At 42.8% G+C, this 72,089-nt stretch overlaps 2 protein-coding genes across 2 annotated transcripts; one reads left to right on the forward strand and one right to left on the reverse strand.

The window, feature by feature from the left end:
- The first annotated feature begins 5,835 nt into the window (after positions 1-5,835).
- On the forward strand, positions 5,836-17,224 carry CMTM5 (CKLF like MARVEL transmembrane domain containing 5). The gene is made up of 5 exons (XM_073671067.1): positions 5,836-6,364; positions 9,170-9,322; positions 9,737-9,835; positions 15,457-15,550; positions 16,970-17,224. The coding sequence occupies exons 1-5, from the start codon at positions 6,266-6,268 to the stop codon at positions 16,984-16,986; spliced, it is 462 nt and encodes a 153-aa protein (XP_073527168.1). The 5' UTR covers positions 5,836-6,265; the 3' UTR covers positions 16,987-17,224.
- A 6,301-nt stretch (positions 17,225-23,525) lies between these two features.
- Positions 23,526-50,645, reverse strand: LOC141255103 (myosin-6). The gene is made up of 39 exons (XM_073671068.1): positions 50,556-50,645; positions 48,376-48,412; positions 47,720-47,928; positions 47,158-47,301; positions 46,882-47,038; positions 46,667-46,694; positions 46,485-46,590; positions 45,918-46,010; positions 45,617-45,680; positions 44,709-44,807; positions 44,489-44,592; positions 44,175-44,313; positions 42,222-42,340; positions 41,982-42,131; positions 39,255-39,425; positions 38,799-39,108; positions 38,648-38,718; positions 38,408-38,495; positions 37,995-38,112; positions 37,789-37,912; positions 37,523-37,659; positions 37,139-37,394; positions 36,778-37,020; positions 36,522-36,698; positions 36,286-36,431; positions 36,076-36,166; positions 35,498-35,887; positions 34,810-35,055; positions 34,290-34,486; positions 33,644-33,827; positions 33,402-33,567; positions 31,397-31,521; positions 30,985-31,293; positions 30,694-30,897; positions 30,391-30,516; positions 30,011-30,286; positions 25,696-25,791; positions 25,471-25,605; positions 23,526-23,652 (listed from the first exon to the last, which is right to left on the reverse strand). Exons 3-39 carry the CDS (start codon positions 47,918-47,920, stop codon positions 23,629-23,631), a joined length of 5,814 nt encoding a protein of 1,937 aa, XP_073527169.1. The 5' UTR covers positions 47,921-47,928; positions 48,376-48,412; positions 50,556-50,645; the 3' UTR covers positions 23,526-23,628.
- Between the last annotated feature and the right edge of the window lie 21,444 nt (positions 50,646-72,089).

The following is a 72,089-nucleotide window of genomic DNA, read 5'->3' on the forward strand; positions in this document are numbered from 1 at the left end:
ATTTACACTACATGTGCACACTGCCTTACAGACCCAAAAATCAAGATGTCATATAGTGAAACTTACATAAAAATGAAAAAGTTCTGACTGCTACAACCAACCGTCCCGGATACAGCAGGACACTCCCAGATTTAGGTCTACGCCCTACAGTCCCTGTCACTTGCTCAATTTCCCTCACACGGCCACCGACCCCTCTGACATCTCTTCCTGCCAGGATAGCAAGAATGGTAAATGGGTGTGGCTAGGGGTACATCCAAAATTTGCCGTGGCGAGCCCTGCATAATTTGTCCATCTTCCTAATCAGGGAAAGTTAGAAGATATGCTTTAAGCACGGTACATGTCCAGAACACTACATGTGTTTAGAGACACCTATAGAATAAGCGGAACAATAACAGATGCAATGCGTTTACTTTTTTTTAAAGATGGATCCATTAAAAAAGGAAACTTTGGTTTTCATTTTGCACTTATTTATGTTCCATTTGTATCGGATCCATTTTTTTTAAAATACTGATTCTGTTACAAACGACTGAAAACTTGACATGTGATCAGCCTATCATTCCTAGTCCCCTTGTGAGCAAAGCTGTAGAATATTAGAATATGCTGAATACTTCATAATAAGGAGCCCATTTTTGCTGATCTGAGCGGTCTCCGGGTAGGGAAAGGAAACTGAACATACAAATCAACATGTACGGTAATTTTACAATTCAGTATGACCTACTTAGTCAGCAACTATTTGTCCTCTGCTTTCTAAATGTGCCAAGTTACAGTCTTCTTTAAAAAAAAACATTGGAAAACTGCTAGTAATTCTTGTGTGTGTACATTTTTTATATTATACTCTAACATTGGTTTAGGATGGTGGGATGGTGTATAGATGTGCTGCTATGCAGATTACATTGAGAACCCCCCACCCCACCCTTCTTTAGCCTGCACCTATTTTCTTCTGCTTTTCCATGTAAATGTCAGTTTTCACTGTAAATCTTGTGTTTTATTTATGCACCAAGAACATTTTTATTATCTCGAAACATTTGTAAAATGATCGAAGCATACTGTATACCTAGATCGTTCTATATCCAAGCTGCAGGGATACTGAAGCATTATACAATGTCTAATGAAATCAATGGGGTCTCTGTCTAAGACGTGAACGAGCCAGATTCTTCCGAAGGGAAGATTGCAGTTTCTAGCGGCTTTCTCTGCTTTGGCTAAAAGATGTGGGTCTCAAGCGAGGGACCTTTGACTATTACATACGCATTTTACACAAACAACCCCCAACCCCTAAAGGTCATTTAGCCGACTTATACAGAATGTGCATTGCCCGCTTTCTCCAGGCAATCGCAACTGAAAGTTAACATTCCAGCTCTGTCTTAAAATGTCACAAATCTGTTTTCTCTCAGAAATAATAAATTGGACTGTTTAAAATTCAATCCTTGTTTTACTCAATGGTAGAGAGTCAGGCAGTCAGGACTAAGTTATTAGGTTATGGGAAGATCCGTCAGAATAAGCAGGAACCGCCAACAAAGATATGTTGGGTACGGATTAACCTCATAGAATTATAGAATGGTAGAGTTGGAAGGGACCTCCAGGGTCATCTGGTCCAACCCCCTGCTCAAAGCAGGATTCACTAAACCATCTCATAGGGGCATTACAGCTGGGATAGGTATGGGGGCACTGCAGCAATTGCTACTTTACTTTTTCACTTCCAGTTTAGGAGTTATGCTTCTCTTTACTATCTAAGCAAGGATGAAGTCATCATCTGAGAGAGAATCACATGAGCAGATAGATTTAGGTTGTAACTTTGTTATCTGGTCACTTGACCTAAAGGGATTCTGGGTGATTGTATCTATATAATTTAGACTTCTGGGCAAATTAATTGAAGTGCTATTTAAGAGAGTGACCACAGAAACTGTTTGGTATACAGAAGCTATTAGTCGTAGTAACCTTTTCACCTATGTTGCAGATAGTGATTTATAATATTGGCGTAAATTGTGCAGTTCAGGATGCAATATTAACTGATGCTGCCTAATCTGTAACACTGCTGACCTATAATACTGGATAAATATTGGAAAATATGCATGTCCAAAGAAGCGTATAGCTGCATTAGAAAAGCTGGCCATACACATCTTCGTTACATGGGTGTAGCACCACCTATGTGTTTTCGGTATATTTCTGAACACAAAAATTGTGACATGAAATCACCTCCTAGCTATTACTTTTTCTTTAGGAAATAGTATAATAAGGTGAATTGGCCGGACACAACATTGGCCAAAGAGTGTAAAAGCAGTGGTGTTAGGGGGAAGGTGTCACAGGGGCGGTTCTTAGGGGGTACAAAATTTCAAAAGAAAGAAAAAGTAGCAATGATGTCTCTAGCTGTCATGGGTGTATCAGGTTTGACAGACAGTCATTCTGGATCCGGCTGTAGAAGATCGCTGCACTTGGCTTTGCAGATACCTTCTTGATCATTTCATCTCTGTAGTGTAGTGGTATCCTTCTCTCGCTAGGACCCAGCAATGATCTTCACCTTCTCCTGCTAATTGACACACCCTTGCTTGATATTTAAAAACCCTCAGTGTCTCCAGAGAGTAGCCGGTGATAGAACTATTTTCCTCTGCTCTGGAGCTCTAGCAGTCGGCTACTGTCTTCTTGGAGTTTCTTGGTGGATTGTTGTTGTCTTCTCTCTGGTGTCTTCTTAAAGCTAAGTGTATCCCCTTGTCTGTTTTCCTTGTTTGACTTTAGTTGCAGTGGGGGCTGACTAGTGCTCACCCCTTCCCCGCCCTACCTAGGGCCTAGCTCTAGGGTCCGATAGGGATTAGTTATCCTGCTCGGCGATAGGTGGGGAACCTTTTTAGGGACGGTAGGGGAGTCAGGGTGTTGTAAGATCTGCCTAGGCGTCTCCACTCTCTCTTTCTCTAGTTGTTGGGCTTCCCCCCTTTTCCCATCATTGTACACTTGGTCCTCCCCTTACCTAGCGTGACACTAGCACAGAATATCCAGGGCAGTGTATATATCCCAGACTTCTGGTCAGGTGTCCTGAATCTCCAGGCGAGGGCCAATTTGATCTCTATGGGCATCAACATTACACAATACGGCAGAGCAGGGAGTCTCTCCATTGTAGGCGACAGGCTGTTGTAGGCCCATGGACTACAAGACATCAGCGTAAGCGGGTTAATAATGTCTCTGCCTTGCACCACCTGTGCAAACCTGCTCTATGCGCGGTGGAGAGGAGGACTTGATCGGTACAATAAGATGTGTATAACTTTTACTTTTTTGAGTAGGGTGGCAGAAAGGTGGAATTACTACTTTTGGAGAGGGCACTTAGGGTCATCATTTCTTTGTATGGGTGCATTGAGGGGGCACTTGGGGAATTTTTGCTTTAAGGGGGTACTCAGGGGGCATTATTACTGGGTTATGGGGTGCAATACCTGCATTTGCCAAGGGCACTGGTAACTCATGCCACGGTGTGAGAGTCCATAGGTCTATATCCACAAGATGATTATTAATTGACAATTAGATATTTAGAATTATCATTTCATATGTTAGGAAAGCTGTAGCAGAATGACACATTTCAAATGTTCATGGCATATCATTCAACTGGTCAATTTCATGAATTAGACACAATTATTAATTTCTTTATCACCCGGTCATTCACTGAAAGATTATGGAAATACAGATTGGGAGCCTTTCTGGGGACAGGGTTATATAATACAATCTATGCATACAATGATGTAAAATTATATAGGTACTATAGTAGTAGCAGGTAATCAGTATAAAGAAACATAAAAACAGATACCAGTAGTGTAATAACAGTTTATTCTTATTAGAAAAAAGAGAGGGGTCGCTCACTGGTCTATTCGGGTGCTCTGAAGAAAAGAGTAATCTCAATAGCAAAAAGAACTTCGGCACTCCATACATGAAAATATAAGAAATATTGTATCTAGACTAATGTCATTTTGAAAAATGAAGGTTTTTTGCGCATAATTTGGCCAATTTATGTGTGCCCATCAACCACGACAAGGTCACCTTCGTATGATGGGAAACTACGCTATGCTACCACTGGATATGCCACTCTTGGGCTGTAAGCCTGTATGGACAATATGTCTCTGCTTGGGCTTTTAACCTACAATGTATGGGCTGGTAGAGCGAGTTAAAACCACCTGTGACTGAATGGGAGGGACACATGGTCAGAAAAAAGGCTGTCAAACTTCTAATAGTGTGAACACGTACCTGCTGCAATGCTCCAGGAGCGGGATCCCAAAAATGATTAATAGAAAAAAGAGAGGGGTCGCTCACTGGTCTATTCGGGTGCTCTGAAGAAAAGAGTAATCTCAATAGCAAAAAGAACTTCGGCACTCCATACATGAAATATAAGAAATATTGTATCTAGACTAATGTCATTTTGAAAAATGAAGGTTTTTTGCGCATAATTTGTCCAATTTATGTGTGCCCATCAACCACGACAAGGTCACCTTCGTATGATGGGAAACTACGCTATGCTACCACTGGATATGCCACTCTTGGGCTGTAAGCCTGTATGGACAATATGTCTCTGCTTGGGCTTTTAACCTACAATGTATGGGCTGGTAGAGCTAGTTAAAACCACCTGTGACTGAATGGGAGGGACACATGGTCAGAAAAAAGGCTGTCAAACTTCTAATAGTGTGAACACGTACCTGCTGCAATGCTCCAGGAGCGGGATCCCAAAAATGATTAATAGAAAAAAGAGAGGGGTCGCTCACTGGTCTATTCGGGTGCTCTGAAGAAAAGAGTAATCTCAATAGCAAAAAGAACTTCGGCACTCCATACATGAAAATATAAGAAATATTGTATCTAGACTAATGTCATTTTGAAAAATGAAGGTTTTTTGCGCATAATTTGGCCAATTTATGTGTGCCCATCAACCACGACAAGGTCACCTTCGTATGATGGGAAACTACGCTATGCTACCACTGGATATGCCACTCTTGGGCTGTAAGCCTGTATGGACAATATGTCTCTGCTTGGGCTTTTAACCTACAATGTATGGGCTGGTAGAGCTAGTTAAAACCACCTGTGACTGAATGGGAGGGACACATGGTCAGAAAAAAGGCTGTCAAACTTCTAATAGTGTGAACACGTACCTGCTGCAATGCTCCAGGAGCGGGATCCCAAAAATGATTAATAGAAAAAAGAGAGGGGTCGCTCACTGGTCTATTCGGGTGCTCTGAAGAAAAAAGTAAAAGGTCACCTTCGTAGGTTAAAAGCCCAAGCAGAGACATATTGTCCATACAGGCTTACAGCCCAAGAGTGGCATATCCAGTGGTAGCATAGCGTAGTTTCCCATCATACGAAGGTGACCTTGTCATGGTTGATGGGCACACATAAATTGGCCAAATTATGCGCAAAAAAACCTTCATTTTTCAAAATGACATTAGTCTAGATACAATATTTCTTATATTTTCATGTATGGAGTGCCGAAGTTCTTTTTGCTATTGAGTTTATTCTTATTGTCAGGAGCGGAGCAGTCACATCCAAAGCTTGGACATTACGATTATAAATGGCAGATGAGACATAGACACTGGGTCTCAGAAGCCAGAGTTATGCCTCTGTTATACCACCAATATATTAAATCAAATATTATCTAATATTAGTGCAATCAGAAGTAATATCTTCTTAAACATTATATAAATGTTTACACTCTCCTTGTAGTAATTTGTTTTAACCCCTCATGGACACCAAAAGTTCTTATTGTTACATGTTTTTCACAGGATTTAAAGAAATCCCAACGTTTCACTCCATAAAAACCCTTTGGGTGTTTGTGTCAGTCTCTTTCCTTCTTTTTCCTCCAAGCCTCTTTCCCTCCCCCTCTTCCTGTAACACAAATCTGGATCATTTGCAACTCCACTTCAGACAGTTTTCCTCCTCATCCAAGCACACATCAGGAGACCCTCAGGAAGAAGCTTCACTTTCCCAATCTCCAGCCTTTCTCCTTCAGTTTATGGAATTTACTACATTATCTAACACATCATTCTTACATTTACCTACTCCTTTGGTCTCAATATCACATACTACATCTTAATAATACTGTTTGCGTCTTCCAAACAACACATGTAGTGTAACTTGCTCTTTATGTTTTCACGTTTGTCTATTCTATCTTGCACCACCTAGTAACTAAACCCTAAAACTTAATCTTAACTGGAAATAAAAACTAAAAACTCCCACAGTAACTTCTCTATATTTTCTTCTCTCCATCCATCTCACCTTTCTCTCCTTTTGTTGTGGCCCCTGCCTGGGGATGAGTGCCGACCAAGAAGGTGCCGACAGCACTAGCCGCTTTTCTCTGGATAAAGAGTTTCTAAACTCACCAAAAGGACGGATTTTACTGGCAGAGCTGGTAAGTAATAGTACCTGGATATTGTGTTATAGTGGCTATCTTCTATCTATCTATCTATCTATCTATCTATCTATCTATCTATCTAACTATCTATCCCATATCTATCTATCTATCTATCTATCTATCTATCTATCTATCTATCTATCTATCCCATATTTATCTATCTATCATTTACGGTATCAGTCCAGCCAACCATCTAATATCGCAAATAACAAGGAATGTTACTTAAACATTGTGTTATAGTATCTATCTATCTATCTATCTATCTATCTATCTATCTATCTATCCCATATCTATCTATCTATCTATCTATCTATCTATCTATCTATCTATCCCATATCTATCTATCTATCTATCCCATGTCTTTCTATCTATCTATCTATCTATCTATCTATCTATCTATCTATCCCATATCTATCTATCTATCTATCCCATATCTATCTATCTATCTATCTATCTATCCCATATCTATCTATCTATCTATCCCATATCTATCTATCTATCTATCCCATATCTATCTATCTATCTATCCCATATCTATCTATCTATCTATCTATCCCATATCTATCTATCTATCTATCTATCTATCCCATATCTATCTATCCCATGTCTATCTATCTATCTATCTATCTATCCCATATCTATCTATCTATCTATCTATCCCATATCTATCTATCTATCTATCTATCTATCCCATATCTATCTTTCTATCTATCTATCTATCTATCCCATATCTATCTATCTATCCCATATCTATCTATCTATCTATCTATCTATCCCATATCTATCCCATCTATCTATCTATCTATCTACCATTTACAGTATCAGTCCAACCAACCAACCGTCTAATAATCTAATATCCCAAATAACAAGGAATGGAACTTAAGCAATGTGTTATAGTGTTTATTTATTTTTCTTCAGTATTTTATCATCTATTCATGTATCATATTACTGTCAGTTTATTCAGTCATCCATTGAATATTTATTTTTATTTCTTCCCTTGCCAATAGTGAGCAGAGCCCTTTAAAGATTAAAGGGGCTGTATCTTCAGAAATTGATGATACATCATCATTGTTTAAATCAGATTTTTGTGTTAAATGTATTTTTTAAGCATGTTTGGCAATTTTTGTTTCCATGTTTCCATATTACTATCTGTATTAAAACTAAAAATGAAAAACCTTGCAAGTTTTACACAGGCCACTAGGGCTTTTTTAGACTCTAACTCCCTGATGTTTCAGGAAACAACACATGTACAACCAAAGAACTGAGCCGGGCTATAAGCTGGTATACGTGCAAAGTGTAAGAGCACATTCACACTGTGGCCATTTCACAGACAAAACCCAAGAAAAAAACAAAATGAGCAAATACCCTACAGCAAGTAAGTAAGTAAATAGTAATATTACATGTAAATAGCATAGGGTATTTAGTTAACGCTATTTTGATTAAAAAAGTGTACAAGCCATCCCACCACGACAAGGTGTACTCATCGGGACGGTCCTAATCTGTCTGTAGTAATAAAACCTTATCATGTGTCGAACAATGTGTATGTGAATATGTACATAGCCACAATGAACAATCTCAGTCCCTGTCTTTTGTATTGAAGCATCTAATAAGCACATGCAAAGGTCATTGTAAAGTGAGGGGATGCAGAGCCAGCTGTAACATAACCTATTGTGATTGGTGGATCCTGTTTTATCAGATGTGTATAGAGGCGTTATCTGTCATTGTAATCCCGCCTCTGATGATAAGGAGTCAGCTGAAAACTCTTCCTGAAAAGACAGGAAGTACTGTATGAGAATAAAAAACTCCAGTGGCCAGTATCAAAATTGCAACATGACTAATTTTATTTTTTAATAAAGATCGTGATATGAAATATAACACAAAACACTAAAATCTGATTTAAACAATAGATGATTTTCTGACGACACATTCCCTTTAAGTTCTTCAAAGTTCTTAATTCCGTGGTATATAGTGACTGACCTGTAATTATGCCAAATGTAACAGTCTGTAATTTGGATTAATGGCATAATAAAGTTTGGCTGGAAAGGCATCCTGTTACCAGCTCATACATTTACATGGTAATGTTGAGTGGTAAATCAAATGTGAACCTATGTAGTAAAGGAAATTGTTCTCACTTTGATGTTAATATGGAAAGGCAATCTGTCAGTAAGATTAACCCGCCAAACTGCATATATGGTCATGCAGGTCTTTGAAATGTTAATCCAGCGAGTACTTTATATTTTCTATCTATGGCTGCATGCCAAAGAAATTCATGTTTTAATGTATATGCAAATGATGGATTAAGTGCTCTGGGCGTGAAAGAGCACTTAACTTGCCTTTGCCTTCCGAATTTGTTTCCCTGTTCAATGCCAGCGTCTTTGCCTGTGTGACTTCAGGTGCCAGGCAAGGAAATCAGATAGTGAGCTATCAATCAAAGTAAAGAGGCTGGTGCTGGGTGGGGAAACAGCAGTGATTTCTTAAGTGCTCTGTCACATCCAGGGCCCTTATTACCTTATTTGCATATGAATTAAAACACTGATTCCTTTGGAATGCAGCAACAGATAGAAGATATAAAGGTGTTGATGGATTTACATTTCAAAGACCTGCATGCCCCTATATGGGGTTTGGGGGTTGTTCTTACTGACAGATTCCCTTTAAGTTAGAGTGATAACCAAAGAACAATCTTCTACTCAATAATCAGGCAGGGAAAAATAAGTGTAGAGGAGACCCATTGTTTATCAGTCCACCTACCTCTAATGTCATATGGAACATGATCCTCATTTACTTCCATGTTTGTCTCCACAGGTCCTCTGCTTTGTGATATTTATATGTTTCGCGGCCTCCATATCTTCCTATTCGGCAGCCCCTCTGATTGAGCTTATTATCACTCTCATCTTCCTCATCCTCTTCTCAAGTCACTACCATCTGCGTTTTGCTGCTCTCAACTGGCCTTGCATGGTGTGTAAAACATTAGCAAAAGCATTTGGTTAGGATTTACTATACACACCCTACAGTGAGAATGTAATTACATCATTTAGCAGCAATTGCAAAGTTTGTTCTATTTATTCTGCTTAATTTACTGTAGCATATAAGGAGTTGGACTAATAAAATAACAGTGATTTGAAAGTGTGGGTAGTAATTTGGATTTCATTAGCAAACTCAGCGGTTAATTATTAAGTTGTTCCCTCTATGTGTGATAAATACTATGGGAACCAGACCTGATATCCTTCGAGCCAATTACTTTTGTCCCATTAGATACTGATATAATGCACCCTGTAAACTAGATACTAATTAACATTGTTGGGGCGCTGCCTGCACGGAAATCAAGTAAATGCCTTAATTACTACCAATACTGCATTCTGTTGCATTTAGGATTTCCTGCGCTGTGTCTCTGCTGCAGTCATTTTTGTGGTAGTGTCAATTGTGGCTGCTGCACGGAGTTCTGGAGATGCAGGAGCAATTACGGGAGCTGTAAGTATATTCACACACCTCAGTTACTTTACTTGTGGCTTGGGATGAACGGACCCGTGGATGTTCGGGTTTGTCGGGTTCGGTTGAACTGCAGTCCAAAGTTCGGTTCGGGTACCAGAACTTGACCCTGAATCCGAACACCATAGAAGGCCATGGTAACCCGAACTTTGATGCTGTAAAATGGTCATCGTAAGGACTTTGGGGTTCCAAAAGGAAGCAAAATAGGGATTAGATCAGGACAATTGCCCTGCAAACAAATGTGGAGAGGAAAATGACTTAAAATAGCATAGAATAATAATAAAAAAAAATACCTGGAGGAGGAGGTCCAAGTGGAGGAGGAGGTGGAGGTGGGCATAGCAGTGTAGATGGAAGAGGCAGAGGAGGAGGTAGCCAACACTGTTTTTGTGTTTTATTTTTATTTTTTGGGGTATACTCTGCAAAACAGCCTCGTTGGGGGTACTCTGAAAGCAGTCTCTGTGGTGGTACTCTGCAAAACAGCCTCGTTGGGGGTACTCAGAAAACAGTCTCTGTGGTGGTACTCTGCAAAACAGCCTCATTGGGAGTAATCTGAAAACAGTCTCTGTGGTGGTACTCTGTAAAACAGCCTCGTTGGGGGTACTCTGAATACATGCACTTTACTTACAGGCAGTGTAATAATCTGCTGCCCACTCTCTCTCTGTATACAGGCTGTGTAATACTCTGCACTTTTTTGGGGTGCAAAGAATGAGAACATCAAATAGGGGACGTTGACATGGTGCGGCTGCTGGTGGTGATGTAGCTGCGGCAGGGAGAGGATGTGGTCGATCTTTGCCCACTACACGCCTAAATTAAACACTTTCCTCTGGTGCACACAGGCGACAGGACGTTCTGCGTAATTTCGTACGGCCGAGTACTATTGGTCGAAAGGTGAGGTGAGAACAATCAGAGGCGGTATTAGATTTGATGACTGACAGTGCCTTCAGTTCCTTAGCTTTGTCTACCACACGGTTCCCTGCTGAAAACGCAGAGTTTGTACCTGCGGCCCATGGGCATCTGTGTCTTCCATCTCACCCCCTTTCAAATCAGGCAAGCAGTCTGAGCCTCAAGTCATGCAGCAGTGACTTCAGCTGTTTGATGTCTCTGCTGACTGTGGTTCCGTGGGCTATAAACCTGGCACTGTCCCACAAGAGGAAAAGATTCAGTGCACTGATGTCTAACCACTTGTTCTGTTTGAGGATGAGTACGTGGGAGGGGTAGTGCAAACGGTCAGCGAACCACCGCAGCACATCTCTGATGATGAAACGCAGGTGCCAACTGCTGCGGCTTTCTGTGCAAACCGACAAGGAGGGCAGGGGTGAGGACTGGGTGGAAGATCATGTGGGGAATGATGAGATCCTAGCCCACACATAGAATCAAGCCATCTGAGTGACGTGGGCAGATCGGTGGAAGAGGTGGTGGTCACGCTGTCCCAGCTGCACCGCAAAAGAGAGAGCATGGTGCAAAAGCACAGTGGCCGGTCCCTAGTCAGTAAGTCGGCTGCTACTGCCCAGGCTCCTCCTGCTCCCTCTTCTGCTGTGAGCTCGGCCTTTTCCTACCACTCCCAAGCAACAGGGCCACCTGGCTCCCCACAAAGAGACGATGTGACAGCACCACCAACAGCAGTGTCACCGAGCATCTCCACCTCGTCCCATGGAAGCTTTCAGCTGTCCATCCCCCAAACAATGGAGAGAAAGAGGAAGTACTCCGCTACCAACCCCTGAGCCTTGCTCCTGAATGACAGCATTTCAAAATTCCTGGCCTTTGAATTTCTGCCATTCTGGTTGGTGGAGACGGACACCTTTAAAAAAACTGATGGCGGTGGCTGTCCCACAGTACGTGGTTCCCAGCCACCACTACTTTTCCAGGCAGGCCATCCCTCCCTGCACGAACATGGAAGGGAGTAGCATGGCCGAAATGTGGAAAACCTTCTTCAGCACGCCACAACATCCAGCACCACCATCTGATACGGTCCATATTAGCAGGAGGCATTGTTTCAACAACATGGTGGAAGAGTATGTATCCACATGTCTCCACGTACTGAGTGATGGGTCTGCCCCATTTAATTTCTGGGTCTCCAATTAGACAAATGGCCTGAGCTTGCCCTTTATGCCTTGGAGGTGCTGGCCTCCCCTGCGGCAAGTGTACTGTCGGAATTTGTGTTTAGCATGGCAGGGGGTGTGATCACACATAGGCCCGTCCAACTGTCCACATCCAACGTGGGGAACCTAACATTTCTTAAAATAAACCAGGCGTGGATCACACAGGACTTTGCCATACCTTTGGCTGAATAGAGAAGTATACCAGCCGCACCCAGCCATTGTTATACTTCACCGCAGTTTGTTCATTCTATTTGCCATTCCCAATGTTTTGGGGCCTCCTAAAAAAAAAAAAAAAAGTAATGAGTCTGTTTTGCAGAGTAAACTCAGAGACAGGTGCAGAGTACCCCCACAGAGACTGGTGCAGAATACCCCCCACAGAGACAGATGCAGAATACCCCCACAGAGATGGTTGCAGAGAACATCCACACAGTTGTTTGGCAGAGTACACACACAGAGCCTAACACTGTACCTGCGCTAGTCAGAGCAGTATGGCGGCTCCACCCGTGATCCGGCAATTTTACAGATCGAGTCATGTGGTTCCTAATCACAGCCATGCCCATACTCTGCATGGCTGTGATGGCCGAGGAAGTGCTAACAGCCAAAAAGCTTGCTTATTGGCTACGCTGCAGACTTTTTACAAGCTTTGATGAGCATCTGAATTCCGAACACTAAAACGGACTTCCGAGAGAAGTCTGTGTTCAGAGTTCAGCACTGTATACTAGGTGTCTGGTACGAACTCTGAAGTTTACAGTTCGGGTTTGCTCGTCTCTACTTGTGACACAACCCTTAGGGTAGACCCTGTGTTATATGAGATACTAGTCTTATTACATTTTTGGATTATTTTTCAGATGTTGTAGGCCCTTTAACTCTTTGCAGATTGGAGGGGGTCTGGATTCTAAGACCCCCACAATCTCTCAAAAGACCTCTTAGAAGTTTACCAGCTCAGCAGGCTACTCCCAAACCACATGTACAGATCGTAGTGTGGATTAAAGCGACTTTCTATGGAATCCGTACTCCACTGTGTGAGCGCGCTCAGGTGGGAGTTGTATGTTTTTGCCTTTTGAGCTGCGCACTTCTAACAGGTCCTTTGAGCAATTGATGGGGCCTCAGGACCAGGACCCCATAAATCTGCAAGGTTTAAAGGGCAAATGTATTACAAAATACAAATTTTAGATACTCTTTAAAGGGAACCTATCACGTTATCCATGCAGTCTGCATGGTAAAGAGGAGAAGCTGAGCAGAATGAAACATCGGTTTGTGGGAAAAGATTCAGTATAAGTCTAGGTGCAAACGAGCATATTTGCTGTCCGAGAGCGATCCGACAAAACAATCGGATTACACTCAGACCAAAGTTACTCTATGGGGCTGTGCACATTTTTTCCTTGGACAGAGACTGGAGAAAATTGCTTCATGTCCAACTTTTTTCTGTTATTCGGATCACACTTGGCCATGCAAGGCAATGAGTGCGTGGGAAACATTGGACTGCACTTGGATGATATCTGATTGCAGTCCAATTTCCACACACTCATGATATGGAGAAGAGGGAGACATTTTTTTCTTCATCTTCTCATCATCCAAGAAAATCAAAATGCACTATGCTGATACTCTGATCAAACTCTGATCAGAGTTCACTCAGAGTGTCATTTGCATAATTCATCTGACTTTCTTGAATGACAAAAAATATGCTCATGTGCACCTAGCCTAAGAGGAATATTATTAACTGAAATCTCTGGTGTTTGTATGGATATAGACTGTGGTCCTACACAGTTACTTACTGCTAACCCTGCATTTACAGTCATATAGGGACGTGACACTAAAGTCTCATGCATACAAACATCATGGATGTCAATGAATAAAATGCATTTCAATAAATAAAAGTTTTACTGAAACTTTTCACAAAAAGATGTAAATCAACCTGATCAGCTCCTCCTGCTCTATAACATCCTACCTACAGATCAGACCATTTTCAACATGACAGGTTCCCTTAAAGACCCCATTCACAGGTTTATGTTTCACAAATGTGTTCTATCACGAATAGTCTGTAAACATGCTGTTTGTTTTGTGGACTGATCGTCTGTGAAAACAAAAATGGAGACGTGTCTGATTTTGATTCGATTAGAGGATTAAAGTGACCCATTCTTCAAGCAATGGATCCTAGCGCTGTCCTTTTTGTGCTGTCTAGTGGAGAATAAAAACCTCGCCAAACCAGTCCGCCGGACTAGTCCTCGTCAGTTTGCATATGACAAGTTAAACTACATAACTTGTTTGTGCACACATACGTGATATTTGTATGGGACATTAAGAAAATTATTTTAATGCAGAAATGCGGTATAATTGCAGTTTGAAAACCATGAGGGACCTGACAGGTTACCTTTAAAAACAGTAGAATGAGCAAGACTTTTCCTAAATCCCCCCCTCTTATTTATCTATATTAAATAATATATTAAATAATTTAGTGTAGATAATAATGGGATAGTCAGAAAATCTTGTTAAAGCTTTTTATCATTTTCGTTCCTACAAATATGCAGGATCACCTTCCTGTATTTATATGGCCACATTGCCTCATGGGGTGATGAGTGTGTTTCACTCGTCAGTTATTTTAGCATTGTCTCTGCTTTCATTGCACCACCTGTCAAGAATATGAGATTCGACTACCTAGGTGTGTCAGCATGCAACCTATTTCCAGTATTTACAGGTAGATCACAGCTAAAAGCAATATTCATTCTCAATGGGGGCTTGGTAAAATGCTTTTTTACTGCTTACGGGTGAGGAGGAGCGGCCGAGTCATGCTTGTTGTGTGACCATGACGTAATAAAAAAACAGTAGCGGCCAGTAGCCACTGTGGTTAAAAAACTTTAAATAATTACTTGATTTGACAGGGAACAGATCTTTCATTCTTGAAAACAAATGGCCTATTGTAGTGGTCATGACTCGGCCGCTTTGTCTGGCCTTAAACTCTTACCGCGTGGCCATAAACAATGCAATTGCTTTCAGCCTCACCGATCATCATGTTTGTGTGGTTTTCGTCTGCATTGCAAAATCTTAAAATTGTGTAGCTAATAATTGCCTGGAAATAATGTGGTATTTTGCTTTAAAACACGTTTGGTTTTGCCACCTAGTCCCATGCATTGGATACATGGCACACAGCCACTATGTGAGAACCATGCCAGATAATAAGTTTCAATGCAAATAATTGTCATCAGTTGAAAATATTTTCTATGGGTAATTTGCAGGAATTATAGATATGGTCACAGTTATTCAGATTGAGTGAAAACTCTAGTGTATAGTCTTTTATTCTAGAAGCTTTATCGCAGTCATTCACAATGTGGTTCTACATTAGTTAGTGGTAGGTGCCGCACAGATCGGCCTAATATGATTACAAAATACGCGGATGGGATATAATACACACACTCCTGAATCCAGTCCTAGATAAAAGTCGCTTGACCAAGACAGTCTCCAATGAGCTATGTAACACCAAGATCATGGTTTGTTTGTTTTTTCCAGCTCTTTGGATTCCTACTGGTTGGGGTGTTCTCCTATGATGCTTATAACATTTACAAGACAGAGATCACAGACCGGGCAGCAGAGACAGGAGATGGTGAGCGCACACGCTGCTGGCATACCTGAACTGTGTGAACCCCATATAGACATGCTGTTTTCCTTCTGAAAATACATGGTAAAATACTGACATTAAAACCTATAGGTAGGCAATAATTTGGTTGAACCTTGTTAAAGTGTGTTTCGATATTACAAGGTAAGATATGCTAGCACTTTATTATTGGTAGGGGTCTGAACTATGGACTCCCAGTGATCTTGAGATTGAAGAAGCCATATCGCAGGTGTCGTGCTGTAGCCCCTTCTATCGAGTGGCCGGTGTAGGGAACTGCAGCATAGCCTTATAAAAGAGGGCCATGCTGTAGAGACATTGGTGCATGTAAAAAAACAGTAAAGGGGTCAAAGAACTAAACCAATATTGCGTTTCCTTTATTTTCAAAACCAATGGAGTTCCCGGAGTCCAGACCCCACAGACCGTAAAGTCACATCATATGTGAGCAACAGTTCAAGTCATGTATGATGGGAATAACCCTTTTATTGGCTAAATAGTACTAAATGTGCATGTGCAGAAATAACAACCATTGACTTTCGTTACAATGTTAAAATTTTGTAACTTATTTCATCAGAAATGTCAATATTGGCACCAGAGATCAGGAGTGAACATGGTATCCGCAGCCTATGCTGACCACTGGTCCACTGGGATGACATGTACCCTCCATGTCTTACAATTACTGGTGGATTATCATACGTTCATGGAGTTATGAATGAAATAATTGATTTCCAGCTTGTTGTCATGAATTGAACAGTTGGAAAACAAAGATCCAATAGCCCTATATTGTTGTTGCCCCAATACGAGTAGATTCTATAAGAGCAGAGATTATTAAGATAAAGGATCATATAGCTTGAACAGTTTTGTGACATCTCTTAGTGTAATTCTGATTTAGGCCTCGCTCCCACAGCGTAATGTTATACTATGGGACAGTGCGGATTGATTCGGCATGAAAAAAAAATCACTGCATGGTGCGAGTGGCTCCGCAATTCGGATCACGCACACCCATTCAAGTCTATGGATGCGTGTAAAACATTAGACTGCACTCAGATGTCATCTGAGTGCAATCCAATTTACGTGGACACAGACAATGGAGAAGATGGAGAAATTAAGTTCTCCGTCTTCTTCGCAGTTGTGCTGCGATTCTCTTAGCCGAGAGAATTGGATCACAGTAAACTGACACTCGGTTCAAACTTTGATCAGAGTGTCATTACCATAATAGAGCCGATTCTCTCGCATGACAGAATCCACATTCATGTGAGCAAGCCTTTAAGGTTATCTCCTGTGAATTACTTATGTTGAATTAAATAAATTGAAAAGCTAATTTAATTTATAAAATATTTTATGGAATTTTGAACAGTAGTCTTAAATTGCCTCTGAAGTCCCCATATCATTGACTTGCTTATCTCATAGGTGCCGCTGATCAATAACGACTTCTCAAGGATTGGAAATTGATATAAAGGAATAAAATTGAGACATTCGGACATCATTTAGGATTAATTTCCTCATTATAATCTCTCCAAAACTAGTTTCACCATCAACTTCTGGATTCTCAGTATTTATCAACAAACCTGTCCTGAGCCAACACATCAAAGTCCATGTGAGACATGCAATGTGAAGATTGTGTCACATCTGTGCCTTATTAAATGTGCGCTTATCTACATAGAAGACTTGTGATTGACTATATAAGTGAATGTATCTCATTGTTATGCCAACAGTATATGAGAGGGTGGGCTACATGAGCAAAATGACTAATGATCCAGTGCCCACAAAACAGACAAATATGCCTAAAAGTCATGTGAATTGCATATAGTACAAAGTGTTATGAGCTACAGCTAACCCAAATAGCGCTTTTAAAGTAAATGTAAAATGGGTATGAACAAAGGTATGTTTGATGTATAGTGTATGTGGAATATTTTATTAACTTTCGTCTTGAGCCAGTTGGGAGTGAACGCAGGAGACATAGAGCTAACAATAGCATAACACAACAATCTGATGATTTCGGAGCCACCCAGGGGTTTATATTGGAAATGCTCCATTCATTCGGGAGAGTTATTAGGCAAATCTAGGCAAGAATTCTGCCACATTTTGCACCACGTGCTATTCACTACTTTAATATCTGTTTTAAATATTATTTTACTTCTACCTCAAAAATGTTGAAAAATTGTATTTTTTACTGTCTCATAAGGTTACAGTATGCATCTAATGGCATTTAGTAATATCAAGTATTTCTTCCTTTGCATCTATGTTGTGTGCAGGAAGCTATTGACTGATTAAGGCTGAAAGACCATTTTTAGTATTTGATAACAGAGAAGTTAGACCAGGGTTGCCAACTTGACTATTTTTCCTGGAAAGCTCTTGACTTTTTATTTTTTCTGGACAACTCATCAAAAAAATCACGGAAGATGATATTTTTTACAGTCACATTGGAAAACCATAATAAATCATTATGCTTATAAGGGATACATTGAAAAAGGAAGAAAAATGAGTGTTGCGGCAGAAAAGACAATTTTATTTAATCAAGATTACATAATAGCAAGTACAAGAAAATCACATAACATAATAAGAGATATAAAGTGCAAGGTGCCAGGTATCAGAGGGTCACACGGATGATGGGTCATGCAAGTTATGCGGATATACCGTATATTCCGGCGTATAAGACGACTTTTGAAGACTGAAAAATCTTCTGTCTAGTCTGGGGTCGTCTTATACGCCGGTAATGCTTTTAAACTTTCAGAAATTGACATGCGGGGATACTCTGGGGGTGTTAATAAGCTGCCGTGGCCGTATCCCTGCCATGTCGGAGTTAATATAAGGTGGAGGGAGTTAAAATACGGCGGCGGTAGGTCCAGACAGTCAGCGCTTCTGTGCTGAAACTGACACATCGCTGCGTATTCCCAGCTCCGGACACAGCGCAGGGCTTCTGTGACAATATATGAAAAGCCGGCAATTCAGCAGCGGCATAAGCCGGCACCCGACAATTTAGAATAGAAAGAATAGAGCTTCACACATAGATTAGATAGATAGAAACATGTCAGTCACATATATATGAAGTACAGTGACAGTATTGCTTACTGTACTTGTCATTTAGTGTAAAGGATTTATTAAAACAAATATTAGTGTTTTCATGCACCGTCTCTTTAAAAAAGCCGGCCGGCAATTCAGCAGCGGTACCCGACAATTTATAACAGACAGAATAGAGCTTCACACATAGATTAGATAGATAGAAACATGTCAGTCACATATATATGAAGTACAGTGACAGTATTGCTTACTGTACTTGTCATTTAGTGTAAAGGATTTATTAAAACAAATATTAGTGTTTTCATGCACCGTCTCTTTAAAAAAGCCGGCCGGCAATTCAGCAGCGGTACCCGACAATTTATAACAGACAGAATAGAGCTTCACACATAGATTAGATAGATAGAAACATGTCAGTCACATATATATGAAGTACAGTGATAGTGTTGCTTACTGTACTTGTCATTTAGTATTAAAATAAAGGATTTATTATTAAAAAAATTGGCGTGGGGTTCCCCTTAATTTTAGGCTCTAGCGGAGGTTAAGCAGACGGCTGGGGCAGATGTTTGAAGCCTGGGAAGGGGGTAATACCCACGGAGCTTCCCAGGCTACTAATATCAGCCCCCAGCTGAATACCTAGTCTTTACTAGCTATTAAAATGGGGGACCCCCCAAAAAAAATGACGTGGGGTCCCCCCTAATTTAATAGCTAGCAAAGGCTAGGCAGACAGCTGGGGGCTGATATTAATAGCCCAGGAAGGGAGCCATGAATATTGGCCCCCTCCCAGGCTAGAAACACCAGCCGTCAGCCGCCCCAGAAATGGCGCATCCATAGGATGCGCCAATTCTGGCACTTAGCCTCGCTCTTCCACGCTGCCCTGGTGCGGTGGCAGGGGGTAATAGGGTTGGGGTTGATGTCAGCTTATAATGCCAGCTGACATCAAGCCCAGGTTAGTAATGGAGAGGCGTCTATAAGACACCCCCATTACTAACCCCATAGTCAAAGTTAAAAAAAACACAAACACCCAGAATAAAGTCCTTTAATTGAAATAAAGACACAATTCTTTATTGTTCTAAATTAAACCATACTTACCGTCACGCCCATTCCAGCTGAAGCCAACGATCTCCTGCAATAAAAGAAAAATAATAAACCAACCTCATCCTTACCTTTCCATGGTTCCCAGGACAGCTTCAGCTCTGCTACATCGAGATGACAGGCTGGACCGCAGCAGAACGCTGCCATCCAGCCTGTCATCCCGCAGACACTGAGAAGCGCAGGCATGCTTGCGCTCCTCAGTGTCTGGCTGTGACGGCATCCAGATGAGCCGACAATGAACTCAGCTCACCTCCTGGACGTCCGTCACTGACAGCGTGGGAAACTTCTACTGCGCATGCGGGGAGCAGGAGAATTTTCCCACGCTGTCAGTGACGTGCATGAGGTGAGCCGAGTTCATTGGATATGATCTCGGCTCATCTGGATGCCGTCACAGTCAGACACTGAGGAGCACAAGCATGCCTGCGCTTCTCAGTGTCTGCCGCATGGCAAGCTGAACGGCAGCGTTCTGCTGCGGTGCAGCCTGTCATGTGAATGTAGCAGAGCTGGACCGGTCCTGGGAACCATGGAGATGTAAGGATGAGGTTGCTTTATTATTTTACTTTTATTGCAGGAGATCGTTGGCTTCAGCTGGAATGGGCGTGATGGTAAGTATGGTTTAATTTAGAACATTAAAAAATTGTGTCTTTATTTCAATTAAAGGACTTTATTCTGGGTGTTGTGTTTTTTTTAATTACTTTACTAGAAATTCATGGTGGTCATGTCTAATATTGGCGTGACCCCATGAATTTCGGGCTTAGGGCCAGCTGATAATGCCAAGCTGGCCCTAACCCCTTTATTACCCAGTGAGCCACCGCACCAGGGCCCTGGATGAGTTGGGTACAGCGCCAGAAGATGGCGCTTCTATGAACGCGCCATTTTCCGGGGTGGCTGCGGACTGCAATTTGCAGCGGGGGGGGCCCAGAAAGCTTGGGTCTCCCTGCGCTGCAGATTCCAGCCCCCAGCTGCCTAGTTGTACCTGGCTGGACACAAAAATAGGGCGAAGCCCCACGTCTTTTTTTTTTCATTATTTCATGAAATAATTAAAAAAAAAAGGGCTTCCCTATATTGTTGTGTCCGGCCAGGTACAAATAGGCAGCTGGTGGTTGGGGGCAGCCCGTTCCTGCCTGCTGTACCTGGCTGGACACAAAAATATGGCGAAGCCCACGTCAACATTTTTGGGAAAAATTAATTACAAAATTAATAATAATTTAGGGACTGCATCTTTATTAACCCCTCAATTGTCATTTAGTGTTAAAATAAAGGATTTTTTAAAAAGAAAATTGGCGTGGGATCCACCATCATTATAGTCTCTAGCGGAGGTTAAGCAGACGGCTGGGGCAGATGTTTGACGTCTGGGAAGGGGGTAATACCCACGGAGCTTCCCAGGCTACTAATATCAGCCCCCAGCTGAATACCTAGCCTTTACTAGCTATTAGAATGGGGGACCCCCCCAAAAAATGACGTGGGGTCCCCCCTATTTTAATATGTTTATGAGTGAGTTTTCCTGCTATATACCTGCATGTCATAAGAATTTAAATTAAAAAAGGACCATGTTAAATTCAAATCTGTTTTTTTTTAATTTTTACCGGTGTTTGGTATGCGTTGGAAAAGGGGTAGTCTTATACGGTGAATATATCCTAAACTCTATATTTTAACAGGAAAGTAGGGGGGTCGTCTTATACACCAGGTTGTCTTATACGCCGGAATATACGGTAGATACCTCCATATAAATGTGAAGGATGGGAGTTGGGATATATATCAGAAAAGCTATGTGGGGATAAATGGTTAATAGTATACTGCTCAGTGCTAATAGAGAGCTCAGAAGCCCGAACGTGTAGGTGATCCCCTCGTTAGTACTTATCCCAACCCCCTGACATTAATGATATCCCCTATGAAACTCACCCAGGAGTGACCCACCGACAGGTGTGGTGATGAGGATGACGACGCACGAGTAAAAATCAAATACAAGGGAGGTAGAGTGACGCCAAAGTGCCACACAGCCACAGGAGTATGAAAAAAGTATGTATAGGGCAGGGACTAGTAAATATATAGATTAGGGCTACCAAACAGTCTAGTCAACAGTGATCGTTACATGATTCATTTCAGGGAAATAGACAAGAAATCATTATAGATGCGCACAATATAATTCATAGTAATAACATCCCATGAAAAAGTGCAAATAGTGCTGAAGTAAAAAGTAGACTATGATATGGCTAGCAACTAATATTCCAAATAGAGACTACCTGCGAGTCAGATGAAATATGTAGGATGCAAATGCAAACAGCAGAATGATTGCTGTATTATGGCAGATTGCCAGAGTTCATAACAACTATAAGACATATAAGGTGCAAGTGCAAATGATGATTCTTATTATGTCAAGACAAATTAGCAATGCCTGGTTATAGTAAGAATCACTCCTGTTAATAGGAAAGATAATATAGCATGAAAGAACAATGGCTCACAGCACATAAACCATGTGATTCCTGCAGTCCCATAAAAGTACAAAGCCCAATATACAACCTGTGTGGGAGCTGCCCCGATGCGCGTTTTATGTCCAGCCTCTTCGGGGGGTGATTGTCAGGGAAAAAAAGTGCCATATTTTTACGGACTGTCTTGGAATTTCTGGACGGTTGGTAGCCCAGGATTAGACTCCGTCTACTTCCTAATATACGCTATCAAATCTTCGTGTTAGGAGATATTTCCAAATCAGTAACACAACAACAATGGTTCATATCACGTCTATAGTACCTGAGAACAGCCACTACACAGTTTACAAAGCTGTACTGTCCTGACTTTGTGCACTGTGTACACCTGGCCTCAGCAGGAGCTAAAAATAGTTGATCATTTGGGGTGCTGGGTGTCAGACCCCCACCAATCTAGGCAACTCCTTTAAGGGCAGATGTTATTTTGGTTTCTGTCAATGGGATTCTAATATCTCTAATGCTCTGAATGTATGCTCTAATTGACTCATGGCATAACAAAGATTGTTGGGGGAAAAGAGGCTAAGATATATTTTAGATGAGTGGTAATAGGATCACGATATCCCAGCAATCTCTTTTGTAACATGAACATGTGTCCTCAAAGTTTTTATGATAGAGAGAACATAAGTGTGAGATCCCCGGAAGCGTAGGACCATGGGCATTGTTCTATTGGATTCATTTGGAATCTCCTAATAATGTCACTGACATTTTGTCAAGGTAGATTTGACCTTCACAAGGACTAGAGATTTCTGTTTTTCTCATTATCCAGTAAACTCTACTCTTATGTTGTTCTTCAAATATACACAGTATGTGAGAGATAAGTGTGGATGTCTTTGGGGCTGGTTATTTTTTTTTTAATAAAAATGCCACTTAGCTTATGTGACTTGTTTAGCTATAACTGGGTTTTGGAGAAAAAGTTCATTACAGAAGCACTCCCAATATTGTTTATTAGCTAAACCTATGTGTAGTGTAAGTGTACATATAGTTGTCTTCCCCGCCGGTTTCAAGTGTCGCTCCTCTTCCCACTCCCAGGACTGCAATTCCGACTTGCAGGATGACACTGGGTTCTATGTGTGAGCCGGAAGTCATTTTTACAATGTAAGTCTAAGGAGCATTCTGACGAGGCTCCACAAGCTTACATTGTAAAATTTAATTCCATGTCACACATAGACGCCGGTGTGATCTGGCGAGTCGGAATTGTAGTCACGTGAATGGTAAGTGGAGCGGCGGTGGAAAGAGATCAAGATACAAACAAGCAGTTGTATAATGTGGGATTAGGGCTATATAGATTGGCCTATTGTCTGTATCATATTTTAGGAAGATGGTGCCATTGTATACAAAGCACAATACAGGCGTAACTGTTTAAAGAAGACACATCTAGCCATTGAGGGTTGCATTTTGCACACTCTTTATTTTAGCTTGTTTACATGGTATGTACAGTACTTGATAAATTATCTAGATCCTGAGGGAACAGATCTACTCTTCATCATGGAGTTTTTGCTGTTGAAATAGAACACAAAAATATAGTATATCAGATAATGATGAAACGTTCATCAAATCAAGTAGATGATTAAAATAATTTAGAATAATGCTAACTAGAGTTGGTATGAATCGGCTCTCAGGACCTACAGTGGTGGCCAAAAGTATTGGCACCCCTGCAATTCTGTCAGATAATACTCAGTTTCTTCCTGAAAATGATTGCAATCACAAATTCTTTGGTATTATTATCTTCATTTAATTTGTCTTCAATGAAAAAACACAAAAAGAATTGTCCTAAAGCCAAATTGGATACAATTCCACACCAAACCTAAAAAAGGGGGTGGACAAAAGTATTGGCACTGTTTGAAAAATCATGTGATGCTTCTCTAATTCGTGTAATTAACAGCACCTGTAACTTACCTGTGGCACCTAACAGGTGTTGGCAATAACTAAATCACACTTGCAGCCAGTTAACATGGATTAAAGTTGACTCAACCTCTGTCCTCTGTCCTTGTGTGTACCACATTGAGCATGGAGAGAAGAAAGAAGACCAAAGAACTGTCTGAGGACTTGAGAAACCAAATTGTGAGGAAGCATGAGCAATCTCAAGGCTACAAGTCCATCTCCAAAGACCTGAATGTTCCTGTGTCTTCCGTGCGCAGTGTCATCAAGAAGTTTAAAGCCCATGGCACTGTGGCTAACCTCCCTAGATGTGGACGGAAAAGAAAAATTGACGAGAGATTTCATCGCAAGATTGTGCGGATGGTGGATAAAGAACCTCGACTAACATCCAAACAAGTTCAAGCTGCCCTGCAGTCCGAGGGTACAACAGTGTCAACCCGTACTATCCGTCGGCGTCTGAATGAAAAGGGACTGTATGGTAGGATACCTAGGAAGAGCCCACTTCTTACCCCGAGACATAAAAAAGCCAGGCTGGAGTTTGCCAAAACTTACCTGAGAAAGCCTAAAACGTTTTGGAAGAATGTTCTCTGGTCAGATGAGACAAAAGTAGAGCTTTTTGGGAAAAAGCATCAACATAGAGTGTACAGGAAAAAAAAGAGGCATTCAAAGAAAAGAACAGTGAAACATGGCGGCGGTTCCCTGATGTTTTGGGGTTGCTTTGCTGCCTCTGGCACTGGACTGCTTGACCGTGTGCATGGCATTATGAAGTCTGAAGACTACCAACAAATTTTGCAGCATAATGTAGGGCCCAGTGTGAGAAAGCTGGGTCTCCCTCAGAGGTCATGGGTCTTCCAGCAGGACAATGACCCAAAACACACTTCCAAAAGCACTATAAAATGGTTTGAGAGAAAGCACTGGAGACTTCCAAGGTGGCCAGCAATGAGTCCAGACCTGAATCCCATAGAACACCTGTGGAGAGATCTCAAAATGGCAGTTTGGAGAAGGCACCCTTCAAATATCAGGGACCTGGAGCAGTTTGACAAAGAAGAATGGTCTATAATTCCAGCAGAGCATTGTAAGAAACTCATTGATGGTTACCGGAAGCGGTTGTTCGCAGTTATTTTGGCTAAAGGTTGTGCAACCAAGTATTAGGCTGAGGGTGCCAATACTTTTGTCCGGCCCATTTTTGGAGTTTTGTGTGAAATGATCAATGATTTGATTTTTGCTTCATTCTCTTTTGTGTTTTTTCCTTTCAAGCAAATTAAATGAAGATAATAATACCAAAGAATTTGTGATTGCAATCATTTTCAGGAAGAAACTGAGTATTATCTGACAGAATTGCAGGGGTGCCAATACTTTTGGTCACCACTGTAATTTACTACATATTACTATTCTATTATAAAATGTACCAAGGTTATCGAGATTGACAACACTGACCTTGCCTCCCACATCTCTGCTTTTGGCTCTCATCTTGTTGACTTGAGACTCTGCAATGTCTGCACGTTCTTCGGCTTCATCAAGCTCATGCTGGACTTTACGGAATTTGGCCAAGTTTGTGTTGGCTTGTTCCTCCTGTAGGTGGAATCCCAAAAAATTGTTTAATAATATGTTTCATAACAAACATGGAAGAATGGACCAGTTTGGGTTAATTAATATACTTACAGCTTCTTCTGCTTGTCTCTTATAAGCCTTGACTTTAAGTTGCAGCTTATCAACCAGGTCCTGCAGACGAGACAAGTTCTTTTTGTCCTCTTCAGTCTACAGAAGAAATAAAAATATACACATTAATGTATTTGTACACATTGAAACTTTTAAATTAACTTAAAGGGAATGTGTTGCGATTTTTATTTTTGTATTAATAATTATTGAATATACGAGGGTCAGTCAATAAGTAATGCCTCCTATTTTTTTTCTCCTTAAATAAGGTAGTTATGTTAAATATTCGAATTTGGCACAATTCCTCAAACCTTCTTCTTCAATCCACAGCAATTGCAACTTCCTGCACCAACAGGTGGCAGGACTGTATTTGTTTGCAAAATGGCTGACATCGATGTTCGTATTAGACAACGTTCTGTGATTGAATTCTTGCATGCAGAAGGTGAAACGCCCATTCGAATTCATGAGAGACTGAAAAATGTGTACGGTGATGCAACAGTGGATGTCAGTACTGTTAGACCAGGGGTCTCAAACACGCGGCCCGCGGGCTGCATGCGACCCTTCAGGCTGCTTCATGCGGCCCGCAGGCAGCATAGACCCCGATCACGGCCCGGTCCAGGAGCTGCCGGCAGCTGCGCTTCAGTTCAGTGTATTGCCGTGCAGAGACCGGCTCTCTGCACAGCAATACCAGTGCCAGCCACCGGCCTATCAGAGGCCAGCAGCTGACATCTGCGCCCCAGCGCAGCAGCGTATGACGTCACTGACACGCGCAGATGTCAGCTGCGGCCGGCGGCTGCCACTGGTATTGCTGCGGGCCACAGGTGCAGAAAGGACGCCGAGGGAACGGAGGACAGGTGAGAAGAATCTTTTTTTTTTCTCTTGTATGTGTAGAACGGCACAAGGGACAGTCCTCCAAGATGGGGACCAGGCTGGGGACAGTCTTAAAAGATGGGGACCAGGCTGCGGACAGTCCTAAAAGATGGGGACCAGGCTGGGGACAGTCCTAAAAGATGGGGACCAGGCTGGGGACAGTCCTAAAACATGGGGACCAGGCTGGGGACATTACTACAAGAGGGGGACCAGGATGGGGACATTCCTAGAAGATGGGGACATCACAACAACAAGATGGGGACCAGGGTGGGGCATTACTACAAGATGAGGACATATCTACAATATGGGCACTGATATGTGACATTACGACAATATGGGGCCCAGTATGGAATATTATGACAAGATGGGGACATTACTACAAGATTTTGGCAGAAAAACTTCAAAATAAAGCATGAAAAAATATTTTGCCACTAAAAATGCTGCTTTATATCTAAACTAAAGTAAACATAAAAAGTGCATGTTTTATTTTTGCCACATCCATAACGACCCAAGCTATAAAAAATAAAACAGCAAAAATATTCAAAAGGTGTATAGAAAAAAAAATGGTATCACTAAAAATGTCACTTTGTACTGCAAAGAATGCAGCCCCCAAATTAATTTTTTTTCCGTGTGCGGCCCATATACCCAGCCGAGTTTGAGACCCCTGTGTTAGACGATGGGTTCATCGCTGTAACACAGCTGAAGGGCCATCACCGTTGGCTGACAAAATGCGGAGTGGCAGGCCAGTAACCGCAGTGACTCCAAGCAACATTCAGCGTGTCGATGACATCATTCGTGGTGGCCGCCGGGTGACTGCAGATGAACTGTGTGGCATTATCCGCCTCAGTAAAGGCAGTGTGATGAAAAGTATTGGACAACTGGGATACAGAAAAGTTTGTGCACGGTGGGTCCCAAGAATGCTTTTTACCATGCTGGAATACATGCCGTTGTTAAACGGTGGACCAAGACTGTGGAAATGGATGGAGATTATATTGAAAAGTGACAAATTAATCGTTAATGTTGTGGTTTTCAACCTATGTAATTGCATTTGAATTTCTTGCCAATTAAAAGGAGAAAAAAAATAGGAGGCATTACTTATTGACTGACCCTCGTATAATCAATTATTTTTAATACAAAATGAAATGTATAGTTTTAACATTTGTTTATTTATTAAAGGGGTTGTCCACTACTTTATATGATCACCCAATGTATTCCCCCAGGGCCCATAAGTGTTTCTCTAAATACCTTGTGGTGCCTTTTCTGCCTGTGAGCGGGGCTATCACTGGCCACTCACAGGCATCACGCGACCCCCTGGCTGCAGCCTGCTCTGACATCCGCTGATGTCACGTCAAGTTCTGGCTGCAGCAGGGGGTACTCACTTCTGTGTTCCACAGTAGACGCTGGGCTGTGGACGGGGTTACCCAGCACGTCACACCCGGCATACACCGCGTGCTCTCCCTCTCCTCATTCACTGGGAAAGCGCATGGTGGATGCTGGGTGTGACGCACGGGGTAACCCCGCCCACAGCCCAGCATCCACCGCGGGGAGCGCGTCACTGATGTCACGCCTCACTTGATGTGACATCAGTGATGGGTCACGTGATGCCTCTGAGCGGCCAACGATAGCGCCGCTCAGAGGCAGAAAAGGCACCTCAAGGTATTTACAAAAACACTTCTGGGCCCCGGGGGAAATACATTGGGGGGTTCATATAAAGTAGTGGACAACTTCTTTAATTGTTTCTGCAGCTGCTGGGGGCTGCCATTTTTATTTGCTAGTGTTTAAATGTCTGAGCACAGCACTTACATACCAAAGTACGGCAGCCCTTGAGCATAGTAGACTCGGTTGGTGTCTGGCCGCATCTCCTGCGTTGTTGCTGACTTTGTTGTGAACTTGGTACGCCCCCTGGGCTGCCTAGTTCACAGCTGTGGGAGGAGTTGGGCGCCATTTTATTGTAGTACATAGCCGTGGTCTGAACTACAATTTCCCCATCACTGCTGATAGTGTTCTGTGACAGGAGCGGTGAGCAGTGAGTGGTGACGGTGTAAATCTGGTGTGTACAGGATGGGCTGCAGCTGTGACAGGAACTCCGGGGCCGTGGTGGCGAGCACAGGTTGGCAGCCTGGTGTTGTACAACTAATACCAGGTTGCCGAGTTGTTCTTACCGCTGGAAGAAGTCACCGCCACAGGGCTGCTCTGAATGATGAGAGCAGTGCTGCAGCAGTAATTTCTTCCAGCGGTGAAAACAGGTGGGCAGCCTGTAATTAGTTGTACAACACCAGGCTGCCAACCTGTGCTCACCGCAGCTGCCACCGCAGTGTTCAGAGCACAGTAGTGTAATCATCATGCTGATGTGCTCTGAACACTAACTTCTGCATCTGAAAAGCACATCAAAGTCAACAGTAAAGCCTCATTACAGACATCTGAATGGGACTTTAGACTGAACGAGCAGAAGCATGCATCTAATCCCACCATGTGTGGCATGTCTGCTGGGCTGTGCATCTAAATCCATCATGTATGACACTGTTCACTGGGCTACACATCAAATCCCATCATGTGTGACACGGTCCACTGGGCCGTGCATCTAATCCCATCATGTGTGACACGGTCTGTGTATCTAACCCTATCCTGTGTGGTACACTCTGTGTATCTAACCCCATTTTATGTGCTACACTCTATGTATCTAATCCAAGCGCATGATCCAGTCTGCGTATCTAATACCGCCCTGTGTGATACACTGCGCTGAGCCCTGTATCTAATACCATCATGTGATACACTCTGCTGAGGCCTGTATCTAATCCATCATGTGATACACTCCACTGAGCCCTGTACCTCATAACATCATGTGTGATACACTATGCTGAATCCTTTATCTAATCCCATGTGATACACTTTGCGTATCTAATCCCAGTGCATGATACATTCCACGTAATGCAGTCCGTGAACCTAATCCCAGCTTGTGATACAGTGCTCGTACCTAGTCCCAGCACGCGATACCGTCCGCGTATCTAAATCCAGCATGTGATACAGTCCGCATATCTAATCCCAGCACGTGATATGTGGAGCAGCACCAACAGAATCAGTACTGCCAGCCATCCTCAGTGACAGTGTGCAGTCACCAACAAAATGGCTCCAGGCTGTGATCCTTTTGCAAACACCCAGAAGGGGAGGGGAGGAGTGACATCACACACATGTGGCTGATCCCGCCCACTTTTACTGCAGTGGTAATGCGAGCTAGCAGCACACTAGGTTTTCCTGGCAAATGTCAGCAGTTTCTCTCCCTAGTGTTTTAAACTGGAAAATATTTTTAAATTATGTTTCACATTTTATACTATTAAAAAAAATAATATATATAAAAAAATAATATTTAACACTTTTTAAATTGTTGAAAAACATTTTTATGACACATTCCCTTTAATTCTGGTTTCAAAAAACTTTAATCTGTATATCATACCTGGTAAGTGAGCTCTTTAATGCGTCTCTCATACTTTCTCACTCCCTTCACAGACTCTGCATTGCGCTTCTGCTCAGCCTCCAGCTCATTGTCCAGTTCCCGGACTCGCGCCTCCAGTTTCTGCAGCTGCTTCTTACCACCCTTCATGGCAATCTGCTCAGCCTCATCCAGACGCTGCTGGAGATCCTTGATTGTTTGCTCCATATTTTTTTTCATTCTCTCCAAATGAGCACTGGTGTCTTGCTCCTTCTTTAATTCCTCTGCCATCATGGCAGCCTACCATCAGTAAAAAATGTGAAAAATATTATTATTTCTGAATCAATTTCTCTGCCATCATGACATGTAGGACACGATGCACTGAATATTTTCTATTTACATACATCAGTGATTGCTTTCTTGGCCTTTTCTTCTGCATTGCGACATTCCTGAACTGCCTCTTCAACTTCCGTCTGTAGTTGGCAAATATCAGACTCCAGTTTCTTCTTCTGATTAATCAGGCTTGTGTTCTGGTTGGATTATTAGATAAAAAATGCAAAATTTTGGAATTAGAAAAATAAGCCTAGCTTTATAAAGGATACAAGTGGTAAGTGGGAGTTGTTCCAAGAATTTGAGGTTATAAAAAATAAGACCCTGTAATAAGTATGAGATTTTGGGAGAGTAAGATATTAAGGCTTCTTTCTGACCTGTGAGTGTAGAAGTTGGACTCTCTCACTGGTTTCTATCAACTCTTGCTCTGCGAGTTTGCGTCCTCTCTCTGTCTGCTCCACCAGAGACCGCAGTTCCTCCAGTTCAGCTTGGAGAAGCATGTTTCTCCTTTCCACAATTGCAATATTTTCTTTTAAATCTTCGTTAGCCCTTAGGGCATCATCCAGTTGAATTTGACTGTCCTATGAATGGTATCAATGACAGGTTTCAATTTATGATGACATTTGGTTATAAACAAGCATTCATAATGTCTCAACGAAACAACTTACTTTAAGACTGCTGTGTGCCACCTTCAAGTGTTTGTGGGCCTCAGATGCGGCACGATTGGCCTGACTAAGCTGAATCTCCATCTCATTAAGGTCTCCCTCCATCTTCTTTTTAATCCTAAGGGCCTCATTGCGGCTTCTAGTCTCTGCTTCTAGTGAGGTTTGAAGTGAGTCCACCAAACGCTGGTGGTTCCTCTTGAGTTGTTCCATTTCTTCATCCTTCTCTGCCAACTTGCGCTCAACCTCAGACTTTACCTGGTTGAACTCAAGTTGGGTACGTAAAATCTTCCCTTCTTCATGTTCCAAAGAGGCCTGAAAAGGAAAGTCAGATATTACTAGGCTATAGTCATATGAAAAGCGACTCTCTTAGTATTTAAAAGAACCTATTTTTGGTCAAATACAGTGATGTGCAAACCTCGGCTTCTTCCAAAGCAGACTGAAGTTCCATTTTCTCCTGTTCTAGTTGTTTTCTAACTTTTTCTAGTTCATGTATGCTCTTTCCACTTTCTCCAAGTTGCTCTGTTAGGTCTGAGATTTCCTCTGTGAAACAAATCTTTCTTGAAGTAAATCCATACTGCAGTGCTTTTCACAAGTATCTGCATTGCTCACTAAAGAAGCACTACCATCAAAGTTTGTATCCTCTTTATATATTGCAATCATCATATTATATAGCACTATGTACTTACAATTGCATTTTTTGCCTTTCTACCCAGCTAAATCTTCTCTTTTCTCTGCTCTATGTAGAAACAGGAAGTCTGTTTTCCCTGCATGAATCATTCCCCACTTCAACTACTGACCCAGCTTCTCCCTCCTCCTCCCTGCCAGGGACTTTTACAGTGTCTTATGACTCATGCAGAGAAAAGAGACCTCCTGTTTCTACATAGAGCTTAGAAGGATTCAGCTAGACAGTATTTAATCACGTCATGTTATAGACTTAATGGAAAATAGAAGAATTAGCTGGGTAGAAAAGCAAAATGAGAAATTGTAATAACACAGTACCATATAATATCATGAACACAATATATTAAGAAGATAAAAATTTTGATGGGACGAGTGCTTCCTTAACAACCAATAACTCAACCATTGCTTTTATATTGCAACCTACAATACCATGTTAAAACTGCAGTCATTGCCTAAAGGTTACACACTAGATAGCTGTTGGGACAACAAACACGTTAGACTAATGCAGGCTAAAGGCCCCATCACACATAACGAGATCGCTAGCGAGATCGCTAATGAGTCACGGTTTTGGTGACGCAACAGCGATCTCGCTAGCGATCTCGTTAAGTCTGACAGGTAGCAACGATCAGGCCCCTGCTGTGAGATCGCTGATCGTTACAAAGCTTCCAGGACCATTCCTGGGTCGTTGCGCTCCCGCTGGGCAGTGTGCATCACTGTATTTGACACCTTACCAACGACCTCGTTAGCGATTCAGAACTGAGACATGTAGGCGTGCATAAATTGGACTTTTCTGCGCTCCTCGTCCCCGATTGGTGGTCACTACTGCGTCCTTGTTTTCAGATCCCACCAGCGTTCTCCGGCTGTGACTCCACTTTGAAGAAATCAAGCATCTTTAGCGAGGTAGGTATTGTTTGGGGTCTCAAATGAGTTTCCATTTTTAATGGAGATGCAGTAGAGATCTCATTTGACCGGAGACACAGTGTTAAACCAAGGCCACCCAATCTGAACGCAGTAGTGTCCACCAACTGGAGATGAGGGGGGCGCGGAACAGCAATTTTATGCACGCCTTTCTGACACAGTACTGTCCTTATCAAGGTGTGGATCGTTGAAATAGCTGCTGTGTGAAAGTGTCCCAGCGACCATCAAGGTCATTGGTTAGATCGCTGGGGCAGCCGAGATCGTTGGAAAGTTCTGCATGTTTGACATCTCCCCAGCGATCCCAAAACCGTGACGCAATAACGATCTCGCTAGTGATCTCGCTAGCGATCTCGTTATGTGTGACAGGGCCTTAACAGTCTAATGTTTATTGGAGTTAAGGATCTGGCATGTCTCATTTCAGATAGCTCATCCTTTTGTTATCTTGAGATAAGTTACCTCCAGACATGTCTAGAAGTGACTCTGTTATACAGAACTCAGGAGTGCTCGGCAAGGATTATATGGGAGAGACAGCCGATGATTGGCCAAATCATTGTTCAGCTGACAGCCATCTAAGGTGTATGGGGGGCTTAAGCCACTCTGAGACGCCTTTGTTCCCGCCTTATCTCCAGAGAGAACAAAGGATAAGATGTTTATATTCAAAATACCTTATCCTTAACACAAGAGTCAAGAGTTAATAATATACATTATAAGGTGAACCGGTCAGCAGGTAATGTGTATGCGATTCTTTAACTGGAATTTTATTTACATATGGCCCATATGATCATTATGAAGATTATAATCATGTTCTTATGACGACGTACCTTGGAGGTTTTTGTTCTCTCTCTTAAAAGTTTCAAGATGCTCCAGAGACTCCTCATAAGCATTCTTTAGCTTGAACAGCTCAGTGCTAAGTGTACGAGCTTCTTTTTGAGACGACTCTAACTCAGTCTGTGACTCTTCAAATTTCTGTTTCCACTCTGCTAGGATCTAAACAACAACATGTTTATTACATATTTACCACAAGAGATTTTCCATGTTTTTCTCATTAGTTGATTCTAATCACCTTATCAAAATTCCTTTGTTTTTTGTCCAGAGCAGCAGATGCAGCATTTGACCTCTCCAGGTCGACCATCAGGTCCTCAATTTCATTCTGCAAACGATGTTTTGTCTTCTCAAGAGATGAACATTTTGCATTGACAGCCTCTACAGCCTCTTCTGCTTCCTGAAGCCTTTGTGCCAGTTTCTTCCTATCAAAAAAGGTGCAATGACATATAGGTTTACAGATTTGGAAGCTACGCCAATGTCTAATCAAGATGGATAAATGAGCAAACATCACTCATGCAAATATTAGCAGGTGTCGTGCATTATTTCACTCACCTTTGCTGCCCCGAATGAAGAAGAGCCTTCTAACAAACAAGCTTTATGCTCGTCTTATACAGAAGCATGAAACATAATCCAAGCAAAAAGCTTCTCTGTTGAAAGGAATTTTAAAGCTGGGATGCATTCAGACACTTGCCTAAGTTAGAGAAGCAGTAGATTACTAGAACAATATCGGGATGGAGCCAAGCAATATTCAGCAAAACACCACACATCAACCAAACCAAGGAAGCAAGTAATGCTACATGGGTTCAAATAAATAAGTCCTGTTAATTCCATATAAATTGTATAATCAACATTAATGTGCTAGTATATTAAATCATCTCACTCACTTGGCCTCCTCTAGCTCCTCAGTCCTTTGAATGGCATCAGTTTCATATTTGGTTCTCCATTGGGCCACTTCTGAATTGGCTTTAGACAAAACTCTTTGCAACTCAGCCTTGGCTTCTTGTTCTTCTTCATACTGCTCTCGGAGCAGATCACAGTCATGGCGGGCAGACTGAAGAGCATGGGCTAGGGCATTTTTAGCCTTTACAGAGAAAGAGATTTTGAATTATATTACTAATATAAAATAACAAACTAAATATCTATTAGCCAAACATCAGTTACTCCACCCCATACACAGGTACTCTTTGTTCAGCTGAACATGCATGTCTTTTGTGAGACCTTAAAATTAACGTGACCAATTGCCAAACATGTTTTGCCATGATATCATCTCCTAGGAGAGAGTCAGGAAACCCCTATACACATGATTCAATAGGCTGATTTTACTGATATTGCCAAATTTTGTCTGACTTTGCTGTAATGTGAATGGGTACCATAAGACGCAGTTTAAAACATTTCTTAGATTACCTTAGACTCTTCCTCCAATTGTCTCTTAAGGTCTTCCAACTGTTGAGTGTATGTTTGTTTTCCTCGTGTCAGCTGAGATACTAATGCTTCTTTCTCATCTAGTCTACGTGACAACTCTCCATTTTCTGTTTGCAATTTTGCCTTCTGTGATATAAAGTCATTCAGTGATCTTTGAGCTTCTTCAAACTTGGTCCGATGCTCATTCATTTGGTCTTCTAAAGTGCGACACATCTTCTCTAAGTTGGCCTGTGAACAGACAATGGCAGTAAAATAAAGTAATACAAAAATATGTTTCTAAATAGCTTAAATCAAAACAACTATAAATGTAATACATTAAAACTGAGCATTTGAAAGTCGTTGTTTTTACAAATGCTCTTTGTAATATTCCTAATGTATGTTGATCTAATTTAGTCATCAATTTTCATCCAATATTTAAGTTCTCAATATTATAATATTAACAACTAGTTTTAATCTCAACTTTAGAGAGCCATGCTTTTTGCAAATAATGCTTAATGCTTACTATGTAAGCATTATGTAAGCATAATGCTTACATTATGCTTACATTATGATTACATAATGCTTACAAAATCATATTTTTTATATACATTATTGGTTGTACAAAAATACATTTTCTGAGTCAGTGCGGAGCTATAAAGACTATATACAGATTTAAATCTCCATTTCTCACCTTGGCCTTTACCACCTGTTCCATGTTAGATGCTACATCATCTAGCTCAAGTTTGAGCTCACTCTTCTCCTTTTCCAGCTTCTGTTTTACCCTTTGAAGGTTGTCAATCTGCTCGCTGAGTTCAGCCACAGAGTCCGCATGCTTCTTTCTTAGTGTAGCAGCGGTGGCCTCTGATTGTAGAGTGGATTCCTCTAGATCTCTCCTGAGTTTCTGGAACTCTGCCTCCCGCTTCTTGTTAAGTTCAAGTTGCACTGAGGTGGCTCCTCCGGCTTCTTCTAAACGCTCGCTGATTTCCTCCAACTCTCTGGACAGGTCAGAGCGAAGCTTCTCTACCTTAGCCCTTGCAGTTCTCTCTGCTTCCAGTTCCTCCTCCAGCTCCTCAATGCGTGCCTTAGGAGAGGTGGAAATATATGCATCAATTATTAGCAAGTTGCCAAAGGAAGCATAAAAATAATACTAACATGGTCAACCATAAGTGTATGTTAAAAGGCCCTACTATAGGGCTATAAATTTTATTTGAAATCATATTGGGTCAGTTAACATCAACTTGAGGATACAATTAAAATGTCTTGCCTTACCTGGTGCTCTTTCAGTTTCTTTTGTAGTTGCATGCCCAATAACTGCTCATCTTCAATTTTGCTGCTTTGCTGGCTAATCTCAAATTCTTTCCTATAACAAGAAGATAATGATAGAATCTATTATATAAATATAATGTAGGAAACGTATAAAGACTATTTGCATGTTTGTAGTGTAACTGCATAAAAATAATATCATTAAATTAATCATACTTCTTCAATTTCTCCTCTAGTTGTTGCTTGTCATTCTCAAGATCCATGACATTTTCCTGTGTCAATTTTAGATCACCTTCAAGTTTACGCTTGGCTCTTTCTAGATCCATTCTTATTTTCTTCTCCTGCTCCAATGATCCTTCAAGCTGGGCATAACAAACAGATAGTGGCCACATTCAGCTTCTTTGCCTATTTTACTTATACCTTTTCATTTTTAAATGATTTGTACAACTTACATCATCAACCTGCTGCTCAAGCTTGGCTTTTGATTTAGTAAGAACGTTGACTTTATCTTCTTCCGCTTGAAGGTCATCAAGAGTTTGCTGATGAGCCTCTTGGAGAGCCTTTTTCTCTTTGGTAAGTTTTGCAATAATTTCATCTAAACCTGCCATTTCTTCAGTCAGGTTCTTGACCTACAAAAAGCAAATATGTATGTCAGAATAAAAGTAGTAGGAAAATAAGAATAACATGTGGTGGCAAAAAAATGATCACCTTATTTTCTGTGGCATGTTTCTCTTTTTCCACTTTAGCTAAGGTGAGCTCTAAGTCATCAATATCCTTCTTGAGCTCAGAACACTCATCCTCCAGCTTCCTCTTCTTAGCAGTCAGTTCTGCATTCATCTCCTCTTCATCTTCCAGCCGTTCAGTTTGCTCTTTTAGTTTGGCTTCTAGTTGTATCTTACTTTTGATTAGCTGGTCACACCTTTCCTCTGAATCATTTAAGTTGTCTTGCTCCTGTAATATATTTTTTTTTATCAATTTTCCTAGGAGGTCACATCATCTTGTTTCATATAACGTACATATTGGTATTTTTTCATATACTGTATTTAAAGTTTTATATTTTAGTACGTACAGATTGAACTTGTAGTTGCAGATCATTTTTCTCTTGCAGTAAAGAGACCATCTTTTCCTCAAGCTCCTTGCGTCTAGCATCAGATTTTTCCAGGGCTTCTTTCAACCTCAGGAACTCTTCCTTCATGTTTGCCATTTCTTTTTCTGTCTCTGCACTCTTCAACAGAGGCTTAATCTTAAAGTACAGCTTCATCCAGGGCCAATTCTTGACTCCCATGAAAGCACGGATATTCCATTGAATTACCAAGAGAGCATCTCTGAGATGTAACAACACAAAGTAAATTATAAAACACATTAACACTAATAATATAAGTACTTCACATATCCTACATAAAAAAATCTGGAAACCCATTTCCACCTCATAATACTGTATGGTTTAATTCACCTGCGCTCCAAAATCTTCTTAAACTCCCTTCTCATCAGTAAGCCTCGAGATTGTGCTTGAATTCGTGTAATAATTCTAGAGAGTCTCTCGTCTCTCATTTCCTCCAGCAGACCCAAGAGACCAGCTTTGAAAAACACCTATGAGCAAATTTGATATAGTACTTGATATTGACAAAGCTATACCATTCTATCATTTTGCTTGAAAAATAATAGTATTTAATAGCAAAAATGATGCTATATTTTCTTAAACTGTTATTAAAGAATCACCTTTGTATGTCCAAACTTGTACTGAGTGTGATCAATCTCCAATGATCCTAGAAGTTTTTCTGCCCCTTTTTTGCTATCTATGAATTGCCCTTCAGGAATAGCTGCAGGATTCAAGATTCGATATCTATTGAGAATAAAATATTTTGTGAAAATGTTAAATTATATTTTTTTATACAATGTAAAAGATAACAGGAACGTCAACCTACCGCTGTCTGAAATCACCGTAAAGGATCCGATTAGGAAATCCCTTTCTACAGATTCTGATACCTTCCAGCACACCATTACAACGGAGCTGGTGCATTACCAAGGGATTGTCCATCTCACCTACGGAAAAAAAACACACACACATTGAAAGTGCTTAAGTATCGTACTTAAATGGATTTTTCCAATAGCAAACATTTCAGAAATGATAAATTGGTTAGTTAATTGAGAGTTCAAATGCTAGGATCCCCACTGATCACATGATTAATGCATCCCACAGCTTTTCTTCCCCCATTAACATGTCTCTCGTAGGAAGTAGTTGTTTAGACCTGTGGAATGCCCATCAAGGGATGAGATTGACATACCAATAGCTAGTATTGTACTGTACACAACCAAGGCATATTTCATATAACATTACCTGGAGCTTTCCTTTCATTTGGGATGATACAGCGCACAAAATGTGGGTGAGTGGTTTTCAAGTTGGTCATTAGTTTGTTAAGATTCTCCTGTTGAAAAAGAATGAGTGATCACAAAACATGTATTTCCTACGACACACATACTGTAGGTTCTACTGTTGGAAGCAAACATCTAAGATATATATTATTTGTGACAATGATTAAGACACAGATAGTAATGGAGTTTGAAACTTGACCCTCACCCTATGTAGAGCAGACACTGTCTGGAAGGAAGAACCCTTTTTCTTTCCTCCTTTTCCCTTGCCGCCAGTGTCTGTAGATTGATAAGATAACATACTATTGGTCTTCACTTATAAACAAAATGAATAAATTATTGAATGAGAAATATCGTACCTGAGTCAGCACCAGCATAGTTGGCAAATAGATGAGCCAACAGCTTGAGGGATGACTTCTGGTACAGCCCCACTACAGTCTCATTCAGTGGGTCCTTGTTCTTCTCCAGCCAGCCAAGAATGTTATAGTCCACAGTACCAGCATAGTGGACCAGAGCAAAATGAGCCTCAGGCTTCCCTTTGAGGTTCCTTGGTTTCTGGAAGTTGTTGGACTTGCCCAGGTGATTATCATATAGTTTTGCTTTGAAGGTTGTGTCAGAGGCTTTGGGAAACATGCACTCCTCTTCAAGGATGGACATGATACCCATAGGCTATGGAGAGAAATAGCCTGCTAGAACATTTTTCAGTCAACAAAAACTTTGCAAATATTCAGTATGTATACACAGAGCATAAAACCTAAAAAGGAAAACTGGATTTTACATTAAACTTCATGACTCCATGGTTACAATGCTCTCACCTTCTCTATAAGATCAATACAGGCCTGCAGGTCCATGCCAAAGTCTATAAACTCCCATTCTATCCCCTCCTTTTTGTACTCTTCCTGCTCCAGCACGAACATGTGGTGGTTGAAGAACTGCTGTAGCTTCTCATTAGTGAAGTTAATACAGAGCTGCTCAAAGCTGTTAAACTGGAGAGAAATACATAGAAAATAAATGAAATCAATGTGAGAGAGAGATGTGCAAATTCAAAACTAAAATGGAAGCAAAACATTTGCAAAGGCTTTCAAAGATTAAAAGTATCCAAGAATCCAAATACACAATAATTGTATTCTGAGACTGGGATACTTAGCTTAGAAATACAGCTAATGTATGTAATTTTTATAGATATAGCTTCGTTATTCTGTTCCACACACTTATCTAATCTCTCATAAAGGTTTTATATTCACACTGTCTCTGGGACTAAAGCAGCTAACATGGTAAATACTCAATGTACTATATGGTTTTCTACTCTTTAAGTTGATATTTCTGTTGATCTTCGATTGCTATAAATCTACTTATTTTACTTATTTTGTTTCTTTAGCCACTAATATTTTAGTGACATATTACAGAAAATTATGTATAACAAATAGAACATTTTCCAGCCGATTCTTGATTAAAATATTTCAAAAACGTTTATTCCGTATCATAAAAACTGGTACTCGAAGCATGATGTAATTTACTATGCATTTCAGCCTAAAAAAAGTCCTCAATCATGGATCTTTTTTTCAGGAATAAGATGAGCCAAATTAATTTAATGAATTCACTTAAAGAAGTTGGTGCATCTTATCAGTGCCATGCTTCTCACCAAAAATGTTACTCCAGTCAAGGGCTGGGGTAACATAACTGGCATAATGTACGCTGCTAATTTTGAAGAATTTTTTTCAGGTGGGTGTTGCCACGCCCCATCTTGCCCTGACTCCTCCAAGTTCTGCCCACTTTGGCAAAGCTGGCCAAAAGTGGCATAAGAGTGCCAAAAGTAGGAGGTTTTTTTGTACAATTTCATATTGCGCAAAAATTGTATGACTTTTCAAAGTGTTTCGTAAACACTTTGATGAATTGGGCCAATTGGATTCCAAATCTGAGATTAATACAACATGATACACATACACATTAATATAACAGTAACATTAAACATAAATACACTGCTCAAAAAAATAAAGGGAACACTTAAACAACAGAATATAACTCCAAGTAAATCAAACTTCTGTGAAATCAAACTGTCCACTTAGGAAGCAACACTGATTGACAATCAATTTCACATGCTGTTGTGCAAATGGAATAAACAATAGATGGAAATTATTGGCAATTATCAAGACACCCTCAATAAAGGAGTGGTTCTGCAGGTGGGGACCAGCAGGCCACAAATGTGCATATGTCTGCACAAACGGTTAGAAACTGACTACATGAGTGTGGTATTAGGGCCTGACGTCCACAGATGGGGGTTGTGCTCACAGCCTAACACCGTGCAGGACGCTTGGCATTTGCCACAGAACACCAGGATTGGCAAAGTCGCCACTGGCGCCCTGTGCTTTTCACAGATGAAAGCAGGTTCACACTGAGCACATGTGACAGACAAGACAGAGACTGGAGACGCCGTGGAGAGCGATCTGCTGCCTCCAACATCCTTCAGCATGACCAGTTTGGCAGTGGGTCAGTAATGGTGTGGGGTGGCATTTCTTTGGAGGGCCGCACATCCCTCCATGTGCTCGCCAGAGGTAGCCTGACTGCCATTAGGTACTGAGATGAGATCCTTAGACCCCTTGTGAGACCATATGCTGGTACGATTGGCCCTGGGTTCCTCCTAATGCAGGACAATGCCAGACCTCATGTGGCTGGAGTGAGTCAGCAGTTCCTGCAAGATGAAGGCATTGAAGCTATGGACTGGTCCGCCCTTTCCCCTGAATCCGATTGAGCACATCTGGGACATCATGTCTTGATCCATCCACCAACGTCACCACAGACTGTCCAGGAGTTGGCGGATGCTTTAGTCCAGGTCTGGGAGGAGATCCCACAGGAGACCATCCGCAACCTCATCAGGAGCATGCCCAGGCATTGTAGGGAGGTCATACAGGCACGTGGAGGCCACACACAATACTGAGCCTCATTTTGACTTGTTTTAAGGACATTACATCAAAGTTGGATCAGCCTGTAGTGTGTTTTTTCACTTTCATTTTGGGGGTGACTCCAAATCCAGGCCTCCATTGGTTAATAAATTTGATTTCCATTGATGATTTTTGTGTGATTTTGTTGTCAGCACATTCAACTTTGTACAGAACAAAGTATTCAATGAGAATATTTCATTCATTCAGATCTAGGATGTGTTATTTGAGTGTTCCCTTTATTTTTTGAGCAGTGTATATTCTTTCCTGTACTCATTTTTAAACCTTTATATATATTTTTTTTTGCTTTTCCATATTTTTACATCCTTTTTTGACCTTAGCTTCTAGGTGTGTACATTTATCTCTGGGTATATGCATTACCACTCCATAGACCACATGTCGACACTGGCAGCTATATTTATGCTGCGTTAGGTAGTTGCTGTTACATATTCAATGTCACCACACTGTTGTCCCTATGCGTGAGATTAACATAAGTGTTTTATACTCATAGCTTTGAGCTGGAGTTAATAGTTGGTAATTTAGGTAGTTATTATGTAACTAATTTTCTGTACAGTATATTTTTCAAAAGTCTGACTCAGTACTTACATCAAAAATCTCAAACCCAGCAATGTCCAGCACACCAATGAAGTATTGTCGGGGCTGCTTGGTTTCCAATGTGGTGTTAATCCTCACCACCATCCATAAGAACATCTTCTCGTACACTGACTTGGCCAGAGCACCAATGGAGTAGTTCACCTGAATATGAAAAAAGAGTCTACAATAAAAAGGGGTGGACAAGGAAAATGAAGAAAAAGCAAATGGCAACATTGAATAAATATTCCTAACCTGTTGAACATTTTGCCCCTTGGTGACATACTCGTTCCCAACCTTGACACGAGGGTGACACAAACCCTTAAGGATGTCAGCAGAGTTCAGTCCCATTAAGTAAGCAGCTTTGTCAGCCTCTACATTAAAAGAAAGGATCATTAACGAATGACCCAAACATGGGTAATTTTTCATCTATAACACAGGCATATATGTGTTCAGTATATATATATACAGCACTGTGCACATTTTTAGAGAAATGTGGAAAAATAGCTTCAAAATAAGAATTTTTTCAAAATAAAAGTGTTTACGGTTTACTATTTTATTAATTAACAAAATGAAAAGTAAATGAATAAAAGAGAAATCTAAATTCAATCAATATTTGATGTGATCATCCTTAAACTTCAAATTAGCATCTAAGCATTGAATCTTCTAGGTACACTTGCACACAGTTTTTGAAGGAACTCAGTAGGGAATTTGTTCCAAATATCATGGAAAACTAAAGGCCCCGTCACACTAAGCGATGCTACAGCGATCCCGACAATGATACGACCTGGCAGGGATCGTTGCTGCGTCGCTATGTGGTCGCTGGTGAGATGTCAAACAGTCAGATCTTCCCAACGACGCAGCAGCGATGTGGCGACCCGTAACGATCTGTATAACGATGCACGCCTATGTGTTTCTGTGTCTGAGTCGTCAACAAGGTCGTTGGTAAGGTGTCAAACACACCGATGCATGCTACCCAGCGGCGCTTCAACGATCAAAGAAATGTCCAGACCATTCCGACACGACCAGCAATCTCACAGCAGGGGCCTGGTCGCTGCTAAGTGTCAAACGTAGCGGGATCGCTACTGAGGTCGCTGTTGCGTCACAAAACTTGTGACTCAGCAGCGATCTCGCTAGCGATCTCGCTTCGTGTGACGGGGGCTTAAGACAGAATCGATGATGTTGAGATCAGGAATCTCTGGTGGCCATGTAATCACTTCCAAGACTCTTTGTTCTTCTTTATGCTGAAGATAGTTCTTAATGACATTGGCTGTATGTTTGGAGTCATTGTCTTGCTGTAGAATAAATTTGGAGGCAATCAAACATCTCTGTGATGGTATTACATTATAGATAAGTATCTGCCTGTATTTCCAAGGATTTAGGACACCAAAAAATGTGCAAATTTGAGGCCCGTAGACGCAGTGGTCGGCCAATGAAACTTAGTGAAGCAGATGAAAGACACATCATGCATACATCCCTTCAATATCGCTATATGTCCAGCAGTGCCATCAGCTTAAAAATGGCAGTAACCAGTGGAACCCAGCTACATCCATCTACTGTTTGGAGAAGTCTGGTCAGAAGTGTTCTTCATGGAAGAATTGCAGCCAAAAACCATACCTTCAACATATAAACAAAACCAAGTGACTTAACTATGCAAGAAAATATATTGACTATGGTGCAGAAAAATAACAACAGGTTCTCTGGACTGATGAGTCAAAATGTGAAATTTTTGGCTGTAACAGAAGGAAGTTTGTATGATGAAGGGCTAGAGAGCGGTACAATAATGAGTGTCCTTGCAAGTTTGAGGCTGAATTTCAGATGGAAATCGAGTTGGGGATTTGATAAAGGTTAATTGTGTCTTCAATGCTGAAAAATACAGGCAGATACCTATCCATCATGCAGTGCCATCAGGGAGATATCTGATTGGCTCCAAATGTATTCTGCTACAGGACAACAATCCCAAACATACAGCCAATGTCATTAAGAACTATCTTCAGTGTACAGAAGAACAAGTTGTCCTGGAATTGATGATATGGACCCCACAGAGCACCTCATCAAATTTGTCTGGAATTACATGAAGAGACAAAAGGATTTGCACAAGCCTAAATCCACAGAAGATCTGTAGATACTTCTGATGTTTGGAACAACCTTCCTGCTCAGTGCATTCTGTTTTCATTCAGCCATCAAAAGTATATGCAGATATCATACCCTCAGTTCCATCAGGCTCTGCTTGCTCTTCTCTTTGCTTCTGCTTGAATTTCATGTTTCCAGAATGCATAATGGATCCAGTTAGTTTGTAAACCCCAACTTTTTCATCAGCAGTGAAGCCCAGAACGTCAAAGGCATTCTTTGTCCAGGAATAAATGAAAGAGAGAAGAAATGTCACATAGAAAGCAGAGAATTTGGAGAAGAGGTAGATTGTGATAAATAAGAAAAAAAACATGTTGACTTAAATCTGGGATAGTTGAAATAGAGGAGAAAAGAGGATTCTCATGATAGGGCATGCAAATCACAGATCTTACATCTGTTGCCATAAGTTCATCAGCGTCATCTATGGAGGCAACTGTGACTTCTCCTTGGGAGATGTAGGAATAGTCATATGGATTGTTAGTGACCAGAAGCATGTCTGCAATTAAGAACCATGAAGTAAGTGATAAGTAAATTAGAATTTTATATAGAAGATAGTAAAAAGCTGGAATCTAAATTCCGACTATGTTGTCCTATATGCAATGAAATACTCACCAAGAAGTTCTGGCTTTTTATTAGATAAGATCTGGTAGAAGATGTGGTAATCTCTTTCAGACTTCAGCTGGAAGATGACACGGGATTTCTCCAGGAGATCTGGCAAGAGGCAAGAGCTTGACTTGTAGAAGTTAAAGGGGTTCTACCAAATTTGGAAATTATCCCCTATTCATAGGATAGGAGATAACTTCCGATTGCTTGGAGTCTGACCTCTGCGGATCCCCACCCATCCCGAGCACCTGGGCTCCAAAGAACTTGTGTGAATAGGGCATTGGTCAATCGTGCACAAGTCTGCTGCACTCTTTTTTTAATGGGAGTACCGAAGACCAGCTGAACGCAGAGCTTGGCTATCTTCTACAGAGAACGGATAGAGAGAAGGTGTGCATGACTGACCACTACACCATTCACATAGGGAACTTCAGAGCTCTGGTTCTCGAGATCGGTAGGGGTCCCAATCTTGGTAGAACTTCTTTAATGAAGAGGGTTATAGGATAAGGATATAATAAAGATGAAACAGTAGTAGCTAATTATCTTAAATGAGACTTCACTTGTTTATCATGCTCATGTTCATAGTAATCAGAGTGTAATAAATATATTTATCCATGTGGAACCCTGGAGATCCCTGAAACCCATTCTCAGGTTCTCTGGCAGAGGACTCCACATTTAATTCATTTAAAAATATTTAGAACAGGATGAACAAAACATTCTACATGTTGGAGACATGTAATGCTTTATCTGCCCTCAAAATGGCTGCCTTGTGCTAAGCTTGATCCAATATTATACAGAAATATAGAGCGATTTTGATGTGTACATGGCAGTTCATTCTTTCCCTTATGACAGAAAAGTTGAAAATCACAGTTGTTTATAATCCCTAATTTATATGCCTTGGAAAGTTAAAGAAAACTCACAGGTTTCTATGTCAGCAGAAGCCAGCTTTCCAGAGGCTCCAAAGTGGATTCGGATGAATTTACCCTGAACAGTGAGGAAAAAAATAAAAAAAGATGGAGACAGAAAAAGTGAACACCTCTAACTAGAAAACTAGGAAATAGACTGAACTAAAGACTAAGGAAGAAAGCCAAGACATGTAGAGAATATAACAAGGGTATAATAGATGTACAATAGAACTATAGACAGCAGAGTATATAGTAATACAGAAACTAGTCAAATAAGACAAGATGGAAAACAACGGAGTATAAAATAAGGACTTACGAATCGTGAGGAGTTGTCATTTCTGACAGTCTTTGCATTGCCAAAAGCCTCCAATGCAGGGTTAGCCTGGATAATTTGATCTTCCAGAGTTCCCTAGAATTAAGTTTTATTGGTTATTGCCACATGCACTTACTTTAATAATCATTCTATCTCCAATTGCTCACAATTACAATTCCCATAGAATAGGTGATAAATATATGATTGCTGGAGGCCTCATCACTGGGTTCCTCACTAGAACAGGAGTCCTTCATTCATTCTCACCTATAGCACATGACTATGGTGAGGAGGAATTTTATTGGATCAGCAGAAGCGCTTGCGCATGGGGCTGTTAAAGAGAGCTGAGCTATTTCTGTCTGCCACATACATTACCCGAAATCTAGTGATTGTTGGAACCCCAATGGTGAGGCCTATGGTGATCATACATTTAGTACCTATCATTTAAATAGGTACCAATGTTCATAGTGGGCATTCCCCTATAACTGTGGTTATTACTATTATACTCTTAATTTAACTCTTTATTTGTACTTTCATTGACTTGACCTACCACCCAGTTGTATTACCCATTACCTTGTTGGCACCTGCTGCATCTTTTTTTCCTCCAATGGCCGCAATACTGGCAAAGTACTGGATGACACGCTTAGTGTTCACAGTCTTACCTGCACCAGATTCTCCACTAAGGATAGGAAACAAGCAAATCAGTGATTGAACTGCAAATTACACGAATAATGCAATCTAAATGACAAACTCACGTGATAAGGATAGACTGATTCTCACGATCTATGAGGAAAAGGAAAAAATCCTATTAAGTATCTCAGTTTCCTAAGAAAATATTATAATCAGCATTTTATATGGTGTGTATGTATATTAAATTGAATTTTGTGCAGTTTATGGTGAGAGGCTACATAAAATCCAGAAACAGTAGCATTGCATATATGGTACAAATACAAAAATGAAGGGGTCAGACCTGTCAGCATGTACTGATAGGCATTGTCAGAGATGGAGAAGATGTGAGGTGGAGCTTCACTCCTCTTTTTCCCACGATAAGCGGCCACAACCTCTGCATTATACACAGGAAGCCACTTGTAGGGGTTCACCGTCACACAGAACAGTCCTGAATATGTCTGAGAGCCGAGAAAATAACATATGTTTAACCTAGAACTGTATCTATTGTAATCTTTTTTCATTATATAATATATTAGATTACAATATGATAGTTGACAAACATAAAGTAGTCACTCACGTAGATCATCCAGGCTGCGTAACGCTCTTTGAGGTTGTACAACACGGCTGGTTCATGCAAGAAAGTCAACATCGCCATGTCCTCAATTTTATCGAACTTGGGAGGGTTTTGTTGGTGAATGTCAACTTCTTTCACAGTAACCGTCTGGAATTTAAAAAAAAAAAAATATATATATATATGTGTGTATATATAGATAGATAGATACATTTGCACATCATATTACTATACAAAACATCATAACACACAATGGACAATGATAGTGCTTACAATACACCCACTGGTGGACATAGATGTGAGGGGGGACCTGTGGAAGAATCGTTTATGTGAACCTCGCTGTTAAGAGTTAATTAATGAAGAGTGAGGGGATTACGATAGAGCTCCTTTATCCTTGGCTCTAGTCAATCCTTAATCTAAGATGTTTTGAGTTAAGGCAACCTTGGTGCCTTTTTTATCATGGTATTGGGCCCTTTGCCTGTAAGGCCCCGGTGCATCTGCATATGCTGAACTTATGACATTTCCACTCCGCGATACCATTAACCTCACACCTCACATTATATCATACCTTTCCAGATTCAGTATCAGCTGTAACTTTCCCTCCTTCACGGCTGGTGATTTTGGCTTTTACATATTCTTCCTGTGGGTCTGGGATGAAAACTTCAGTCTTAATATCAAAAAGACGAGTCTGGGCTTCTAGCCGTTCCTTGTCAGACTTTCGGAGGTAGGAGGCTGCAGCCCCAAAATCTGCCATAGCTGCGTCACCCATTGTGAAATCTGCAGGAAAAGTAAAGAATTGGTTACATAGGTTATCAACAAAGACATGGGTCCATCAAGTTCAACCTTTCCCAAGATGGATACACACATGGTATGAATTACTTCTAAAAGTCATTCATGAATATTTATGTCCTATATAATATAAAAATGGCATGTCCTTAATATCACAACCCCCTGAATTTGAATTGTAATGTATAAATGATGTATACGAGTGGTCTTCAACCTGTGCCTCTCCTGCTGTGGCACCATACAGCATGCCCAGGTAGCCATTAACTGTCAGGGCAAGCTGTTAGTTGTAGTGTCACTACAGCAAGACACAGGTTGGAGACCACTGGTGTAGATAGTAAGTAAAACTCCATAAATGACAAAATTCTTGCTTTCTTGTATGTCAAGAAGAAATAGGAGGACACGGGTACTAAACATAGTTTTATAGTCACTTTCTCTCACCTTGTTCTTAGTAAAAGGACCAGACAGAAGACAAATTCTGTAAAACAGAAAGGAAGGGTTCAGATGTGGAAGCTAAGACATGGTAGGGGCGGCTCATGAGGATTGATCTGGAAGAACTGATTAGTTAACATTTTTGAGGAAAGAGTGATAAGGGTCCATAGATTAAAGTGAGGAAGGGCATATAGCTATTCATAGATGACAGGCCAAGGAGTCAAGTGTCAGACAGATAAATGAGGTGCAAGAGATGAGGGTGAACCCAGTACATTTATGTTATACCATGCTGTAATAGGACATGAGCCTACTGGTCTTACTACTGTGCTTAAGAGTGAGGATGTATGAATAATGACCCATCACATTGGAAGATATCATATACATAACGTGATATTCGTTATATTATCATATACCAATAATAATAATAATTACCCTACATTATCACAAAAGCTTCTCTTTGCAAACACCCCATATACTACAAATAATCGTTATTACTATTACTTATATCAGTGGCACCTCTATGTTTTTATACAAAATGGTTTTCCTAGGCAAGGGAAACGTAGAGATGGCATAGTACAGTTCAGTTCTGGTACAGTTATTATAAAGCAATGAGACATTTGTGATATACTTAAGATCCATTGTCAATTGAAGACAAGCCGACAGCTTTATAGTGATTGTTCAGGACTAGAAAATACACTGTAGCTGCTTTCTTTCTAAAACAGAACTACATCTCTTCAATAGTTGGACTCTCCGAGATACACATTTAATGCCTTTATTCAATATTTTTACAAACGGCTAATCCCAAAACAGTGTCGGAACGTACTATTACATGATTTTAGACACATCCTCAATGTATGTCAAGCTAAAAATAGGGATATAAATTTGATGTAGATGGTATTGCAGCTCATCCCCATTCACTTCAAAGGAGCTGAGCTTCAATACCAGACACAACCCATGTACAACTTGTTGTTTCTGTAAGAAAGCTTCCATATTCTTTCTGGATAATCCATTTAAGTTATGATACAGAAAAGCAGAAAGCATTTGAAAGACAGACATTCTGGCTTAAAGGCATATCATAATCTGGGCATGTTATCCTAAAGCAAGGGATTTCCCTCTTTTACTTCAGATAGGGCAGTGACCAACCCCTTGACATAAAAATGTTGCGTGGATGTAATTAATCAGATAATCATATCTATCATGATTAGTATTCATGTACTTCAAGCTAATAGTTATGCAGCACATATTGCAGTTTAACCTGTTCATCTTGTATTAAAATTCTCTACTGAGCAAAACGCAACCATGGTTGCCAACCGTAGAGCAATTCCAGGACAGTCCGTAAAAAAGGGAACTTTTTTGACCTGTCTGTAAATTTTTTTTAAGGTGTCCGTGATATTTTTGAGGCTGAAGACACTTATACAGATTATTTTGACTGTAATTATCATCATTTTACAGTGAATGCTGTTAATGTCTTCATATCAGAATGATGGCTGTAGACATGTATTACTTATAATGATAACGATTTATTATGGTTTTCCAGTGTGTCAATAAAAAATTCTATCTGTCCGTGATTTTTTGATAAGCTGTCCAGAAAAACATAAGAAGTCAAGTTGGCAACTTGTTGGATGAATATAATAAAGTGTTTTGTGCACGGGCACATCTTTTGCAGGATCTTGGACATTGCCCACTTTTTAAAGCCACCGGCACGTGGGAGGGATGCAACACGAGACACAGTAACTTGTAATGATTTGGCACTAAGAGATGTGTGTTACCATTATCCACTGTTGCTGCCTGTACTCAATCCATTATTCTCTCTTCTGGCATCTGATATATCATTTAGGCTGGGTTCACATGGATGTATACAGATTGCAGTGCTCAGGCTGACCATGAGTCTCCCGACTTGAACTTACAGCCTCATATGTGTCTATGAGTCCTGTGGTCAGGCCGAGCATTGCAGTCCACATATGTACAGTAAAATATGCCCATGAGAACCCAGTCTAATCTACATTTTATACCAATCGTAGCACTTACTTACGAGGGCCCTGCAGACTGACTTATTAGTTATGGAAACCATTTCATGTTAAATTCAAAAAGGCTCAGTCATTTTAGTAGATATACATGATGGGTTTGTAGTGACTGGATTAGGAGAGCTGTGCATGGACCTGCTGTATGTGTATGCCCAATGGACTTACCCCAGACCGGCCGCTCACTCTGCCTTGGTGACAATGCCACATGTGTCCTCTTTGTTCTCTTATATACTCATCTTCCTACCTTATTTGGAATATGTCTTCGTTCTAATTCTATTGTGGGATGCCCCCCTTCCCTAAATCTATTGTCCAGCCCAGCTCCATTCACCTATGGACCATTGTTTCTGCATTTGGGGTGGGGTATGTGCGTAAATGTGTGCGTCTGTGTAACACAACTCCTGAATGACACAGGGCAGATTGTGTGGAGCTGACAGTGACACAAAAAAAGAAGGTTTGCCATGTAAGGACAGGCTGGTACCTCTTAAAAATTCACACCCTTACCCTCCCCTCTCTACTCCTTGACCCCACTGCCCTTTGCAAGAGCTGGATTTAGGATCCACTTGTGCGCATTCCTGAGGCCAGGACAATGGACAGAGTGAGAGTGAGGGGCTATTTCAGGAAACGAGGCGGCCTTGAGCTGTCCACACAGAGAATTCATTCCTCATTGCAATATTCTGTCTTCGCAACCTTTTGTTTCAGAAAGTTATTTAAAGATGCAGCTGAACACAATGCCTGTTGTGTTAACTATTGTGATCTTGTATCAAAAGCGCTGTCTAATGTGCTTGAGAATTGTACCTGGTCTTTTCACAAAGAGCACACGGTGGGGTCGGCTTCTTCAATGGCATAATAAATATATTCTGTTAACGTATCAAGAACTGAAAACATTTTTAATACATTTAGGTAGTATTGATTTACTTCATGAGTTAGAAAAAAATCACAAACATAGCTACAAGCTAATATTATTTTGGTGTCTTTGGTCTATCTTATTACCTATTGCTTGTATAGAGCCAGCATATTGCCCAATATTGCCCAGTGTATAGGGATCACTGTCATCAGTTCCTATACAAAAGACAATGACACCCTTTAGTCAAACAGATGAGAATATCGTGTATTGATATCTCAGCAGGACATGTTCATGGGTACCACATTTTACAAGATGGCCAACTAGAGATGGGCACCATGTCAGTGGCCTGTGAACATTGGATTGGAGCTCTGTAATTCTCTTACCTTCTGGGATCCTCAACGCGGCTATGGATTAGCTGGGCTGGCAATACGTCATCATCGCGGCAAGACGCACACATCACATCGCACCATCCCGGGTAGTCCCATGGTCTGTTGTATATTACTATCGGGTTATCTCTTCTATCAATGAGCATCACCATCCAATCGGAGTGCCAACCATAGCCCTTCTTACAACAGTTTCTGACACCAGCGAGTCTCACAATCTAATTTTTCCTATCTCACACAGAAAAGATAAGGACAGTCACCAACGTCACTGCTACATTCTGCTACCCAATAAATGCTATTTAGGCAAAATAATACTTTACGTCTTTAGACAATTATACTACAATAAATCAGTTGTATGAGCTAGTGAACAGCATATATTGCTAGAGGAATATTGTTAGAGCTTTTATCATAGGCTAAATTGAAGTAATGTGATACGATTTATCCTGAAAATGGGTCTATAAATTTTATACCTAAAATGTATAAATCATATGAATAGACTATATTAGAAATTATCATCAATGGGGGTCCATGTATTAAGATACCCATCATGAAGGGGACTTAGGGCTCTGGAAAGTGCAATGGCCCTTTGGCACCTGTATGTTAAAAGTCAAAGACATATGACATTTTAAGGCTGTGTGCCCACGTAGCATTTTTCAAGCGTATATGCTGCGGAATTTCCGCAGCGTAAACGCTTGAAAAACGCATGTATATCCGCACCCCATGGTCCCCAATGGGATTCCGCAAGTTCTATGCACATGCTGCGGATTTTTCCGCAGCGTTTATGCCGCGTTCAAAAATCCGCAGCATGTCATTTAATTTTGCGTTTCCGCAAGCGGAATTGCCTTTGTCCAATGCATAAAAAACGCAAGGCAATTCCGCATGTGGAAAACGCGTGATAAACGCGCGAAAAATGCGCGATAAACGCGTGCGGAATTCCGCATGCGTTTTTCCGGGAGAGGACTTGCATTTATGCAGCAGAAATTTTCTGCTTCATAAATGCAACGTGGGCACATAGCCTTAAAGTAAGAAAAAGTGGGAATGCAACAATAATCTTAAAAAGTCGCAACATATATTCGTTAATAGAAAACTAGGGAGCAGGTAAACAGTGCAATAGGGTCTTATCCGGTAGACTATTAAATATTAAAAAATATATATCCTACACAAAAACTAAGTAAACAGAAATAATAAAAAAGTGCCATTGTATTAAATAAACCACATACATAACATATAAAGTAGTTAAAAGCGAATAAAAAATGGATGTACAAGCAGAGATATGAACTCACATACTAGCCAACAAAAGGTGTATGTAATAGCTCAGTCACTGCCTCAACTAATACCTACTACAGCCTAAATAAAGGGGTCGTAATCCATGAAAAATATCACAAAGATAAAAAGATTCCCCAAATAAATGCATCAGAAAACATAGTATAACTTATATCAGTATTCTATGTTATGGCAGATGACAGTCCATTCATGTATAAAAAGAGTAATACATATAGTAACACCACATATTCCTAGTGGTAGAACTAGAAATTTAACCAGACAAATCCGGGTCATACACATGCAGATTTAAGGATGATAACATAGTGTAAATTCAAATATATCTAGGATAATGTACTCTGCACTGTAATAGATGAATGAAAGAGGGAAACCAAGGTAGTTAATGCTAGTGGGGGGTACACAAATCTATATTTAAGCCTAAGATAGGGAATGGAGGGGAATCAAAAAAGCATCAGAGAGGCATACCAGAATGAGAGTGCAACCAGGAACCACCCCTGACGCGTGTTTTGCATCAGCTTCCTCTGAGGGGAAGCTGATGCGAAACGCGCGTCAAGGGTGGCTCCTAGTTGCACTCTCATTCTGGTATGCGTCAGGAGTTATCTTAGGCTTAAACATAGATTTGTATACCCCCACTTGCATTAACTACCTTGTTATCCCTCTTTCATTCATCTATTACAGTGCAGAGTACATTATGTTAGATATATTTGAACTTACACTATGTTATCATCCTTAAATCTGCATGTGTATGTGACTCACCCCCTGGGCCGTGGGGTACCCGGAACCGGGCTTCTGTACGATGCTGGGGGTAGTAGTGGCAACCCGATCCCGTGGCTCAGGGTGGTCAGACCAAAGGTTGTGGCAGTCTATTTATAGATTTGTGAATGTCCGACTACGCCACCCGTGGATTGCGGTCAGAGATAACCGCCGCTGCGAGGCAGACCACTGAGGCTGGTGTTGGTGTGCAGCACAGGGGTAGGACAACTCCCCACGGGAAGAGTGCAGGGCAGTGTAGGTGGATGCTGGGGGTGATAGTGCCGGCCGCAATAGTAAAAGTTCAGAGCCCGTTTCAAACAGTTCTGGGTCTTTATTGTAGATGTTACTAATGACCCAACAGTAGTACCGGGTAGGAATGGGCCTGGGTATCTGAGAGCATTTGGGCGAGCCCCACTGGTCAGGGTGAGTGTGTAGGCCTACCGTTCTCTCTATGCTCTTTCTGACTATCCCCCTCTTCGTGGTGTAATAGCCCACGTCCTTGAGCTGGCCGTGTACTTCTCGCCTGTATGGCTTGCGACTCTTGCCTTGGGTACCTTTTGCTTTCTCCTTGCTGTACTGGTCCCTCTGTGTGGCGGAGCCTCCAGGCTTCTTAGGCCAAGGGACCTGAAATCCCTCGAGGGTTGGTTCTCTGCTGCTGGGCTTGATAACCCGGGGCAGCCTCGGACCCCAATGTCTGGTTTGATTGGTTCTATGCCAGGACCGGCTCTCGTCGCCTCTGTCCCTGGCTTGCAGTTTCTCCTCTGCCTCACGGACTCCTCAGCTACAGCTGAACTGTCCCTCCTTCTCTGGGACTAGTCTCAGTCCTGAGCTAGGTCGTCCAGTTCTCTCTAACCCTGCCCCCAGTTCCAGCTTTTATAGGGGCAGCCAGCTCCCCCTGCTGGCCTGGGATAGGAGGTGCTGTATGCTAATTGTCCCTAACCAGGGAACCTCCCTCCTGCTCTCAGACACAGCCTTTAATATTTGTGGCATCCAGCCCTGGGGTGACACATTCCCCCCTAGTAAAATTTAGTACTCCGGACTAAACACATTTTCTTTTTTTTTAGGAAACACAAATACAGGGTATAAACCATAACATAACATATGTGCAAGTACATTTTGTCCGTAAGGTCACCGCGCTTCCGTGACTGGGTGTCCATATCACCCAACAAGGTGAAGTTTTGAAAGGTGCGGGGACCTGTCTCCATGAACCCCAAGTTCCTGGCCTTGGGCGTGGCGACAAGGCTGAGCTACCTACTTTGGGCCACAAGGGAGCCACGCCGGACAGGTTTTTCTTCTGTGGCCATCTTAGCAAGAGGGCACCAAGTGCAACTATCTACAAGACAGTTCCGGCCATTCAGTGTCCATGACCTGTCAGTCCATTGTACTAGGAAAACTGGAAAAACATTATTAATAACCAGGTAACAAATATAAAACATTAACTATATACTTTACATTCAGATTTTTCAGTGAGCTGGTATTTGACCCCTAGTGATCCGGGTTGACCTGCGTAACCCACTGTCTGGTGATGGTCTAACCTGGCTTTCCCCACTAGCATTTAGGGTACAGCTACTAGCTGGGTTTACAGGCAGGGCAGGCAGCTGTCTGCGGGTCCTCTGATTTACCGCAGGCATGGCAGGCTCACTGTCAGCAGAAGGTTGACTCACCTGGGCTGCTGGCATGGGTTCTTCTGCCTCCAGGGCTGCTTGTTCCTCTTGTTCTTCCTGCTCTCCTGTAGGTTCCTGCTGGGTAGGTTGAAGGAAGTGTAGGACGGGTACCACTATTGCATCGTTTATCCGAGTCCAGGACCGGGGGAACTCTCCAAGAACTGTGCTGATCATTTCTTCCTTGTCCTCTGCGGGTTCAAGGTCATCTTGATCTTCTACTGCTCTCTGTAGTTGCTCGGGGCACCGTTTTAGGTGGTCTCTGGAGACGGTGCTAGTGGTTTCTCCTCCATCCTTCGTAATTACACATACCTTCGGGTTGTTGTGGTCGGACTGCAGTACTGTGTACGGGTCTCTCTCCCACTGGTCATCTAGCTTGTGAAGCTTTCTCTTCCGCTTCAGGACCTGCTCACCAGGTTCCAGGGGACCAGCAGGGGCGTGTTGGTTGAAGAGTCTCTCTTGCTTTTCTCTTGCTTGAGCCAGGCTCCTCTCCACGCTCTCCTGTACCTTTTTGTACTGTAGCCGCCGTTCCGTATCCCAGTCCGCGTCTGGGGAGGTGTCCTCGGGTGGCAGGACTCCCATCTCCAGGTCCATCGGCAGCTTAACTGGTCTTGCTCGCATCAGGTAAGCCGGGGTGCAATTTGTAGCATTCACCGGGATATGGTTGTATAAGTCTATCAGGTCTGGCAGCTTCTCCGGCCACAGGCTGCGTTCCTCCAGGGGCAACGTTTTGAGGAGATCAATGATGATATTATTCATTTTCTCACACAGCCCGTTGGTTTGCGGGTGGTAAGGCGTTGTCCGAATCTTCTTACAGCCGTAGAGGTTGCAGAACTCCTGGAAGATTTCCGCCTCGAACGCTGAACCTTGATCTGTCAAGACCTGTTCCAGATACCCGTGTGGACGGCAGAAGTGTTGTTGGAAGGCTCTGGCCGCTGTTTGGGCTGTCAAGTCTTTAACGGGAACCACCACCAGGAACCGGGAATAGTGGTCCACTATTGTCAGGGCATAGACGTAGCCCGACCGGCTTGGAGCCAATTTCACATGGTCCAGAGCTACCAGCTCAAGAGGCTGCCTGGTGACGATGGGCCTCAAGGGTGTCTTCTGGCTGGTACAGTCCTTCCTTCTGAGGTTACATGGGCCGCAGTCCCTGCACCACTTCTCTATAGCCCCTCTCATACCGATCCAGAAGAACCGCTCTCTCAGTAGGAACTCCAGTTTCTTCCACCCGAAGTGTCCCGCTCTGTCATGGTAGGCCTCCAGGACCATTGCTGCATCTCGTCTAGGGACCACTACCTGCCAGGTCAGCTCGTGCATCTGGTGGTTGACAAGCCTTCTGCACAGCTTACCTTCGTAGAGGAATAGCCTGCTTTTCTCCTTCCATAACTGCTTGGCTTCCTCTGGAGAGTCCGGGCCAGGGCTAGCGTCTGCCTGGGTTAACAGGTCTTTCACCAGGCGAATCGCAGGGTCACTATCTTGCATTTCAGCCCAGCCGTGGTGGGGTAAGGGGTTGAACATGACGGTGGTTAGGTCTTTGTCTCTTACCCGTTGAGAATACTGAGTGGCCCCATACCGGTGGAACGCAGGGAGCTCTACTTCCTCCAGCTCTTCCGAGTCTTCTTCTCCTTCGGGTAGGTGGGGCATTCTTGATAGGGCATCTGCGTTGGCGTTGGTTCTGCCTGCCCGGTATTTGATTGTGAAGTCATAATTTGATAGCCGGGCCATCCACCGCTGTTCTAGGGCACCTAGTCTTGCATTGTCCAGGTGTGTCAATGGGTTGTTGTCCGTGTACACAGTGAACTTTGCGGAGGCCAGGTAATGTTTAAACCGTTGTGTGACGGCCCACACCACTGGCAATAATTCTAGCTTGAAGGAGCTGTAATTCTCCGGGCTTCTTTCAGTGGGCCTCAGCTTCCGGCTGGCATACGCGATCACCCTTTCTCTGCCCTGTTGGTTTTGGGACAGTACGGCTCCTAGCCCCACATTACTGGCGTCTGTGTGGAGGATAAAAGGCTGGCCATAATCTGGGCAGGCCAGGATCTCATCCCCCGTGAGGGCCATCTTCAACTGGCGGAAGGACTCCTCTTCCGGCTTGTCCCACTTGAAGGGTGGCTTGTGACTTCTGGATTTAGACTGACCTATCAGGAGGTCCTGCATTGGAGCTGCCATCTTTGTGAACCCGGGGATGAACCTTCGGTAGTAGCCTACCAACCCAAGGAATTGCCTTACTTCTTTGATGTTAGAGGGGCTTGGCCAGCTCTTGATTACTGTAACCTTGTCGGGGTCGGGGGCTACTCCCTCTGCACTCACCATGTGTCCTAGGTACTGTACCTTCGTTTTCAACAGGTGGCACTTTGAGGGCTTCACCTTCATGCCAAAGCCTGCCAGGGCTTCGAACACCTCTGCCAGGTGTTTCAGATGGTCCTCGTAGGTCTTCGAATATACAATCACGTCGTCCAAGTAAAGTAGGACCGTCTCAAAGTTTCGGTGCCCTAGACAGCATTCCATCAGCCTCTGGAAGGTCCCGGGTGCATTGCAGAGCCCGAATAGCATACAGATGAATTCACTTAATCCCATCGGGGTGGTGAAGGCGGTCTTCTCCTTGTCAGCCTCTGCCACAGGAACCTGCCAGTACCCGCTAGTAAGGTCCAAAGTAGAGAAGAAATTAGCTGATTTTAGTGCGGCCAAAGACTCCTCTATTCTAGGCAACGGGTATGCGTCTTTATGGGTGATACGATTGGCTTGTCTATAGTCCACGCACATTGTCATGGTACCGTCTTTCTTTTTTACCAGAACCAAGGGGGCGGCCCAGGGGCTACAGCTGTCTCTAATGACCCCGGCTTCTTTCATTTCTCTCAGCATGCCCTTTGCGTTCTGATAGTGTGCGGGGGGTACAGGTCTGTATCTCTCTTTTATTGGTGGGTGGCTCCCCGTGGGGATGTGGTGTTCTACCCCTTTCACTCTGCCGAAGTCTAGCGGGTGCTTACTAAAGATTCTCTCGTACTCCTGAACCACCCGGTAGACTCCTTGTTTTTGGTGCAAGGGAGTGGAGTCAGCACCCACGTGGAGTTTCTGGCACCAGTCCTCCTTGGGTTTCTGGGAGCCATTACCCTACGCCTGGGGAGATGGAGGCAAGGGTTCCACGGCCCTGACTGTATTATGTTCAACAGTATACAATTTGGCTAGTGTAGCGTACCGGGACAAATGTACTTCCCTTTCCCCAATGTTTAAGATCCGGACGGGCACCCTTCCATGGCGGACATCAACCACCCCCCGGGCTGTCAAAATGGTGGGCCTGCTGTCTGAGTACACGGGTTCTACCATGGCTTGGTAGTCTCTCCCTCTTAACCCAATTGCAGTCCGACACCAGATCATCATTTCACTTTTGGGAGGCATGGCAATGGGGAACGGGTTGCTCATCCTCACGCTACCGATCTCACCACCAGACAGTTCTACCTGTTGCCGTCTCATCAGGGCTCTTATCCAGGGTAGGACTGGGGTGTCTGGGGCCCACAGGGAGAACTGAGTCTAGGGGCCCACCTACAGCCATATGCAAATATCTGTTATCCGCTATCCCTGTTATAGTGGAGCATTGACTGGCGGCTCCTGCACATCTACTGTGCGACACTAACTGGGATGTACAATTACGTTAGTTTGCATTAAAGGGCATCTTTGGTTAAAACAAGTTATCACCGATCCATGGGCTCTAGAGGATAGGTGATAACTTATTGATCGTTTGGGTCCGAACATTGGAAAACGCACCTATCGGAAGAATGTGGAAGTTTTATCCCTGACAGGACACTTATCCCCATTTTAAAATGCAGCGACAGCTGGGACGTCTGACCGCAGCTCCATTCATTCTCTTGGGGGCTTCCAAAAAAGAGCAGCGCACACAGCCACTGAAGGAATGAATGGATCAGTGGTCGCATCTCACATGCCGCTCCAGTCTAATGGGGAGAAAAGCTCCACATTCTGCCAATTGTGTCCCAGCAGTCAGACCCCCACCAATCAATATTTTCACTGATCCTGTGGAGAGGTGATTACTTGTTTTCACCGGAGAACCCCTGTAAGTGCATCTCTACCGCTCTGGTCCAATTTTTTAATCTCTAAAGCCACGGCCCCACTATCAGTATTTGGTCTGTATCCGGTCAGTATTTTTTTTTCAGGAGTGGGAGCCAAAACCAGGTGAGGAACAATCAGAGAAAAGGTAGAATAGAAATAAGTCACCAATTCTGCATTTATCACCCACTACTTGTTTTGGCAGCGTCTCCTGAGAAAAAATACTAACCAAATACTAATGGTGGGGCTGTGGCCTAATGGAAAAAAATATTTTCCTAGTTAATATCAGCAAGAACAAAATGACCGCCATACACAACACAGTTCACTATATCAACACCAATAATACCACAAAAGGAACAAATATCGCCACACCATGACTAGATCACATATTACCACCACATAGTGACCGAATAATACCACATACAAGGAACAAATACGGCCACACCATGACCAGACCACATATTACCACCCCAAAGTGACCAAATACTACAATACTGATCATGAATACAAACCACAATACTAACAACACTGTTATTACCACCAGCGACATTATACACTGGAGCTCTGTATGTAGTGTCAGTGTACAGGTAACACAGCGATCACCAGTGACATTATACACAGGAGCTCTGTATATAGTGTCATTGTACAGGCAATACAGTGGTGATCACCAGTGATATTATACACAGGAGCTCTGTATATAGTGTCAGTGTACAGGTAACACAGTGATCACCAGTGACATTATACACAGAAGCTCTGTATATAGTGTATACGTAATACAGTGATCACCAGTGACATACACAGGAGAACTGTATATACTATATACACACGTGGTCAGAATTGTTGGTACCCTTCGTTTAATGAAAGAAAAACCCACAATGGTCACAGAAATCACTTGAATCTGACAAAGGTAATAATAAATTAAAAATCCATGAAAATGAAGAAATGAAAGTCAGACATTGCTTTTCTGCTTCCACAGAATTTAAAAAAAAATTAAACTCATGAAATAGGCCTGGAAAGAAATTATGGTACCCCTGAAAATAATGTGACAAAAGGGACATGTTAAATCAAGTTGTGTCCACTAATTAGCATCACAGGTGTCTACAATCTTGTAATCAGTCAGTGGGCCTGTATATAGGGCTACAGATACTCACTGTGAGGTTTGGTGACATGGTGTGTACCACACTTAACATAGACCAGAGGAAGCAAAGGAAAGAGTTGTCTCAGGAGATTAGAAAGAAAATTATAGAAAAGCATGTTAAAGGTAAAGGTTATAGGACCATCTCCAAGCAGCTTTATGTTCCTTTGACTACAGTGTCACATACTATTCAGAAACTTAAGATCCATCGGACTGTAGCCAACCTCCCTGGACGTGGCCGCAGGAGGAAAATTGATGACAAATCAAAGAGACGGATAAAATGAATGGTAACAGAAGAGTCCAGGAAAACTTCTAAAGAGATTAAAGGTGAACTTCAAGCTCAAGGAACATCATTGTCAGATCGTACTATCCATCGTTGTTTGATCCAATGTGGACTTCATGGGAGACGACCAAGGAGAACACCATTGTTGAAAAAAAAAAAAATAAAAAAGCCAGACTGGAATTTGCCAAACTACATGTTGACAAGCCACAAAGCTTCTGGGAGAATGTACTATGGACAGATGAGACAAAAATGGAAGTATTTGGCAAGGCACATCAGCTCTATGTTCACAGACGGAAAAAGGAAGCATATCAAGAAAAGAACACTGTCCCTACTGTGAAACATGGGGGAGGCTATTATGTTCTGGGGCTGCTCTGCTGCATCTGGCACAAGGTGTCTTGAATCTGTGCAGGGTACAATGAAATCTCAAGTCTATCAAGGGATTCTAGTGAGAAATGTGCTGCCCAGTGTCAGAAAGCTTGGTCTGAGTCGCAGGTCATGGGTCCTGCAACAGGATAATGACCCAAGAATGGCTAAGAGGAAAACATTGGACTATTCTGAAGTAGCCTTCTATGAGCCCTGACCTAAATCCAATTGAGCATCTTTGGAAACAGCTGAAACATGCCGTCTGGAAAAGGCAACCTTCAAACACGAGACAACTGGAGCAGTTTGCTCATGAGGAGTGGGCCAAAATACCTGACGAGAGGTGCAGAAGTCTCATTGACAGTTACAGGAATCGTTTGATTGCAGTGATTGCCTCAAAAGGTTGTTCAACAAAATATTAAGTTAAGAAGAACCATCATTTCTGTCCAGGCCTATTTCATGAGGTTAATTTTTTTTTAAATTCTGTGGAAGCAGGGTTGAAAAGCAATGTCTGACTTTCATTTGTTCATTTTCATAGATTTTTAATTTATTATTACTTTTGCCAGATTCAAGTTATTTGTGTGACCATTGTGGGTTTTTCTTTCATGAAACGAGGGGTACCAACAATTTTGACCACGTGTGTAGTGTAAGTGTACATGTAATACACTGACTCACCAGTGAGGTCTCTAGGTGAAGTCCTTCATCTTCGCTTTTCTTCTTCATCAGGCACAGACGGCCATCACTTCTTCCAGCCAGGAATCGTCTCTGCAGAAAATAACACACAGTTACCAATAACTGATCTCTTCTAGAGAATATTCCCACTCCCCCCCCCCCGACTTCTACACTATACCAGTTGAAGAAAAAAAGCAACATAGTGCCATCCTGCACAGTAACAGGACTCCTCTTTTGTCCCATCCCATGGAAAACAGTTTCCTAAAAAGTAAATTATATTACAGAAGTAATAATGTAATAATAATAATTGTAATCTAAAGTAATAATGTTCCCCACTGGCCACCATAAACTAATAAAGTATGTTCCTCAATCTGGCCCCCAAACAGTAATTAAGTACCTTGTCCAGCCAGGCACCCCCATGTGTCCCTTCTGGCCTCCATATGTCCAGGGTGGCCTCTCCATATATTTATCCTAGCCCACATGTATCGAGCCTGCCCTCCCCCCCATATATCCATTCTAGCCTCCCATGTGGCCAGCCTGCCCCCCCCCACATATCCATCCTTGCCTCCATGTTTCCACATTTCCCTCCCATATATCCATCCTGTACTCCATGTATCCATCCTGACACCCCCCTGCATATATCCCTTCTGGCCCCCATTTGTCCAGTGTGACCCCTCCATATATTTATCCTAGCACACGTGTATCGAGCCTGCCCCCTCCCATATACCCATCCTAGCCCCCCATGTGGCCAGCCTGCCCCCCCCCACATATCCATCCTTGCCTCCATGTTTCCAGCCTGCCCCCCCATATATCCATCCTGGACTCCATGTGTCCAGCCTCCCCCCCATATATCCATCCTGCCCTTCCCCCCTGCATATATCCATCCTAACACCCCCCTATATATCCATCCTGCCCCCCCATATATCCATCCTGGACTCCATGTGTCCAGCCTGCCCCACCCATATATCCATCCTGGCCTCCATGTTTCCAGCCTGCTCCCCCTACATATCCATCCTGGCCTCCATGTGTCCAGCCTGCCCCCCCATATATCCATCCTGGCCTCCATGTGTCCATCCTGCTCCCCCTACATATATCCATCCTGGCCTCCATGTGTCCAGCCTGCTACCTCATATATCCATCCTGCCCTTACCCCCTGCATATATCCATCCTGACACCCCCCATATATACAGCGTGCCCCTCCATATATTTATGTTAGCCCACGTGTATCGAGCCTGCCCCTCCACATATCCATCCTAGCCCCCCATGTGTCCAGCCTGTCCCCCCCATATATCCATCCTGGTCTCCATTTGTTCAGCCTGCCCCCCCATATATCCATCCTGGCCTCCATGTGTTCAGCCTGTCCCCCCCATAGATCCATCCTGATCTCCATGTGTGCAGCCTGCCCCCTCCCATATATCCATCCTGGCCTCCATGAGTCCAGCCTGCCCCCCCATATATCCATCCTGGCCTCCATGTGTTCAGCCTGCCCCCCCCATAGATCTATCCTGGCCTCCATGTGTCCAGCATGCCCCCCCATATATCCATCCTGACCTCCATGTGTCCAGCCTGCCCCCTCCATATATCTATCCTGGCCTCCATGTGTCCAGCCTGCCCCCCCATATATCCATCCTGGCCTCCATGTATCCAGCCTGCCCCCCCCATAAATCCACCCTGGCCTCCATGTGTCCAGCCTGCCCCCCCATATATTCATCCTGGCCTCCATGTGTCCAGCATGGCCCCCCATATATCCATCCTGACCTCCATGTGTCAAGCTTGCCCCCCCCCATATATCCATCCTGGCCTCCATGTGTCCAGCCTGCCCCCCATATACCCATCCTGCCCACCCTTCCTTTGCCTGGGTCCAGCCAGGGTCCCCCCTTGTGTGTGCAGCCAGGGCCCCCCCTTGTGTGTCCATCCAGGGCCCCCCCTTGTGTGTCCAGCCAGGACCCCTCCACTTGTATGTCCAGCCAGGGCTCCCCCTTGTGTGTCCAGCCAGGGTTCCTCCCCTGTGTGTCCATCCGGCCCCCCCTTGTGTGTCCAGCCAGGGCCCCTCTTGTGTATCCAGCCAGGGCTCCCGCCTCGTGTATCCAGCCAGGGCTCCCCCCTCGTGTGTCCAGCTTGGCCCCCCTCGTGTGTCCAGCTTGGCCCCCCTCGTGTGTCCAGCTTGGCCCCCCTCGTGTGTCCAGCCAGGGTTCCTCCCCTGTGTGTCCAGCCAGAACCCCCCCCTTTTGTGTCCAGTCGGCTAACCCCTTGTGTGTCCAGCCAGGCTACCCCCTTGTGTGTCTGTCCAGCTGGGTCCCCCTTGTATGTCCAGCAGGGCTTTCCCTTGTGTGTCCAGCTGGGCCCCCCCTTGTGTGTCCGTCAGGGGCCCAGACCATTACACACACACACACACACACCTCTTACCTTCCTGCGCTCCCGTGCGGTGTCCTCCTTCTCCTGAGTTGCGCGCCTCCTTCACAGCAGGCGCATGACGATGACGTCATACGCCGGCCGGCGAAGGGAGACTCGCAGCTTCAGCTGCTTCACTGGGACGTGCGCCGCGGTGGTTCAGGTAATGAACGCCGCGTGCGCGCGTCCCTGCACACACTGTGCCTGCGCTTTTAAAGGGCCCGTGCCCCTTAAAACCGCAGGATTTTTTTTTTGCTCTCTTCTCCCCCCTCTCCTCTGCAGCAGGGGGTGGGGTCCACCGGGAAAATTCCCGGTATGCCGCCAGCCCAGACCGACCCTGCTCTTATCTCTTTCTGGAGGACCCTCTGTTGGCTGGAGCTCGCATTCATCGCCACCTGCTGCAAAATTACAATTACTTCTGAAAGACAATTTTCAATCACGTTAGTACCCAAGGTTATTTTAGGGTGACTTTCTCGATGGTCAATGTCCACAATGATCACTCCCTGTGACGGCAGTTCAACTTTACCAATCTTAATGGTCATCTCTCTGAATGGGCTGGCCATTGCTGGCGATGATGCTCAAGTCATTGTATGGATAGCGGGTTATGTCAGTGTCACTCCAATACTGCTTAAAAAGTACATAGGGGATGGTAGTTACTTGTGACCCGGTATCCAGCAGTGCACTCATGGGGATACCGTCCAGCACTACGGGTAAAACTGGGCGTACCCCACGTACTTATCACGCCAATTAGATGGGCCTGATGACCTTATGCCTGGGGGTTGGCCCTCTGCCCCAGGTCGGACCCATTTAAAGTACAGTACCTGGCTACGTGCCCCTTCTGGCTGCAACGGCGGCAAATCGGCTGTCCATCCTTAGTGTAACGGTCGGTGGGCCTCCCTCTGAACGACGGGATCCTCCTCTGTCGACGCCACGGGACATCCTCCGGACTGGAAGCCAGCTTGATTGGTCCTGACGGGTCCATCTGTAACGACTGTACGGTCCTGGTCAATGCAGCAACACTCTTTGTTAGTTCTTGGACCTGATGGTGCAGACTTGCAGGTGAGGATGGGTTTAGGGCCTGCGCATCAGCCCCCACAAGGTCTGCGGGGTAGGGCGCCGCCCCCTGTTGGTAAGTGATGGCAGGGCGCCGGGAAGCTACAGCGCCACCCGGTGCGGGTTCTCGGAACACCCGGATGGCCCTATCTTTGAACTGTGCAAAAGTCAAATCGGGGTTCTGTAGGGCCATGAGGCGCAGCTGGGTTCTGTGAGCGCTGGACAGCAGACCTTCTATGAACTGGTCAGTCAACAATTTATCTGTATCCTGCACGCTGCCAGGGTCAGCTTGCTTGATTGCTCCCAAGGCTTCCTGTAAATTTAGGGCATAATCTCTGATGCTATCTTGAGCTCGCTGCTTACATCCATAGAACCGCATTTTGATTTCTGCTGAGGTACGGGTATCAAAGGTGTCCCGTAGACGGGTCAGAACCCCCCTTACAGTCCTTTTCTCCTCAGCTGTCCAAGACTTTACCTGCCGCTGGACCGCACCAGTTAACTGCCCTATCAGTATGCTTACTTTCTGTTCTTCTGTCAGGGGATAAACTTTGAGCAGGCTATACAGCCTTTCTTTAAAGTCGTCCAAGATATGCGACTCGCCGGCATACTGTGGCAGCCAGGCCGCTCCGGGGATAAAGGGCATGGAAAACGGCATCACAGCTGCAGCAGCTACGCTGGTGGTAGAGGGTCCCTCCACGTCCGACATCTTCTTCCCCCCTAGTTAACCGTGGCCTACCTTCCGGCGATCCTCTTCTGTAGGCCGCAGCTCCGCTTGCGATGCTCTGGGGGAGGACCTTGCGTCGCACGGTGATGATGTCGGCGTCCGCTGGATCTCCTTCCAGGACCTTGCGCAGCGTCTCAGCGTAGGGCGGGGCTTCAGGTCTCGCGCGGTTTTGAAGTCCACGCCCCTCTTCTTCCCGCGCGGCGTCCCGAAGATGGCGCCCGATGGCGGGAAACGGCTCAAATTGGCGGGAAATGGCCCCGAATGGCGGGAAATGGCCCCGAATGGCGGGAAACTTCACTCAGGTATGTGTAAAGTCTTTTTCAGGCATGCAATACCCGTTTGTGGCGGGTTGGTCACAATCCTGCCGACTACGCCAAAAGCTGACTCACCCCCTGGGCCGTGGGGTACCCGGAACCGGGCTTCTGTACGATGCTGGGGGTAGTAGTGGCAACCCGATCCCGTGGCTCAGGGTGGTCACACCAAAGGTTGTGGCAGTCTATTTATAGATTTGTGAATGTCCGACTACGCCACCTGTGGATTGCTGTCAGAGATAACCGCCGCTGCGAGGCAGACCGCTGAGGCTGGTGTTGGTGTGCAGCACAGGGGTAGGACAACTCCCCACGGGAAGAGTGTAGCCTCAGGGCAGTGTAGGTGGATGCTGGGGGTGATAGTGCCGGCCGCAATAGTAAAAGTTCAGAGCCCGTTTCAAACAGTTCTGGGTCTTTATTGTAGATGTTACTAATGACCCAACAGTAGTACCGGGTAGGAATGGGCCTGGGTATCTGAGAGCATTCGGGCGAGCCCCACTGGTCAGGGTGAGTGTGTAGGCCTACCGTTCTCTCTATGCTCTTTCTGACTATCCCCCTCTTCGTGGTGTAATAGCCCACGTCCCTGAGCTGGCCGTGTATTTCTCGCCTGTATGGCTTGCGACTCGGGCCTTGGGTACCTTTTGCTTTCTCCTTGCTGTACTGGTCCCTCTGTGTGGCGGAGCCTCCAGGCTTCTTAGGCCAAGGGACCTGAAATCCCTCGCGGGCTGGTTCTCTGCTGCTGGGCTTGATAACCCGGGGCAGCCTCAGACCCCAATGTCCGGTTTGATTGGTTCTCTGCCAGGACCGGCTCTCGAAGCCTCTGTCCCTGGCTTGCAGTTTCTCCTCTGCCTCACGGACTCCTCAGCTACAGCTGAACTGTCCCTCCTTCTCTGGGACTAGTCTCAGTCCTGGGCTAGGTCGTCCAGTTCTCTCTAACCCTGCCCCGAGTTCCAGCTTTTATAGGGGCAGCCAGCTCCCCCTACTGGCCTGGGACAGGAGGCGCTGTATGCTAATTGTCCCTAACCAGGGAACCTCCCTCCTGCTCTCAGACACAGCCTTTAATATTTGTGGCATCCAGGCCTGGGGTGACACATATGCACCGGATTTGTCTGGTTAAATTATCTAGTTCTACCACTAGGAATATGTGGTGTTACTATATGTATTGCTCTTTTTATACATGAATGGATTGTCATCTGCCATAACATAGAATAATGGTATAGAGTATACTATGTTTTCAGATGCATTTATTTGGGGAATCTTTTTATCTTTGTGATATTTATCATGGATTGTAACGCCTTTATTTAGGCTGTAGTTGGTATTGGTTGACGCAGCGACTCAGCTATTACATACACCTTTTGGTGGCTAGTATGTAAGTGCATATCTCTGCTTGTACATCCATTTTTTATTCACTTTTAACTACTTTATGTGTTATGTATGTGGTTCATTTAATAAAATGGTACATTTTAGTATTTCTGGCTGTTTACTCCATTTTTGTGTAGGATATATATCTAATTGTGGAGTGCTTTTATACTTACCCAATTGATTGGTTTTCTAAATATTAAAAAAGGTTATGCTAAGCTGATCTGGTTGTGTTCACACAACATTGTTATGGCATAGAAATCCAGCTGCTGCAGGTCCAACCGGTCCTCAGACCGAAGAAATCACAGGAAAGGAAAAATGTAGATAATCTGCGCTGCTAGTGATCGAAATGGTGAATCCAGGTCCACACAAGTTGGTTTGCGTTTTTTTATTTTGACAAAAAAAAAAAGCAAACCCACTTGTGTGGACTTGGATTCACCATTTCGATCACCAACAGCGCAGATTATCCACATTTTTCCTAACATATATTCATTGAAACACACAAGCAAGACCACTGCTCTACATAGGAAATAAAAAGTACACAGAAATCAGAAGTGTACAAAAATCAGAACTCTTCAGGTCTTCCAAGCTAAAAGGTGCAAGTAGGTATTAGATGTTAGGAACAAATACTAACTGTGTTGCCTTTAAAGGGGTTTTCCCACGAACAAAAGTTCATTTTAATCAATGGCTGTGTCTGACCGTGTACAGGAACAAGGTCTGATTATACCACAGCTCCTGGGCAGAGGAGGAAGCAAAAGAGTATACAGACATTACAGCAGGGGATCACAGAGGATTCATTTTGTGAGGTAAAATATTGTTTAAAAACAGGCAGTGAAATGTTTTACCTCACAAAAAGAATTAGCTGCGTTCCTCTGCTGTAATGTCTTTCGCTTCCTCCCTTGCCCAGGAGCTGTGGTATGATCAGACCATGTTCCTGTACGGTCAGACACAGCCATGGATTAAAATGAGCTTTTGTTCTTGGTAAAACCTCTTTAAATGGTTTCTTGAGAAATAGAAAAAAAATAAAATGTGATTATAAATACATCCCTAAATACTTTTAATTAGCAAATCACAATAGTTTTGTCTATGTATGAAATCAGTATAGAATTAAAATGGCCACTAACAGAAACCTGTCCTAGCATGTTAGAACAGATACCTGTAAACATTGCAGTAGGAAGCTCCATAACCTTATTTTGTTGAAAGATATAGTTCCTTTGAATATACTGATTTAATACTGGAGATATCAGGAGTGTTAAAGTAAGAAGAGGCTGCTGACACTGCTGTACACCATTTTCTTTCTGATCTAATACTGAAAATACCAGGGATGCTAAGGTAAGGGGATGATCATACTGCCTTCTACCCTGTTTATCTGATCTAACACTGGAGATATCGGGGGTGCTGAGGAAAGAAGACGTCTCTCACACTGTTGTCCACCCTGTTTTTTTTAACTTTTCATTGGAGATACCAGGGGTGTTGAGGTAAGAAGATTCTGCTCACATTTCTGTCTATACTGTCTCTCTGATCTAATATTAATGATACTACAGATGCTGAAGTCAAAAGAGATTGCTGAAGCCACTGTCCATTATGTCTTTCTGATCTAATATTGGACATACCAAGGATACTAAGGTAAAAAGAAGCTGCTAACACCCTGTCTTCCTGATCTAACACTGATGATACCAGAAATGCTGAGGTAATAAAAGACTAATCACACTGCTGTCCACCCTGTTTTTATGATCTAATACTGGTGATAGCAGGAATGCTGAGGTAAGAAGAGGCTGCTCACTCTGCTATCCACCCTATCTGATCTAACCCTGGAGATACCAGTGGTATCTAATTCCAGGGGTGCTGAGGTAAGAAGAGGCCACTCACAATGCTTTCCATCCTCTTATTTTGATCCAACACTAGAGACAATAGGGGTTCTGAGGTATGAGGAAGCTGCTCACACTGCTGTCCACCCTGTCTATCTCATCTAGTATTGGAGATATCAGGATCTAACACTGGAGATACCAGGAGTGCTGAGGTTATAAGAGGCCACTCACACTGCTGACCACCCTGTCCTTCTGATCTTACCCTGGAGATACCAGGGGTGCTGAGGAAGAAGAGGCTGCTCACATTGCTGTCCACCCTGTATTTATGACTTAATACAGTAAATTTCATGAGTGCTGAAGAAGAGGCTGCTCACACTGGTGTCCCACCTGTCTTTCTGATTTAATATTGCAGATATCAGAAGTGCTGAGTTAAGAGGAAGCTGCTCACACTGCTGTCCCTCATTTCTTTCTGATCTAATAATGAAGTTATTAGGAGTGCTGAGGTAATAAGAAGCCACTCACACTGCTATCCACCCTCTTTTTCTGATCTAACACTAGATACTAGGGGTGTTGAGCTAAGAAGAAGCTGCTCACACTGCTGTCCACCCTGTCTATCTGATCTAATATAGGAGATAGCAAGATCTGATACTGGAGATACCAGGGGTGCTGAAGTTATATGAGGCCATTCACACTGCTGTCGAGTATGTATCTCTATTATAAGCCTGTTGAAACATTTGTTTAGGTGGCTTAGATGTTTTTATATCCGCTCTAACTGGGCTATTTTGTAATGATTTCCTTTTTCAAAATATAAATCTGGGGGAGTTTTTAAATAATCCCCCAATCCCTGCAGTAACAGACTCCAATATTTCTAAATACAATTGTTGTACCAGTGAGGAATGCTCATCATAGACAGAAAAAGAGACACATCTATTATCCTGACTTTTCATTTTCTTTCTCCTAAATTCTTCCCTTGTCATCCCAATTTCATTACTAATTTCTATTACATCCTTTTTTATCATAGCCCTTTCCTAGGAATGACTTTTGTCATAATTTATTTATTCCGATGATATTCATTATCATCCAAACAAATTCCCTGCAGTCTTGTAAAGTGACCTCTTGGTATTCCAGTAAAAACCTGTGTGGCATGACAACTTTGTCTATCTAGCAGGTTATTTCTGTCCGTTTTCTTTGTATAGTTGTTTTCAGGATCCCACTTTCATCCTGTACTTTCACATCTAAAAAGTTAAGTTTATGCTCATGTTTTTCCAAAGTGAATTTGATAAGTGGGTGACAACTATTAATGTATAGTCTATGACATTTGGCAGTTTGAGGGGACAACTGTATTCTGGCATTTTTCACACAAGGTGAAGCAACATGTAAAAGTTGAAGTCAGGGTCTGCATTCTTTACGTTTCATGGACTACTGGTGGAAATATCACGAGTGCTGTCATAAGAAGAGGCCACTCACACTGTTGTCCATTTTGTCTTTCTGATCCAACCTTGCTGAGCTAAAAAGTGACTGCTCACTTGGCAGCCCACCCTGCCTATCTTATCTAATACCGGAGACACCAAAGGTACTGAGGTAAGAAGAGGCTGGTAACACTGCTAACCACCCCGCCATATTAATCTAACACTGGAAACAGCAGGAGTACTGAGGTTATAAGAGGTCGCTCACACTTCTGTCCACCCTATCTATTTGATTTAATACTGTAGATACCAGGCAGCAATTGTAAGAAGAGGCCACTCACTGTGCTATCCACACTGTCTTTCTGATCTAATATTGGAGATGACAGGGGTGCTGAAGTAAGCCGAGACGTCATAATTGCTGTCCATCTTTTATTTCTTATCTAATACTGGCGATACCTAAGATGCTGAAATAAGAAGAGGCTACTTACTCTGCGGCCGACCCTGTCTCTCTGATCTAATATTAGAGATAACAAGAGTAATGAGGTAAAAATACACTGCACATAATGCTGTCCACCCTGTGCTTTGATCTAACCTTGGAGTTACCAGATGTGCTGAAGTTTAGAAGAAGCTGCTTACACTGCTGTCTACCCTGTCTTTCAGATCTAATATTGAAGATACCAGGAGCGCTGAGGTAAGAAGAGGCTGCTTACAATGTTGTCCACTGTGTCCTTCTGATTTAATCCTAGACATAGTAATGATGCTGATGTAAAAATGGTCTGCTTGCACTGCTGTCCACCCTGTCTTTTTTATGTAATACTGGAGATACCAGAGGAGGGATGCTGAGGAAAGAAGAGACTGCGCACACTGCTGTCCACCCTGTCTTTTTTATGTAATACAGGAGATACCAAGAGGAGGGATGCTGAGGAAAGAAGAGACTGCACACACTGCTGCCCATCCTGTCTTTCTTAATCACAGTACAAGGTATAGGTTATTTACAGGTCACAGCAATGAAGCTACTTACTGCACATGCTCACAGGCACATTTCCTAACATTCTAGTACATGTTTCTCTCAGTGTACCAAGATGGTGGCCATTCTATAGTATAATGATTATCTCCTTAGACAAAATGATTGTGATTTCATAAATGAATTTAGGAATTGAATTTAAATGACATTTCTTGTAGTTATTTTTTTTTAATACCTAAACAATCCCTTTAGCAG

The sequence above is a fragment of the Phyllobates terribilis genome, unplaced genomic scaffold, assembly GCF_046119375.1.
Source record: "Phyllobates terribilis strain yellow unplaced genomic scaffold, ASM4611937v1 Scaffold_1__5_contigs__length_1240528914, whole genome shotgun sequence".
Lineage (NCBI taxonomy): Eukaryota > Metazoa > Chordata > Amphibia > Anura > Dendrobatidae > Phyllobates > Phyllobates terribilis.

Coding starts and splice junctions, on each gene's coding strand:
- CMTM5 (XM_073671067.1), top strand. CDS start 6,266: ATGAGTGCCGACCAAGAAGGTGCCGACAGCACTAGCCGCTTTTCTCTG. Junction 9,323..9,736: donor CTCTCAACTGGCCTTGCATG/GTGTGTAAAACA, acceptor TGTTGCATTTAG/GATTTCCTGCGCTGTGTCTC. Junction 9,836..15,456: donor CAGGAGCAATTACGGGAGCT/GTAAGTATATTC, acceptor TGTTTTTTCCAG/CTCTTTGGATTCCTACTGGT.
- LOC141255103 (XM_073671068.1), bottom strand. CDS start 47,920: ATGGGTGACGCAGCTATGGCAGATTTTGGGGCTGCAGCCTCCTACCTC. Junction 47,302..47,719: donor CTGATACTGAATCTGGAAAG/GTATGATATAAT, acceptor TTTAAATTCCAG/ACGGTTACTGTGAAAGAAGT. Junction 39,426..41,981: donor CTGGGTTTGAGATTTTTGAT/GTAAGTACTGAG, acceptor ATTTCTCTCCAG/TTTAACAGCTTTGAGCAGCT.